This window comes from Lycium ferocissimum, chromosome 5, assembly GCF_029784015.1.
Source record: "Lycium ferocissimum isolate CSIRO_LF1 chromosome 5, AGI_CSIRO_Lferr_CH_V1, whole genome shotgun sequence".
NCBI classification, from domain to species: Eukaryota; Viridiplantae; Streptophyta; class Magnoliopsida; order Solanales; family Solanaceae; genus Lycium; species Lycium ferocissimum.
Genome location: NC_081346.1, coordinates 10,077,606 through 10,141,886, shown reverse-complemented (window position 1 = coordinate 10,141,886; position 64,281 = coordinate 10,077,606). Strand labels below are relative to the sequence as shown.

Below are 64,281 nucleotides of genomic sequence, written 5' to 3'. Positions count from 1 at the left end.
TCACAAAGTAACAAGGAATTAACAGATCTAGGAGGTTTAACTCGAAGAACTGCAGTTGCAAACTCAGGGAATTTAATCCGGAAGGAAGCTAATTGAGAGAAATGTGTAAAGAGAGAGAGAAGATATTTTGTATTATCATGAATGAATCAATTGTACACTTTGCATGGTATATATGAATCAGTTGAATGAGCTAATCTCCAACTAATTGAATTACAATTGAATCTAACTGCATGTGACAGCTATAACTAACTAATGAAACTTGTGACTAACTTTTGGAACTGACTAACTACTTTTCGGAAAAGCTAACTAACTAACTGTTTGGGCCATGTCATCGATACACCAGCTGCATTCTTGCATCACATCTGTACTTCCTGATTTGACAAGATTCATGGGCATTATTCCAGTAATATTTTACCCATTGATGCTGCCTGTGCGGTTTATTGGACTTCTTACTTGATTTTCAATCTCGCACCCAGAATACTTTCTGCCGAGTCCACAAGAAACGTATCCATAACAGTGTCATTTAAATGAGAAAAAATGAGTGAGATATTTGAGACAATTTTGAGTCGTTCACACGTCTGCATGAAACAAATGTTGGGAAGCAAACTGTATTATATATCACAAATAATAATTACAGTATTCTCCAATGTAACAGAAAAAAAAAAATATCTACATGAAATAAATGTAGTAACACAAAAGTATGACAGAGTGATTCAACTAAAATCTTCACAAAATGAAAAACTTGAGCCCCAATAAAATGTAGAAAATGGTGCTGATATGGGTGTCAAGAGAGAACATTGAAAGCCTGAGCAGTGCGGGCGACCTTGATAAACACATCCTCCAAAGTAGTATCAGCCAGACCCCAAGCATAAACAGTGAATCTACTCTTTGCTTTCTCAACAGCTTGAAAAACATCTGCGATTCTAACCTCTTGCTTTGGCAACTCAAACTTCTGCGTCCCTGATATATGGTATATCCTGTTGGCATTTGGAGACAGGCGTCGCACCATGTGCTCCACTTCCTCCTCGTTGTCTGATGATGTTGTCATCGTAAACACATAAGACCCTCCGTATCTCGCCTTCAACTGTCATCCAACAGGGGAATACATGGTCAGAACAGTTGCAAATTTATGGGATCACATGGAGAGGTCGAAAAATATATAAACTGACTCAGCACTTGCAAGCATTATATTTCAAAGCTAAACTTCTTAGCCTACCAAGTCTCCATTTCCCTTCATTCTTACTTATGTACACATTACTATTCCTATCAGAAGAGTACCTGATCCATAATATCATAACAGCAAGGGAAGCACAGTAAATATACAGGATTTCCAAAATTTCTTAAAGGCTTAAAGTTACCTCTTTGGGATTTCCTATGCACTGCAAGTTGCCATCGACGAATATTCCTAGTCTATCACAAAGATGCTCTGCTTCTTCCATTGAATGAGCTGAAATTGTTATCCTTATGAGTAGTCATATTAATGATCTCATTAACCAGTGGTAAGGAAGGAACAAGGAAAGATTTCAGGTGTGCAAAGTCCAAAATATGTTGGACTGGGGGACATATGAATTAATGTGGAATGACAAGAAACTGGTGTATAATATTCCATTATCAGTACTTATAAGATTATTTTATACTGTTGTTTAAAGAACATGCGAAATTGGAGAAACCCTAATTACAACTGATTAATACTTCCCTAACTAAACAAAGTTTATTCAGGTCAAAAGGGGCAACAAAGAAGCAAGAGAAGCAATGGTAAATTACTTGTGAGAATAATTGCTCTATCTTGCTTTGCACGTTTGACAACATTCCACAAGTTATTTCGTGACGCTGGATCCAGTCCAGTACTAGGCTCATCCATGTAGACAACCTGGAAAATTTCATAAACCATAAGAATCTCAGTACACATCTCTGATTGTCTTTCCAAAAGGATGGATGCTAGGACTAACATACCTTGGGATCTCCAATCAGTGAGATTGCAACACTTAGCCTCCTCTTCATTCCGCCACTGTATTTCCCAGATTGCTTGTCAGCAACACCTCCATGAAACAAGTTGACACTCTTAAGAGATTCTTCAACTGCCTGTAGGAAGAGAAGTATAAGTAACCCCTAAAAAAAATCATCTGTTTTGGATAAGAAGTCAAGTATATCAACATTTTGTCTTTCAGGTTGCCTCGACAATTCATTGCCCTTATTCCAGCCCCAAAACTTGAAGATCACATGTACTTTCAGGACCAATCAAATTAATCAGTTATGCTAATTGCCTGTAACTTAGCTGCATCAACATTTCTTCTCTAACAGATTGGATGATATGTTTCAATTTTAGAAGCGCCCCTCATAAGCCCGAGTAAAAGTTAAGACATGAGCCATTAACTTACTTGCGTCAAGACAGCTCCTTTAAGATTTTTAAGCCTTCCATAGAAAAGTAGGTGCTCCCTTCCTGTTAATTTTTCCCAAAGTAAGCTGAAATAAATTTCCACATGAAAAAAAAAAAAAAAAAAAGCCAATCAGTATTACGACACTGATATTTGCAGGAAGGAGAAGGGATCGCATGTCAACTTGACTCAAGAGAAAATAGATTCTTACTCATGCTGCGGACACACACCCATGTTGGTGTATATCATATCCATATCTGTTCGTATATCCATACCCTGGGCATATGCAGTACCGGAGCTTGGTTTTATGAGCCCAATCATCTGTTAGCAGAAACTTGTCACTAAGTGGTGTAGAGTTTTCAATTTTAGCAATCTAAGTAAATGAAAAAAAGAATCAGTATACATAACATCCGACTACAAAATGAAGGGCACCAAGAATGTATTTTTGAAGTATGTGAACATAAAGGTCATATCCACACAACAGACAACAGGACTGACCATGTTAATAAAAGTAGTTTTGCCAGCACCATTGGGACCTAGCATACCAAAACATTCCCCTTGAGGCAAAGCAAGTGACAATCCTCTCACTGCAAATTTCTCAGGGTTTCCATCTTTCCCTGGATAAACCTTTTTCAAGTTGTCACAAATGATGGCATGACTTGTACTTGATTCGAGCAACTGTTCAACTCTCTCCCTCTGTTGAAAGGAGTTTCTGTATGGTTAGTTCTGTAGATAGGAACAAATGTACTGGGAAAATGTTTTTCACGAGAAACGTTAAATGTTTACCTCCTGAGCAACATCAGGTTTCTCCATTTGTACGAAAACTTTAGACCCCTGCCTTCCTGAACTAAGTTTCCTGATGGAGGATGTGAAGGCTTCTTTCGGGAGTTCCACAAGAAAAAAAGGGGATCTTTCCCTGATGATGCCACCTGATCAATGTAATAAGCAAGAACGAGAAACACCAACCACTGCACTATCATAATTATTAGGATCTCCTTCATCCCATTTTTCCCATCACTCAAGTCTTTCCATCTCATACCATCTGTTCCCATATAATTACCATTGAAAGCATATTGGGAAAACTCATATAATCCACGGAAAAGAGAAAATCCAGGATAAAGCTCCATAACTATAATCCAGCCTCCTACAATGTCATGAAAGAATTTACCAGAAGATTAGCATACAAAAGTGAAAAACAAAACTAAACAAAAAATATTAAACAACTCAAACAAAATATCAGGAGAAATAAAGGTAAAAGAATCAGATCACTATCTCAATTTTAACATTATTTTTGGCACGGAGGAGAAGAAGTTGGTTTTCTTCACCTAATGAAAGTCTATAGCTCTCCCTTGCTCCTTGGAAAAGGAAGGGTATATTAGAAGGAACACAGTAATTTGTTCCCTGTTTTCATTCAAAGCCTGGAGACGATAAAAAGCATTAACATGGAACGGTCGCTAACCCCTGAATTGTTCTATTCTGCATCATTTCCTTCTACATATCTATAATCCAGCCCCCTAGGGTATGGTAAAACAACAATTTGAAGACAGCAAATTAGTAAATCAACATTGCAGCAGTAAATCCAACAGGAAAATGTAAAAAGACCAGCGTTGTATATGTTTTATCTTGGAGTACTATAGTAGAGTGCTACCAAACTTGAAATAGTACCTTCTCATCCCATTACTTAATTTTAATAACGTGAAGCCACTTATATTGAATCGGTCAGGAGAAAGAACTATCTTTTAGTCATGATACAGTGGTAGAGAAAGATGATGAGCTGAAGCTCTCTAACCATTTAACTTTCCTTCTTTTGACTTTTGCATATATCATGCATATGAATCCTTCTTCTCGCCTGATCCTTTGCCGCCTTTCACCCTACCTTCTCAAACATCCCCTGAAAAAATATATGGCCCCTCCCGTCTACCCTTTCTTAGACAGTATTCTCCTTCCATTAAACGATATTTAGTAGCATTTGACTATTTTCTGAGTGCTCTAGGTAAGCAGATAAAAGAGAAAACCGTAACATTAATTTTCATTGTAGAAATTGAATGATGCACTCCCCTCAAAAGGTCGCTAATGAACTGCAGCACAGTACAAATGTATTGCTCCAATAAATTATAATCAATCTGGAGCGTGACTTGGTGGTGCAACTATGAGAATCATGACTTATAGTTCCAGCTAGATGATCAAACAGTTAGTAAGAAATCCTTAAATTTCCTGAACTTACTGGGAAATGATTCATCCTGGAGAAAGAACTGGAAAAGGAATGATGCCAAGAGTCCGTTTGCAAACACCATCATATAGCCGATGACTGTTACAATGTCAAGTAAGAAGAATTAATCATATCATGTTTGTTGTTGAAAGTTAATATGAAGAATTGGTTCATCCTTCTAATAAATCTTCTATTTCATATGCAATCCTTGCGACATTAACAGCAAGTTCTGTTGCAGATTCAAACCTGTGGCTGTCTTAACATTTGAGAAAAATGCAGCAACTAGAAAAGCAAGGGACACTTGCAAGTTTACGTAGATGAAGTAAAACACGAACTGGATGCTGTAATCATTAAGCAAAAAGAACTTCAAGCCTGCAAAAAGGGAAAAGAGAAAGAATGAAATATGTATCAGGCAACTCCAGTTAACAACAAGGCTCCACTGAGTAGCTGTAAAATTACCTACTAATGAGCCGAAAATCACAAAACATAACATGTATAGAGTAGATATGACCAAAAAATAAGCATAAGAAATCATCCAATAGGGAACATCCCCAAGTCCATGCATTTTCATCATGATTCGTAGTTTCTGCTGCTTCTCATAAACTAGAGCTATCAAAACAACCTGCACACAATTAATCATGCAATAAATATGACGAGCATAAGGAATTAATATAATCATATAATAAATAAAAAGATAACATCTGTATAAAGGCTGGTAGTATATGCAATTTCTGTGTCACAAATTAATAAGAAAAACTTAACCAGGCATGATGGTAAAGAAAATAAACATTGGAGGAGTTTCAGAAATACCGATCATCAAAAGGTGCAGTAACACTCACAAAAACCTCATGATTGACAAAGTGCCGAGTTAAAGAAGCATGACACTATGAAAAGAAGTTTAATCACATGTTTACTATGATGAATTCTTGTAAGTATTTCTTGCAATAACTGAATTAACAGTTTAGAAGTCTTAAAGAACTAATATTTCTTAGCTCTCCCATCAAATAAATCAGTCTTTATTCTAATTATAGAAAAAGGCATTCTTTTGAGATAAACCAAATAATAAACCATGTTCAGCTAAAAAGAAATAAAAGAGAGAACTAAAACTCATACTGTGTGACTAAATAAGGTGAACTTTCACTCCTCATGCCTCCAACACATAAAATGAGGTAAGTACAAAACAAGGCAGTTGATGAATGCAAGAAAGTTGTCTAGGAAATGGATAGCTGACAAGTTGGCATCAATGATAGCATTTAAAGAAACCAGATTTGTCTGACATGATTGAGATGGTCAATTGAACAAGTTCCATTACAAAAGAAACAGAACATATTTACTTACAGGAAAAAGTTGTGAAACCACCCATGTAAAGAATAGTGGTCCCAGGAGAGAAGCAAAGTCCAGCCTGAGTTTTGTTTCTGGTTTGGGCATTTCTTTGACAAACTCAAACAGCATTCTTGCTGAAGGTCCAAGCAAAAACTGAAGGTAGGCATTTGATGCCTGTACAAAACATTTAGCAAAATTTAACACATCAATTACATGAATAGGTTCAAATAACTACAATTAATCTTTCATACATAATCAACACATACTCATTCCTTTCATTCAAGAAGAATGCATAGTGAAGCAAATCAGGCTGATGACTTTTGAATTGCTAGTGCGATAATGAATAGACAACTTGATATTTCTTAGTAATGGGTCAATGTTGATACAATATGGTTCTTGGTAATTAACTGGAAAATCAACAACATGACGAACTCACAATTACATTTTTTAGTGCAAAAGAACTTATTATATCCAGTTCCACTCCGAAGCACAAATGTGATCAGAATTACCACTTCCAGTTCTTCCAACAACAGCTGCTTCTTGTCATAAAAAAGTACTACTCTTCTCTAAACTTACTAAGAGAGTAAGGATATTAGACAATCTATAGTATAGTCTAATAAACAATCAAAATTATAAGTGTGGTCCGTCCAGCTAGTACTAGTATCTAGAAAAGGCAATCATAAAGTATTAAATTAAACAAGTCACTTTCCGACTTTAAAAGCATACCAGCAAATCTTATTTATATATATATCTGTGTGTGCATATAAATATGTGAGTTCATAAAATGATTTACACGGACTGATGTCTCAAGACATACATAAATTTACTTGAAAGACTATGGGCATCATAAAGCAGGGAAAAGCGGAACAACAAAGTTAAAGCTAAATGCACCAAGTACTCCAGGTACTCATCACATGCCTTTCCAAACCTACTCAAGTAAATGGAACTAATTTTCAGGAATCTCTTAATATCTATTACGGATTTCCTTCACAGTGATAAAATCAACGATACAAATTTTACAGGGGTCAAGGACAATTTGCATACAGAAGAACATGGCAGAAGGAAGTGGAAGGTTTACCAAATTCACTGAACGAGGAACCCTTGTCAATGCCATAGGTTGATTGCCTGTGTCATTCTTATAGGTAGAGTTATACCAAATACTCACATCGAAACTATTTCTATTTGAATTTTAAGGAAATCATATGCTGCAAAAATGAGGTAATACATAGTTAAGATGATACTGAATATCATTGTTATGCACAAAGACATTTATGCAAAGGGCACCAAAAACCTGCTATTATCTCGTTTATCTTTCCCTCTGGATTCCCCTTCCTGTAACCTTTATAAAGCTCATTGTTGATCTCATCAGAACTATTACGCCACAAGTGTAAACCTTTGACACAGCTTATCTCTGCAGCAGACAATTAACAAAGCTATAAACCATATAACCCAATATGGAAAAGACATGAGCTTTCTTGTGCGGGAGGATCTAATTTTTTTTGACATTACTTGACTACTTGTGTATATAGCAGCTTTAGTCTTAGACTGAATGTCAGCGCATGTGCTTATCTTCCCATCAAAGCTAAAATGTCTTCCGTAATAGAAACTTTTCCTACTGGATCACACGATAGCCACGACATACAGACTCAACTTCTCTAACTAAAGCTTAAATTAACCCTACATCAGTTATGCACCAAAACTGGTCAACTTTTTCAACCTAAGCATTATGCCTTCTTCCTCAATTTAGACATGCAATATCCAACAGAAAAAAAGTTAAGGCCAGTCAAAAAGCAGTAATGAGCATAAGTTGACTACCTTGCTGAACAGCTACAGAACCAAATTTCAATGGAAGAGAAAATGTGGAGTTTGGAGAACACTGGGATTGAACGTTATAGACTGGCAGGCTGGAGAAGAAAGCTGCCTCAAGATAATTCATATACTCAGGTGGTGATTCGGAACCCTGAAAATACGAAGGTTGATTCATCATCACACAGAGTAAATTTTGAACCTATGCACAGTGAATCTCAAGGGAATGAGAAAAATAAAATAAGCTAAATGGAGAGAGGCTCACCAAGACATTATAAGCTAAGCTATATAAAATATCAGAGGAATTTAGAGTTGATCCACTGCTGAACAAATTTCTACCGATACCTATTAAGTTCACATTATTGTACATACATTAGAAATCATATCAGAGAAAATACTCAGTTCACTTATGATATAATACTAGGATCACAGAAAAACAATACATACTTCGTCCAAAAGTCTGATTAGTTCCAGTCAGAAGTATAGTAGCTGGACAAGAACCCGATATTTTGCACGAATCATCGGGCAAGTCCCCAAATGAAGTAAAATCAGTTTGTACAGCACGATACTTTGGTGCAGGTATCTGTAACAAGGGAGGCCATTCCAGTGGTCTAGGAATAGGACAGCTGATGCTTGGTCCAAATCTGAGTATTCAATACCACATACTTCTTCACATTTTCCATCACCATTTTGGTCAACACATTGGCAGCCACATCTGTTTGATGGTTTATCTAACTCTTTGTTGACCAAATTTTGAATGAGAACTAGCAATACAAAGTGTGTAGGTTTTATATATTTCAGCCATATTGGTAAATAAGTTTGGCCGAACTGTACATATTGGTAAGTTTCCCGATAAACATACTATTTCAGACTAGAATCATGAAATGATACAGAAACAATATGTAAATATCACATACATTTTTACAATATCATGGACAGAAGTGAAACCAACAAAATAACATCAATGTACCAACAAAATAAAATTAAAAAAAAAAAAAAAACCATCAAACAACAGGCCAAAGAGGTAACTAAAGCTTCAACTTGCATTGCAAAGTAACTCAAATTAACCATATTTTGAGAGAGCGTTAAAAATAGAGAAACAAACCTGAAAAGTAAAATTCTTTCTGAGCAATGCATTGGCTTGAGTCCAGAAGCTCGCTGGACCACGCACTAAATTCGCCATGGTCGTATTCAAATCTTTTTTGAATGCAAGTGTTTTGTTTTCTTGTTTTTAAACTTGTTTGAAGTTAATGAAAGGAAGTTCGTTGAGATATTTCCATTTTGACAACTCAGAAACGAACACAAGTTCACTCACTGAACTCAATCTCCCTTTTATGTGCAGTTGAGTGTCGTCTTCATTTTCTATTCAATGTCTTTTTCATTTCTGGGTTAAGAGCCTGTTTGGATTGACTTCTTTTAGGTGCTTTCAACCACGTGTTTGGGTAAGATAAAAAAGTATTTTTAGGCACTTATTTTTAAGCTAAAATAACAAAAAAGAGCCAAAAGTGTTAAGTTAGAATTGCTAACTAATGGCTTTTGATTTATAAGTTAAAAGTCATAAGCCATCCAAACAGGGAAAGGAGGCTGCCCTTCATGACTAAACTGCCCTTTACGTCACGGCTCTAATCTCTCGTTCTTGTTCAAAATGATCTCATTATCTTGTTATTTTCATCACCTAACTAGTAACGACTAATGAAAATGAGGAGGCTTATAAAGCGATGATTAATGAATATTGAGCGTAACTCAATTTCAAAAGTTAGCTCGAGGGGCGAGAATTATATAACAATATAAAAGGAGCCAATTTTTCTTCCCACAACCAATGTGGGACTTCAACATTCACTTGCATGTCAGGATTGTGGACAATATGACGTGAGGGGTCAACATCGGTTAAATTAAGAATTGGGATGAATATGCTTCTGATATTATGATAAGAAATAGACATTTAACATAATAACTGCAAAAACTAACTCAAGAAGTGAGAACTGGACAAGACCATAGAGAAACCAATTTTCCCCACAAAATTGAGATTATCACGTTTGATCTTAGACAAATTAAATGTCGGAGGCGACTTAAATAGAATTATGATTTACGTTAAATTTTAAGATGCAACAAGCTAGATATGTCATTCACATTTTCCTACTCGTGATATGTTTGGGAAGTTAGCAAATTATGCGTAAGACTCGAATTAAGAGCACGTGAAGTATGAATTGCGTATGGGTAAAATAGTTAAATAACAGTAAAATAAGCAAAACTAGAAAAATCTATTATATTGTGAATGTTATGATCTTCCATAATTATCTCTTGCTCACGCAATTTTCATCCATAACACCTATTCACATGTTCATCTAATTTTCCACATTATACTACAAACTTGTGTATATGATATCCACACTATAGAAAGGTTACTTCAGATTATTTGGAAAAAGAAACAAAACTTTAGATTTTATTGAAGTAGTGCATTTTGTTTCCAGTGTTCAAAATCGAAGTTTATGATATTTATAGAATGTAGTCGTTTGCTAAACTAAGTTAGTTGCATATTATTTCTTGTTTTAGAGAAACAAAAAACATTTATTTGCGTGAGAAAAATGCATGAAGGCGCGTCTTTTCCAGGTGAATCTTTTTTTTTTTTTTTTTTTGCCCCTGGTTTTCTGTTACTCCAATTGACTCTCATGCTACTGAATCCTGATTGGTAAAATTTACCCGCAACGTATTTGTATAAAATTTATACTAATTTATCATAACTTAGTCATAATTCTTTATGTTAAATCAGGAACTTTACTAAATGTGTTCAAGATTAAATATAAACTTTTTTTTTTTGAAAAAAATTCATACTATTCTAATCAGTGGAGTGTTATTAAAAAATGTTTAAGAAAGAAATAAATAGCAGTTTAGACAAATACTAGCTTTATGATTAAAGTTAAGGACGCTGCCTCATTTGTTTTTATTAAGGGAAAATACATAAAAAGACCCCAATGTATAGCCAGATTAATTATGACACACCCAACTTTTGCGGGCAACCTATTACCCCCAGTCTTAATTTTTCTGTATTTTTGTACCATTTTCGACTGACATGGCAAAAAAAAAAATTATGGCGAGTGAATTGAAAAAAATGAAATGTTGCAACTCAGAAGCTTAAAATTGAGAAAGAAGACATTGAAGACACCTTCCCTCCCTCTCTTCCACATTTCAATTGTTAAATGCAATTTGTTTTTCTTTTTCTTCTTCTTTCTCCTTTTTCTCTTTCTTCTTCTTTCTCCTCAACCACCGCCGCCGCGAAAAGAAAGAACACGCATAAAGCGGCCTAGTGGGGAGGTACAAAAAATATTAAAAATGGGTTGAAGAAAATGGTTAAAAATATTTTGGTGTTTGATTTGCCTTCAAATGAATGTGTATGTTAATGGAGGAAGAAAATGGGTTGAATTTGTGTGTGTTAATGGAGGAAGAAAATGGGTTGAAGAAAATGGGTTGAATGTTTCTTGAAAATAAGCTCTTTATGATTGATGATTAAATTGAATATGTGTGTTAATGGAGGAAGAAAATAGGTTGAATGTGTGTGTTAATGGAGAAAGAAAATGGGTTGAAGAAAATGGGTTGAATGTGTGTTGTTAATGGAGGAAGAAAATGGGTTGAATGTGTGTGTGTGTGTTAATGGAGGAAGAAAATGGGTTGAATGTGTGTGTGCTAATGGAGGAAGAAAATGAATTGATGGATTTCTTGAAATGAAGAAGAAGAAGAAGGGTTTAGTGATGAAGAAGAAGAGTTTAGTGATGAAGAAGACAAAATTAGTGGTTTAATGGTTAATTAGAGGTTAATTAGTGTAAATATAATTAATAAAAGAAAAATCAAATGAAAAAAAAAAAGTGGCGGTGACGTGGCGCCGTGGCACCAATGTGGCGGAGAGTGTGCAACACTCTTCATTGTCAAGCGCTTCAATTTTTTTTTTTTTTTTTTTTTTTGCCACGCGCTCAAAAAAAAATTGTACAAAAATACGAAAAATTAAGGCGGGGGGGGGTAATAGATCGCCGCAAAGGTTGGGTGCGTCATAATTAATCTGGCTATACGTTGGGGGGGGGGGGGGGGTAAATGTATTTTCCCTTTTGATTAACATTAAGATGTTTGAGTATGATTACATATTTAAATATTAAGATTAATTAGATGTTTGAATCTAAATACACAACTGGATATTGTGATATTATATTAACATCTAAATACGATACTTAAAACTATGACCCTCTGAATGCATGAAATTTGTTATATTCAAAATTTTTAATAAATATAAGATTCAATTAAGATACTAAATTAATCTATTACAACATTAAGAAAACAATTCTAAAAAATTACATGGTGGTTGATGGTGGTGATGACTAGCGGTGGTGGTTGGGTGCTGATTGGGCATGATGTTGGTTGATGATGGTGGTTGTGGGTAGTAGCTAGTGGTGATAGTGGTTGGCAGTAGTAGTTAACATTTGAGTTTTTATTGTGGTAGGTGATAGTGGTGATAATTGTAGCGGATGATAGTGATAACTAATAGTGGCGGTGAATGATGACGGCAGTTCGCCATGTATATATATGGCTATGGTGGTAATTGTCGGTAGCGATTGGTGGTCGCTAGTGATGACTGAAAATGGTGACAGTGTGGTGATTGATGGCAATGTTGGTTAATTGGGCGGTGGTGATAGTTGATGGTGGACGACGCCAACAATAGTTGATGATGGTGAGCGACGGTAGTGAAAGTGGATGTAGTAGTAAACCGAATTTTGTAGAATCCTAGACACCCATCTTAATGATATTAAGACTTCATTATAAATCAGATCTATTAAAACTCATTATTGGTTGCAGTGTCAAAAAACAAGTGCACTTATTAATGGTTAAATTTGAATAATTAAGATTGAGACCTAAAACATAAACAGATTTAATGAGATTTGAATAATTAAAATTAAGATGTTCATTAAGTGTAATTAATTAAGACCTTAAGTTATTAAAATGTTTAAATTAAGGGGTGCGGTTGGACTAGAACAAGTAAAATTAAATAACGCGTACCTAAAATATACTATAGAATAGATCTGTCCAATGATTGGGATATTCAAGGGAATCAGAGGAATAAGTAAGTACAAATAGCCATCAAATGCGGATCTCAACAGTATTTGAAAGTGTTTAATTACTTCTTCCCTTGATGCTAAACTTGTCCGGAGAAATAATTAATTTTGTTTACTATAATTAGTCCTTCGCTTCTATGACCAGACAACTTATTCGTTTTAACTTTTAAGGGGCAAAAGCCTTTGAATCAGCAAAAAGAATTATTTGTTCTCAAAAGGAAGGAAGTCATTACTTCACTCGAAATCACAGTGCATCAGCATGTATTAAATTTATGAAATTCATTGATTCAAAGTCTAACGATTAAAATAATAGCCTGTTTGGCCAAGCTTATTTTTCCCCTAAAAGTACTTATTTTTTTAATAAGTGCTTATTTTAAAAAAGTGAAATTTGTTTGGCCAAGTTTTGGGAGAAAAAATAAGTTTGGGGAGTACCAAAGCCAGCTTTTTCAGAAAGTAAAAAAAATAGCTTTTTCCCAAAAGCACTTTTTTGAAAAATACTTTTGAGAAAAATACACATAGAAGTACTTTTTAAAAGTTTGGTCAAATATTAATTGCTGCTCAAAAGTACTCTTTAAATTAATTGGCCAAATATAAACTGCTTTTAGCTAAAAGTAATTTTTTTGAAAAGTACTTTTCCAAATAAGCTGTTTTTAGAAGCTTGGCCAAATAGGCTATAAGTCAGAATTAACTCATACATATGCAAATTCAGTGGAAGTGACAAAACACATTTGCCCCTATCTTTTGTTGTTTAATCTAAGGTCGAGTAATTCATCCTCGCCGTAAGTAGTTTATTTTCTTAACTGAGAAGAAAACATGAAAGTTCATGGAACCTTAATGTATGTGTAAATCATAACAAGAATCTATGTGGAAGAAATATGTTTGGGTTATATGCATTTGACTTTTACCGGCAGAGGCAAACATATAATATGCGGAGTTGATTTCTCGTAAGGTTACTCAACTATAGTAATTGTAACACAAAAGTGGCTTAACTTTGTTTTGTAACTATAAAGTCACTCAACTTTCATCTTTGTAACACAAAAGTCATTCAACTCATTTTAGTCAACTTTTGCTAACGTGACTTTTTTTTTTAAAAAGTTAAATCCTTATTTAATATAAACCCACCCATTTTACCATTTAATGATCCGCCCACCAAACCGACCCGCTATCCAAATTTTTATAACAAAACACTAAGGACTAAAATTTTACTAAAAATAGTAATTTTTACTGGTAACGTGGCTGGATTCTCCTCCCTACTGATGCCTTAAAAATTTGCCTTAAGTTCATCTAGTTAGTATGACACTACTGCCAAGTTATTTGCAAGTAATAACAGTTCTTAAAGGAAATTTATACATTCTATTCACAAAATATTGTGCAAATCAACTGAGCCTAATTGTACCTTTGTTCTTCTTTTCATCTATGATGTATTCAGAATACGATTCCCTTGAGCAAGCAGCTTGAATTTTACAAAAAATACCATAAAAAGTTGATATTAATTGCGGGGAAAGTAAATGCAACATCAATAATCAATGTTTTAATTCACTTAGTTAATGCAGGAGCCAGGAAGTGGTAATTTTGTTCAAAATTACTATATTAATCATCTGCTCTACAAAATTAAAACTACTGATTATAGATCTTAATAATTTGAACCCTCTTGGTGAAAATCCTATCCCTGCCACTGAATATAGATCTTAATAATTTATTTAAAAATGATTGCAACGTAAAGTCAAACGCTCTTACTTAATAATTAAAATCAAATCTAAAAAACAATATACTGATATCTGAATAATTAAGAATTTCAATTAAATGTAAATAAATAAGACCCTACAGTTATAAAAATGTTAAATTTAAAGGGTACGGTTGGACCGGAGAGATCTAGTACAATAGTAGTAAAAACTAAATAAAGCATACCTAAAAGATATATATATATATATATATATATATGTCTATATATATATATATAAAATTTAAAGAGCGTAAACAGATGATGCGCACTCTCTTGTGCCTCCATTAATATTTATCTTTTTTGTCAATTTTTTGACCTTTTTCTCCTATATTTTCCTTAAAATCTTTGCTGAAAATTAAGAAATTCTCTATCAATAAGTACATAAATGTCCACATTCTGTTCAATTAAAAAGAAAAGGCATTATTAACCATCAAGAATTAATTCAAAACCATTTTGTGAGCTTGTAATGTTTCTACCACTTCTTCCACGATTTAATTCATCATAATAACATCACTGATTACTCTTAGCTTTTCCCGTTCCTTTACCCTGTAGTTGCTCGAGTATTTATTTGGAATTGATTCAACGAACAGATCAGAGAACGTGACAAATCTTTTTGAAAGAATTAGAAGAACTGGAGAGGAGCAACAACTCAAAACATGCTTATATGTGAATTTCTATCTGCTCATCAATGGTATCTGGCTAGCAGTACATCTTAACCTGTAGGAAGGTTTAGTTTTGGATTTTCAAATTGTAGTGTTTCAGTAAGCTCTAACTTTTCATTTTTTGTGGCGTGATTAGTGATCCAATTATATCCAACAATAATCTAAGCATGAAGGCAACCAAGCCATATACAGTCAGACCTCTCTATAACGACATCCGCGTATAACAGCACCTCTCTATAACAGCTAAGATTTTTCGGAACCGATCTTTTATGTTATATTTTACTTCTCTATAACAACATTTTACTTATAACGGCAACGGCCAACTTTATGACAGTACGCTCTTTGTAAAATTACCCCCCATATAACAGCTATCTGCTTTTTCGGGTAATATAGTAGTTAATTATCTTTATAAAAAATAGAATATATATGGTTACCAATAATAAGTGTATAGATTTTGATCAAATAGTTAATTTGATACTTTAATATACTATATTTATGACAGAATATTGCATATGAATACATATTTGTAATCTAAGAATATCATTGTCGTCTACAACTTTATTTGATATACATATGAATATCATTTTTTTATTACAATAAATAAAAGAGCTTCATGGAAAAATATTTAATTTGATATTTTAATATACTATATTTCTATAGATTTAAAATATACGCCTTAGAGCTTAAAACTTTATACATTTAGTTATGATTTTATTGAAATTGTATTAACTTTCTTAAATGTTTAGTTAGTGAAGTATTCATATCTTTGAGATTTAAATTTTAAATAATTTGTTATTTTTTACAACATTAAAAATAAAAAGCATAGGTTTTATGCATCTTTTTTGCCTATAAAACACATATTATTTTAATGGTAAATCGTTATAGGTGTATAACAGCAACTCTCCATAACAGCCAAAAAAATTTGGACCCGACGATCTTTGTTATAGAGGGGTTTGACTGTACATCTTGGTGTGGCGAAGCTGGGAGCCACATTTGTATATGCTCCTCTATTTATTTATTTAGCGATTTCTATCTTAACTTTGTATATCCATGTTTAAACTTTGTATTAATCAGATTTATAATTGAAAAATAATTTTGTAACTGAATTTACAATTATATTGTCGAAGAGCGACTTTTATATTACTTGAAATTTGAGAAATATTATGAGGTCCCTAAGAGATAGAAAATACTATGGAGTACTTTCGTCTTTCTATTTCATTGTACTTTAGGTGTAACTTAGAGCCAAACAAGGTTTCAAGAACCAGACTCTGTTGATTTTATTTTATGCCATAACTTTTGTTTGTTGTCTTTGGGTTACTAAATTGAGGATACACTTGTACGTGATTAGTTATGTATTAGTATATTTATGTATAGAATAATATGATTCCGGTCTTAATAAATTGATGCATGCGATATCTTTTTTAGGTTGTATATCGTGTAATTTTTTTTATTTCCTTTTTTATTGCTACTTTTTGCATTTTATTAATTTCAAGAGCCCCAAAAGTTTTTAAATCTAACTGCTTGACTTTCCATCTCCTACTATAATTGTAGTATTTATTAAATGTTAAAATATTTATTTTCAGGGCATTAAACTTTTTCATATCCTAATATCTAATGTGAATTTATGGTACCTAACAAAAGGAGTTAATTAGATCTTTTTCTAGGATCTCAGGTGTCATGAAGATGAATAAAAGTGGTTTTGTCATATAATATATATGAATTTGTTCAATCCCAATTAAATAATTTGCAAGCAACATGTGCATGCAAAAAAGAAAAATAGAAACATGAAGAGATGCATGTGTTCTTCGTAAAGTGAGGGCTACTCTAAGTGGAGAAAAACAATGACCTACATGTAAAGATCTTTTTATGAATTTATAATTTCAAATTTTCAATTTGATATCGTCAATTGATTTTGTTTCTTCTTTTATTTATCGATACAAAATCTTAGGTTTTCAGTAACTCTTGGTTTCAGAATGAGAATGCTTGAATTTTGTATGTTGAGAAAAATAAAAAATAAAAACTTGTATGTTTTGATTTTTAATGAAATTTTAAAGATATATTTCGATTTTACAAAATTCAAATTTTGGTTATTTTTAATATTCAAGAATCAAAATTAGTTTTTTTCTCATATTTAGTGAGATATTTGGTGACCGCGCAAAGCGCGTATAAGTCTACTAGTGATTGGGATATTCAAGGGAATCAAAGGAATAAGTAAGTGCAAATAGCCATCAAATGCGGATCTCAACAGTATTAGAAGGTGTATAATAATTGCTTCTTTCCTTGCTGCTAAACTTGTTCCGTGATATGTATACTACTCCTCAGTCACAAATTATTTATCGTGGTTATCAAAAATAGTTATCATAAATTATTTATCATTTTAGAAGTTCGTGACACAATTAATTTTTTTTCCCTTTTACTCTTGGTAAACTTTTGTCATTTGTAGATGACACATAAAAAGAATAAACATTTAACGGAGAGAGAATATAACTTAGATATAAATAAGGGTAGAGTAATCAAATACCCTTTCTAATTTATATTTCTTAAGGGGCGTGTAAAACAAAAAAACCATAAATAATTTGACAAAAAACCGATAAATAATTTGAGACGGAAGAATATAATTAATGCGAATCTCAATACTCGTATTAGAAAGTGTATAATAATTGCTTCTTTCCTTACTGCTAAACTTGTTCGGTGATAGTGTGTATACTATAATTGGTGTATAATAATTGCTTCTTTCCTTACTGCTAAACTTGTTCGGTGATAGTATGTATACTATAATTAGTCCATCGCTTCTATGACCAGACAACTTATTCGTTTTAAGGGGCAAAAACCTTTGAATCAGAAAAAAGAATTATTTGTTCTCAAAAAGAGAGAAGTCATTATTTCACTAGAAATCAAAGTGCATGAGCATGTATTAAATTTATGAAAATCTTCGATTCAAAGTCTAACGATTAAAATAAGTCAGAATTAACTCATATAAACGCAAATTCAGTAGAAGTGACAAAGCACATTTGCCCCTATCTTTTGTTTTTAATCTAAAGTTGAGAAATTCAACGTCGCCGTAGTTTTATTTTCTTAACTGAGAAGAAAACATGAAAGTTCATGGAACCTTAATATATGTATAAAATTAAATTAACAAGAATCTCTGTGGAAGAAATATGTCTGGGTTATATACATTTGACTTTTACCGGCACAGACATATAATACGAGCAAACATAAGACTTTGGGTATAAGGGATTTTAATGTAATCAAAAGTTATATCCGATCATATTGTATTATCATCATTAAGTTAAAAAGAAAAAGGATTTAATCTTTTTCTGGGTGGTCATTATCACACCCCTATCAGGAGTATGACGGGCTCCGACCCGTAGGCCGGGAACCACCTGGCTTATCCATTACTTTGAACATTATAAACCATAACTCAAAGAACACTGCCAACAGCGAAAAGGCCCAACATAGAAATATCCGATCATTCAAGACATATGTTCATATGCGGACCAACAAGATCGCCACAACATAACGTATATCATAGAGCGGCAAGGCTAACGGAAAGTATCAAGAGCTCAAAATAAGGCCGACAAGGCCACCAAAATATTATACAACAATATGAACCGGTGGAGCTATAAAACATCTGCTTGTACACACGTCGTACGAGCCTCTACATAGAATACAATGATCATAAGGACAATACCAAATAGGCTAACGACTCGAAGTAAGTGGAGTGCTCGTGAGAATCCGCCGATAGAACACCCAAGGGTCGATCCATCTCCTCGCCTACTGCGGGCATGAGCACGTCGTCCACGAAGAGACGCGGCAAGAATAATGTCTTGAGTATGTAAGGCATGAATAACAACATAATATAGATATGAAAGGTAACATGGAATAAGAGAGATAACCTGTACATCTGGATGCCTCATAAGGCGGATGTCATGCATGCTTAGCCTTTTAAAAAAACATTTCTATACATATACATAGTACCATGCCCGGCCATTAAGGCTCGGTGTCATATATATATTATCATGCCCGGCCATTAAGGCTCGGTGTCATATATATAGTATCATGCCGGACCATTAAGGCTCGGTGTCATATATATAGTATCATGCCTGGCCATTAAGGCTCGGTGTCATATATATAGTATCATGCCCGGCCATTAAGGTTCGGTGTTATCATCATTAGCCCGCGTCGGGCCTCCCGCGTCGGGGCAATTTTATAACATGCTTGTTTGCAGTGGTGGTGTGCACATCTACGTGCCATGCCCGACCGACTATACGCGCGGTGTGAGAAAATACATACATATATATAAAGCATGCATGAAAGAGACCTAATAAAAAACCACAACTATATCGGAGTGACGTAAGGTCGGTAGCCTCCGATGGAATAATCATCATCACTCTATCTCACCTTGAAGGAATAATTTTTATAAGGTGAGATCAACAACAATGAATAAAATCGAGAAAATCATGAAATAAGCTCAATAATCTCATAATAGCATTAAAATCATAGGCTTTGGAATTTCTAGAATTAAGATCATAATCATCATGTTCATCATAGAAAACATCTCATCTTAAGTATCATAAAAAGTTTTTAAGAATTATGAACTTCTAACTTTTGGAGGTAAGAGAATTATGGAAACATATATGGAATCATAAAATAGGAATCATGCCTTTTGAGCAAAATCATAAGATGAGATCAACATCAATAAACATAATCAAAATCTTGAAACCAGCTCAGTAATCTCATAATGACACTAAAATCATAACTTTGGAATCTCGAGAAATGTAGAAAACATTCGTCTTTAGCATCATAAGGATTTTGAGAATCATGGACTGCTAGTATTTTCGGAAATAAGGTATTATGGAAGGCGCGTATGCGTTCATAGGAAAAGGATCATGCCTTTAAAAGAAAGAGGAATAGCCTTAACATACCTGTTCAACCTCTAGTTATCCACACTTATTCGTCCGAATTCGTGAGTCCACATTTAAGAGGATTCACACTATCGTTAGACTCATCATAGTATACTTATACTAAACTTTCAAGTCAAACTACTTTATATTCTGTCGAAAATCGGGCAGCATCTCCCCTGTTTATATGCTTAGCCCGAAATTTCAATTCAGCAACCAACAACATCAACAACAATACCAATAGTAATAACATCATTTCCAACACCAACATATGCCATAAAACAGCCCACACGCTGTTTTCCAACTTCTATAACTAACCAAATTACTATACAATTATTTAACGACTTTATCTCCGTAAATAAGCCTTAAATAATACTAAAAGAGAAAGAATCATATCTTTTTTTCTTGTTAAGACAGCAATATCCTCAATATCCACTCTAAAATCAGCCGCAAAACAATACTAGTATCACAACCATGCGTCACCCGGACCTAAATCACTACTCCGCTACTTGAAAATTTCTCACTTTTTTTTTAATACCCTAACTCTCCCTTCTAATTTCTGGAAATTTATCTGATGAAAAAAAGTGGTTATTACCCTTTTACTGTAGTAGTACTGTAGCAAGTCGGTTACTGTAGTAGTACTGTAGCACGCGTTTCTACTTTGTCAGCCGAACTTGTAACGTCCATAATTCTCTACTCCGATGTCCTATCAATGAGCGGTTTGTTGCGTTGAAAACTAGACTCGACGAACTTCATTTTAGGCTTTTGAAACACCTTAAAACTCCTAATATACCTGGAGATATATCCCTCCAAAATTGACCCAAAATTCTATCCTTAATTCTGCCAACTTTTTCCAAATTTTCGACAAACTTATTTTCTTTGATTTGCTTGGTCCTGGAATCTTCCAAAACTCCCCCTACATGATATTTATCATTTATTATACTTGATAATGGTCATGTTCTTGTGTTTTCAAGATTTGTGTTTTCAAGATTGTCCTTCCCGGTTATGACTTATGAGATCGTAATTCGTCCTTTACTTCATTGTTGCGTACTTCCATTGCTTGTACCTTCCAAAACTTCATGGGACGTCTCCGATACTCCGTTATTACGGTGAAGTACGTGACATGCTCATGCTCTGAAAGTGCAGGGTGTAACAGTCATAGAAGGATCACAGAGGTTACATACATTAGACCTTTAAGAGCACAGCTGCACAGGCGAACTATAACACTAGGAAAACATATGGTTTTAAGTATAGTTGGTATTTTTAACCTTTTGTTGGTAATGAAAAGTTAATATTTTTGTGATTCTCTTCTGTCATCTACCTCTTTATGATCTTATGTGAAAGATAAAAGCTCATATAGAAAAACTAAAGTTATTTGAGCACTTTATGTATAAACATCTTCCTTATGAGATTAACTGAGTTATTTCATACTTATTTGAGTTAGAAATTTGGCAACCGCATGTGTGTCACCACTATTGGCTTGAACAGTTGAACATGGTCTCGTACGTTAACCACCCCTCCCAATTTCCAACAGCTTGGCCTATAAAAATAACTATCTTTGCGAGTTATCTAATATTGAAAGAAAACCTCTCAATGTTTTTCCCTATTCTATTTTTTATGCGCAATTGTTTTTCCTGCAATCTCCAAACTTTCAGCCCCGAGTACACGTGTTTGAGAGTGTTTGAAACCTTAGGGAGTGACCGGTCTCAACTTTACACCCTATTCGGCCCAAAATCCCTTTCGAAACAATGACTCGCCGCCATAAAATTAGTATTTTATTCGATAACTAATAACTTTTCTTCTCTTTTTGTTCATTGTTATTTGTTAATATGCAATACTTTTCCTACAACTATAAAGGATTTTAATGTAATCATAAGGTATTTCCAATTATATTTTCATTATTAAATTGTTCTAATTACTTCTTCTGTTGCTGCTAAACAATTTTCAGCATTTTCGAGATATAATATAGTACTTAGTTCAATTAGTTCTTTGACCATAAAATTCATTCATTTTCTATTTTTAACGTTAAAAGCCTTTGAATCAGAGTAAAAAGGTCATTTGTCTCCAAAAAAATAATAATATCAATAACTCATAATATATTCTGCTTGAAGTCACATCGAATTGAAGTCACCATGAATCATTCACCTAAGTATTATTCAAAGTCTAACGATTAAAGTAGGCCATAATGGAACTCATCTGAACACAGATTCATGAAAGTGACAAAAACGTGTTCCAAAATCTGTTGTCTAATCCGAACTTGAATAATGTTACTTATTCCTTTTCATGATCTTCGGCGTGGTTTCATTTTCTTAACTGAGAAGAAAGCATGAACGTTCATGAAACATTTACACATATAAATTCAAATAAACAAGACAGTCTGTGAAAGAAATTGGTTTGTGGTATATATTAGACTTTGACTAGCACAAACTATAACCAATTATATTTTCTCAATTCAGAAGACTAATATGAGTATATTGATGGATGATATTACTAATGCCTGAATATGTGACCATGGGGTGGGGATTGTGGAATATTTGTAAAACCCCAAAGTGCCCCCCACGACAAAAAAGCAAAATGACCATGTTGCCCGTCCGTGCGAACCAAAATGGAGCAAGTTATTATTATCACAAAATCCGAGGATCAATGTGTAGATCACGATGTATTTCATAACAACGCGATTTGTCGGTTGACGTATGTCCAATTAGTAGAAAATAAGAAATTGCTAGCTCTTCCAAATATACACAATAATTATCTCGTCTAATTTCAAATAAGTTGGGATCGCTAATATAAATTATGATCATGTTTCTCCAATTAGGTTGTCCAACAATACAAAAGAATGCTGTAATCAAGTCGATCTCTTATGAGCGACACATAGTAATAGTATTAGATTATTATGTTTGTTAATTCCTGAAGTCCATTGAATCATGACAAAATTTTCTTACATAATTAACAAGGCTAAAATCTTCATTCGTTTGTTTCATTTGACAATATTCGAATGATTAACGAATATTAAATTGTTACTATAATTTATATATGTTACTAGTATATAAAAATATTAAAATAACAGTTGAAAAGTTAATTTAATACAAAGCTCATTACGTTAGAGTTTAAAATGTGAACTACAAATAAATGAAGTTAAATTCTTAAAAATTGTAGTAATAGTATAACATTAAGTAATAGTATTATTAATAGAATAAAGTTAAGACATTTCGAAAACAAGAGTGTAGTATATAATAAGGTGAAAGCGGGCTTACAGATGAGAGATTCTATAGAACTGAAAAAGACAAATTTTAAGATCTTTATACCGTGACAGCTATAGGCTATAAATCTCGGAATCATCTTTGTAGAAATTTTCTAGTATAAACAGCCAAAACTTATTATTGAAATTTTATCCGGAAACAAGGAAAGTTCTCATCCAATTTTGACTTTGCAACCTTATGTTCTACTATAGAATTAAATCTTACTCGCATTAGATTTTTATATCAACCCAATGAATTCATTAGCAGAGGCGTATCTAGCATTATAGGTGAGGGTTCAATTGAACCCCTAACTTTCGACGCGAAACATAAATTTATGTGTAAAAAATTATTAAAATTATAATAAATAATAGATATAAACCAATAACTTTAAAATATGATGGGTTCAATGTTAAGAATCTTAATATTGAACTCATAAAATTTAAATCTTAAATCTGCCTCTGAATAGACGATACATGCATAAATGAATTACAATTTACAGTGTGTTTAATTTACCTGTAATTCTCCTTTATCATGTAAAAGTTATTTCAAAAATTTAGTTGGTTTCTTTGATGTTAATAGCAAGGAGAGGGAAAGTACATAGCCTCAAGAGTCGAGAGTAACCAGTGAAGTATCATTCCCGGAAAATTATATTGTGTACATAGATTGAATATTATTTTTGTACGTATATATTAACACATGTAGCAAAATTCTTGATTTCACCGATGGACACATGTATGACTCACTAATTCGTACTGCCTCCGTCTTAAAATAGTTGTCATATTTTGCACTGCAGAGTCAAATTGCATGAATTTTAATTGATATGTTAAGATGTATTTTTTTTACCAAATAAATATGAAAAATTTTGGAACTTATAATATTCTTTGTATTGTTTTTGAATATCTAATTTTAATTTTAATATACAGAACCAATATTAATCTAATTTAGGTTGAAAAATTAGTCAAGTTTCTCGAGAAGCGGAAGGTGCCAATTATTTTGGAACAAAGATAGTACTCCCTCTGTCCCAAAAAGATTGTCTTCCTTTCCTTTTTAGTCTATCCCAAAAAGATTATCCTTTTTCTATATTTAGAAATAATTTAATTTTATGAGATGATTTACAGCCACACAAATATTTAAGGCTTGTTTTGGATCACGTATTTCAAAAGTCTTTTTTTATTTTTTAAACTTTATGTCCAGTCAAAAGAGGACAATCTTTTTGGGACGAAAGGAGTAGTAAATTAGTTGGTACTATTAATCATGATAAGTGAGTATAGTTTGATGTAAATAAGCAGGGGAGTAAGTTTTCAGCATCAAGCTTCAGTAGCATGTAGAGTCAATTGGAGTAACAAAAAGCAAAGGGCCAAAAATTAAAAAACAGAATTTCCTGGAAAAGACGCGCCTTCATTTATCTCTTTGCATATAAAGTGCATGAACTAACTTCCAAAAAACTGAAACTTTGGTTAAAGAATATTTAGAGAGAGAGAGAGAAGCCATTTAGCCATGGAATTGCGGAGGGGATTCCCTTTACTAAAACAACAATACAAAGCATTACTAAAGAAGAACTATTTAGTAGCATGGCGAAACAAGACAGCCACATTCCTTCAACTTTTCGCATCCCTCTTCTTTATCTTCCTTTTATTTATAATCCAGAGAGCTATTGAAGCCCGTTTCTCTTCTTCCTCATCGTACAAGAATGTGCGGGACCCAGAACCTTTGGTGTCACCGCCAATCCCGCCTTGTGAGGATAAGAACTTCATTAATTTTCCATGTTATGATTTTGTTTGGAGTGGTTCTCAGAGTCCTAAAATTGGACAGATTGTTAGAGGAATTATGGCTAATAATCCTGGCAGGTCAATTCCTTCCTCCAAGGTACTATATATTCCTAGTTGACTTTGTTTCTCAACTGATTTTCTGATGATCTCATGGGTTTTTTCAAATCTTTGTCTTTATACACTGAGATGTGTTCTAATGAATGGTTATAATTTGGGGATGATTGAGTTTGAGTGAGTTCGAGGTTTCTCTTTTTTTTGTTATTATTGTATGAATCTATAGGAGTAGTTATTTAATAAGGGTGTAGCTAGAGAATTTTCTACTTAAATTGAGAGTATGCAAAGGGGACTTCCCTTGAATAAAGTGGACATACCCACTTTTTTACATATTCTTAACAAAAGGATTGCCTTATTTTAAATAAAGGAATACGAGAGGATTCCTTTTCTTTACAAGCTGATAAGATTACAAAAAATAGAAGTGAAACTTCCATATCAAAATTTAAAGTTGGTTGCTTTATCTGGCCTAAGTCGAAGTTAATCATCTGTATCTTGTCCAACTTGAATGGCCTTTAACTTCTCTCAGTAGATCTTCTTTCTAGAAAACATGGTTGATTCTAGTAACGCAGTCACTATTTTCCAAATCATCCTCTTCACAATTTGCCTCCCTAAAACAAAGAACAATCTTTATGTTTTCTAGCCCAAGAATCTATCCAGTGTTCACTATTAGCTTTCTCTATCATCATGGAGGTGATGTGACTCTTCAACATATTAACAGCATAAAATCTAGTTTAAGAATTGCATTGGTAAATCCTGAATTGATGCACCATTTTTAACTCCATTAAAAGATAGACTGCAGTCCTTCGAGTGTGCTCATCTCCTGTTTACCACTTTATTTCATGCAATGGTTCCTTTAATTTGGTGTATTCTTCAGTTTAATATTTCAAATTGAAGTCCTTGTTGGAACATTGACCTATCGTACCATGCCTTCTTTTCTGCAGGTTTTGTCATTTAGAACACGGGATGAAGTGGATGAATGGCTTTTCAAGAACCCTATGCGTTGTCCTGGAGCTCTGCACTTTGTTGAAAGGAATGCTAGCATAATCAGTTATGGTATACAGACAAATTCCACTCCAGTTGTCAAACGAGGAATCTTTGAAGATCCAACTTTTAAGTTCCAAATCCCACTTCAACTGGCAGCTGAACGTGAAATTGCAAGATCTCTTATTGGAGGTATATAAGTGTGACGTTTACCACTGGCTTTGATCCGGTAAATGGATTATGATGGTTTAAATCAAGTTCTCCTTTTCCTAAGCTCACCTTTGTCCTACGGTATGTAAATTTTCAGATCCAAATTTCAGTTGGGTTGTCAGTCTCAAAGAATTTGCACATCCTGCTTTTGAAATTTTCTCTGCCTTGGGTGCCGTTGGACCTACCTTTTTCTTGGCTGTTGCTATGTTTGGCTTTGTGTTCCAAATTAATGTTTTGGTCATTGAAAAGGAACTTAAACTTCGACAGGTGCCACCTCTCTAGCATTTTTCTAAGATATAGTAACTTTCTTCTACTTCATGGAAGATGTTTCAATTTCTAATGTCACATTCTTCTTACAGGCAATGACTATGATGGGTCTCTATGATACTGCTTATTGGTTGTCATGGTTCACATGGGAGGGATTCATCACACTTCTCTCTTCTCTTCTCATAGTTCTCTTCGGGATGATGTTTCAATTTAATTTTTTCTTGAACAACAGCTTTGCCGTCGTGTTTCTTCTTTTCTTCCTCTTCCAACTTAATATGGTTTGCCTCCACCATTCAATTTAATACCTTTCACCAAATTCAATCTGCACTCAGTCTCGACTTCTAATGAGGCATACTACTTTAATATTTTTGTCCACTGAGATAGAATTTCTGCTGCTGTTGCCAGATTAGTTTTGCATTTATGCTGTCTGCTTTTATTAACAAATCATCTTCAACAACAACTGTGGGCTTCTTCACCTTTATAGTCGGTTTCATGACTCAGGCAAGTGCTTATCTTCAAATTGGTTACTATGTGTTACTGACTCACACGGATGACATATTTCTCATCTTTCATTTTTTTCAGCTTGTAACAGCATTTGGATTTCCCTATAGCAAGAAATATTCCAACAGCTATAGGATCATTTGGTCATTGTTCCCACCAGATCTTCTTGCTCAAGGTCTTCAGTTACTTTCTGGTGCAACTGCCACTCGTGAAGATCCTGGAGTCAGCTGGAGTGGGAGGACAAAATGTGCTTTTAATGATACAGAGTGTGTACTAACTATGGTAAGACTCCTACAGCAACACTAGGTTTTTCTCTTTTAGTTTCCAGTTTTCTTCATTTTGGGGAGAAGCTTCAGCATTTTAAGAGTAAGGACTTTCTTTGTTCCTACATGATTTCAGTAGCTACTTCTTGTTCACTTCTCATCACTGTTACAGCTCTGTGAGTTTGAATGAGAGTGGAGCGAATGAGTTATGGAGGGAGGGAGGAGAGACTCTGGGTCTTTGTTAATATTAGTTTTTGGAATTGCAGAGAGGAATAATATTCTGCAGAACCTCTGCTTCCATTCATTCTTATGTCTTAAAAGCACAGACACACATATCTTCATAAGCTTTAAAAGTTCTGGTCAAAGACCTTACCTATCCAACCACTATTGTACTTCTTTTTATTCCATGAAACAAGGATCACTTTACAATGCAATATTGCTTTCAGTCTCATACAGTCAACTTGCATCTCACATAGACCCATTATCTGTTGTTTCTCTGAACAGAATGACATTTACATATGGCTCGTGTCAACATTCTTTTTGTGGTTTGTTCTTGCTATTTACTTGGATAACACAGTTCCGAATATTTCTGGTGTGAGAAAATCAATGTTCTACTTCTTGAATCCTGGCTACTGGACAGGCAAAGGGGGAAATAAGGTGAAAGGTAATCAAAATTTCATTAGTACCTTAATATCAATCATACTGCGACAAAACTTTAAGGCTGTTCATTTTGTGTTCAGAGGGTAGTATTTGTAGCTGCACAGGTTCAGTGCCGCCCTTAGATAGTATTATACCAGATGATGAAGATGTTCTTGAAGAAGAAAACATTGTTAAACGGCTAGCTATGCAAGGTGAAGTTGACCCTAATGTTGCAGTTCAACTACAGGGCCTTGTAAAGATATTTCCTGGAACAACAAAGGTGGGCTGTTGTAAATGCCAAAGGAAATCTCCTTATCATGCCCTGAAGGTATTTTATCTTGGTCTATGAGGAGCTAACATTAGCTGTTTTCTCTGTGCAAACCTAATTCAGCAGTAGAGAAAAGAAAATACAGTTTTATGCGTTCGGATAGGAGTCAAGCATGGAATCTAGTTTGACACTAGTCTCAAAATTTGTGTCTGTTATTTCTTTTCCAACTTCTTCTGATTTCCCTGGCAATTTAATCAAATCAACATTTGTGTTTGTACACGTTTTACATGTGTAAGAATAGCATAATGGGAAATGAGAAGTCCACATTTCAAAAGCCAAAAAAGTTAGGAGAAACTAGCATCGGTATTTAATAATCCTCCAGATCCTACACCTTTACCCTGACAGGATCTGCATCTCACTCTTTGGAGTCAATATTGCAGGGATTATGGGTGAATCTTCCGAAGGATCAGCTATTTTGTCTTCTTGGGCCAAATGGAGCTGGAAAAACTACTGCTATTAATTGTTTGACTGGAATTACACCTGTTACTGCAGGAGATGGTAATATGGTTTTCACAAACTTACATTGTATGCTCATTGCAAATTACTTATGTGTAACACAAACTTTTTCTTTTAACAGCACTAGTATATGGTCAGTCCATAAGAAGCTCTGCGGGCATGTCAAACATTCGAACGATGATAGGGGTTTGTCCCCAGGTGACTACTTTTTTATCTTTATATGTTTCTATTTTCAAACCTTTCATGGAACTGACTAAGACTCTGCACTAGCAATATTGTGTTTGCGTAAAGGAAATTCATTCACTTTTGTCATTTTATAGTTTGACATTCTTTGGGATGCATTGTCCGGTCAAGAACACCTGCATCTTTTTGCCAGCATTAAAGGTCTACCCCCTGCTTTAATAAAAGAGGTGAGAGCATATAAACCTAATCTATGTCTAAATTATTATGCCTATCTAACGATTCGATGGTAGGGTGATTATAAATCCTGCTTAACCAATTCTTTAATCAAATGGCAGGTTGTAGAGAAGTCACTAGCCGAGGTAAAACTCGCAGACGCAGCCAGAATAAGAGCTGGTAGTTACAGTGGAGGAATGAAACGGCGCCTTAGTGTCGCTATAGCTCTTATTGGTGAACCAAAATTGGTCATTTTGGATGAACCGGTAGGTTTTGGCAAATAAAGTTTTCTCCTGAGTTAATCAGAATTATGCTAAAAAGAAATTTATCATGACATTCTCTTCTCTAAAACATGAAAACCCTTCATAGACTACTGGTATGGATCCAATAACTAGAAGACATGTCTGGGACATAATTGAGAATGCGAAAAAAGGGCGTGCCATTATCCTGACCACTCATTCAATGGAAGAAGCTGACATCTTAAGTGACCGCATCGGTATCATGGCAAAGGGCAGACTTCGTTGCATTGGAACTTCAATAAGATTGAAATCAAGGTTTGGAACTGGTTTTATTGCTAATGTAAGCTTTTCTGGTGGGACAAATGGGACTCCTGAAAGAGAAGATACTTTGAGTACTTCTCAACATGAAGCTATGAAACAGTTCTTTAAAAGTGTATGTCAAAGATGCCTTTTGCTTTTCCCCTTCCTTTTCTGAAACTATTAAAGGAACTGGTTCTAATTTTCAAACTATGTCCACAGCGTCTGGATGTGGTGCCTAAAGAGGAAAACAAGTCCTTCCTAACCTTTATTATTCCCCATGACAAGGAGAAGCTGTTGACGGTAATATCTTTAAAGAAACTATGAGATTAGATTAGTTTAACATCACTTCTAGTCTTGCTACTTTATTGTGGAATGATAAGCACACGAGTTTTGGACTTTTAGCTCATTTGGTGATCATTGGCTTTTACCCTCGATCAGGACTTCTTTGCTGAGCTTCAAGATAGAGAGAAGGAATTTGGCATAACAGATATCCAGCTCGGGCTTACCACTCTTGAAGAAGTTTTTCTGAACATTGCTAGACAGGCAGAATTAGAAGATGTGGCTGTAGGAAGCTCTGCGACTCTTACTTTGAATACAGGGGTCTCACTTCAAGTAAGTTGATTATCATATTCTTGGTTTCAAAGTTCTATGAAGAAATTGCACAGGAAAACTCTAATCCCTGTGAAATAAGTAACAATATTTTATTTGTCGGGATGACTGTTCAGATACCTATAGGAGCAAGATTTGTGAAAGTCCCAGGAACGGAATCTGCTGAGAATCCAATTGGTACTATGGTAGAAGTGTATTGGGAACAAGATGATTCTGGTACACTCTGCATTTCGGGTCACTCGCAAGGCATGCCAATACCAGCTCATGTTCAACTAAGAGATCCTCCAACAGCCACTTCTGGAAGAGGTTTTTTACGAAGACGGAAAAAAATTCATGGAATTGTGATTGACCCTGCGCAGATCATGGGTGCAAGTTCATAATAAAGATAGAACTTAATATTCACAGTAAAAAAAAGTTTTACAGAACTAGTTTTGTGTATAGGTGAATTGCTGTATATGTGATTGATACCTTCGATATCTGTTTGTCACCAGACCATTTTTTTCCAGGCATGTTCTTTGTATGTTATACCTTCGTTTTCGGTTAACATTAATTTATCTGTATATTACAAACTCATACCAGCATTATGGCTGTAACATTTACCGTCTTTTTTATAATGAAACATTTCTATTTTCAAAATTTTGATAAATAATCAATGCCTATATCTTTTTTATCTTCTTAATGAAATGTGAAAATAGTTGGCATTCAATTAGAAGTAAGGACAATTCTAGTAAAGCAAACCCAATGAAGAAAAAAGGGTGACCAAAAGCAAAGTAGCAAAAAATAGACCAAATTGGAAGGGTTGCTTTTAGTTGTTCTGGTTTCGTTATTCTTCTGATTAATTTTTCTCCTCTTTGAGTGGTTACTTTTATATTGGCGCAATTGATAAAAGACAACAACAACAACAACAAGCCCGAGTATAATCCCACCATGTGGAATACGAGGGAGAAGTGTACGCGAGCCTAACCCCCTTGACGGCGGGGGTATACACTGCTTTCGAAAGCACTCGAGCTCAAGAGAGGAGAAGAGGAAGATAGAGGAAAACAAGACAAAAGGTCGAGATAGGGCCAAGCATATCGAAAACAATATGATAACACAAATACCAAAAGCGAGAAAGTCATGGTAGACCAGTCCGGGCATAAAGGAGCATTAACTACCATTTTTTTGCGCGGAGTGCCCTTCTTTTGGGGTGGTCTTTAAATTTTGCCCCTCATATTTGTGGTCTTTAAATTATGCCTCTCATATTCTTTGGTCTTTAATTTTGCCCTTCGCATTTACAACTTTGAGCTTTTCACAAATAATGAGGTTCGAGTTGAACCCCGCTCAAGCATAAATTAAAAAAAAAAAATCGCAAGACAAGGTTTGGGTCGCGTGTATCTGCGGACCCGCATACTTTTGTTAAGGAATTACATTTTATGCGGACCGGCATACTCACCTTATGGGCAGACTTGGCATAAGTATCGGGTCGAGATAACTTTGATAATTCCTTCACAAAGATTATGCGTGGGGCATACTTTTAATGGGCAAACTTTTACGGGACCGGCATAACTTTGTGAAAGAATTATCAAAGTTATCCGGACCCGCACATCTTCTGAAGTACGCCATTAAGGCATAAGTATCTTGGTCCGCATAACTTTGAGTGAATTCCTTCTTTAAAGTTATCCGGTGGGGGGCATACTTTTAATGGGCAAACTTTTATGCGGGATCCAAGATAAACTTTTGAATGAATTATCAAAGTTATGGGACCGGCATACTTATGCCAAGTCACCCATAAGGCATAAGTATGCGTCGTCCGCATAACTTTGGTAATTCCTTCATTGAAGTGTATGTCGTTGGGCATAAATAAATTTAAACTTGCCTTGCGAATTTTTTTTTTAAAATTTTGACCGCGCGTGGGTTCGAACCTGGAACCTATGGGTTTATGCGAAGGGCAAAATTTAAAGATTTGAATATGAGACGCAAAATTTAAAGACCACCCCAAACGAAGGGCAATTCTGCGAATTGCCCATTAACTACTATATATAAATAAAATAATCAAAGTACCAACGGCCCAACAACTATAAGCAGCAATCAGATGCATAAACCAAAGGTGATAAACAAATGAGCGAAACTGCAACTACTTAAAATGACCAGTGAATATTTGTTGAGGCAATTAACTACCACCGGCACATGTGTTTCAGGAAGAAAAAAAAAATGGCAGCTTCATAGTATATGGCAGAGACACAGATCAAAAAATTAAATTTGATGAATTTATTATTCAAGGTTGAAAATATTAAACTCATTGTACATTTAAAATTATGTCCAGATTTGTCTTGGTCCTATGATTAAAAGTTAAAGGTTAAAAATACAAAAAGAGAGAAAATGTGACTTGACACCCTGAGTAAAGAAGAAACATTTGGATCTAATTTAATGAAGATTTGAAATGCTGTTGTTACTTTACATTATTCATAATGAAACGTAAATATTTACTTAAGTATTAATCCTAACTTGTAATTCTAATAACAAGCCGCTAAGTCAGCATTAACGGTTAGCGTATTCAAAATTTGAAACCAATATGATAAGAGCGTGTTTATTGGGCCCATTAGACGGGCCCAGCCCGAAGAGCCGTTTCTACAGAAGTTTTCAGATTTTGATTTTAAAGCAGTTGTAACACATTTCCCGCCCATACGTCACTGCCAATCTCTTCATGAGTATATATAGGCAACCCTAACTCATCATTTCCTTCATTGTTCTCTGGAAAACCTAAAATTCACAATGGAAGTTTCTGGAAAAGATCAATCCTCTGTTTCTGGTTTTAATCTCCACTTTTTAGTTTCTCTGTGTTTGCTTTTATACGTTCGTGTCTCTGTGTGTATTTATTTAATTGACCCCTAGTGTTTTTTTTGCAGCAAGTGCTAAGAGATTATCGTCAGGGACGAAGCTTTTGCGATATCCACTGCGATCGGCTGGTAAACCTAAGGAGGAGAAGCCGCCTTTGACTGATTCTTCTAACACTTCGGTTCCTAGAAGGTATGTCTTTATTGCTGCTGTTACTTTGACTATTTTTTGGTCTGTTTAATAAATTTAGTGTTAAAATTGCATGAGCATATGTTGTTTGAATGAAGAATTTCCTAATTCCTCTGGTTCTTTGCAAACCTAGAAATTGTAGTCCATTCGCCATAAAAGTCGTTTTATTTCAATTTTGGAAGAAGAAGAAATTGTTGAATTTGTATACATGATTTTCTGCTATGTCTACGAAGGTCAATCATATCCACGCTGGCATGTTGAGCAGTTATTGATTAATTGGCCGATAAACCTTATCCAGCAAAGAGATTTGCTCTTTATCATATTCTAGTGAAAATGCCTTTTCATGCCCACTGCAACACACAATATTATAAAATCATTAGGAGACATTCAATAGCATCTAAAATTGTTTATTTGAACTGCATGATAATATTTGGTCTGGAATCAAGTAAACACTCTTATCAAATTTATTTAACAAAAATAGAGATGTTAACCTGTCCGCGACGTTAAGTTTTATAGCTTTCTGTTGTTCATTGTCATAATAAATGGTGTCTTGCAGTAAGAACAATCTAACTTAAGTAAAGTAGAAGAAGATGGTTATTTTTTCCCCCTTTGTAATAGAAATCAAAAAATTTACACTAATGACATGTATACAAGTACAGAGACTTTGAGGATGTGCACATTCATGTTATTTTTACTTTTTAAGTGTAGTGCATGTGTATGCTTTCTTAATGTTTTTTCATCTCATATTTTAGGGGAAAACCTGCCTCAAGTGTTAGTAAGAGTGTGAATGTCCTTGATCTCTCTGGCAAGGAAAAATCTGCTGCGAAACCTCCAAGAAGGCTGTCTATTCAGTCTAAGCCAAGTGCAAGCCCTGCCTCAAGAGCAGTAGGCACTATCACTCCTATTTCTGAGGCTAGAGCAAGGAGATCCTCGATCAACCAGGGGAAAACTACTAATACACCGGTTTCAGCCGTTGCAAAGTCATCAAATGGAAAGGAAAGCAATCGTCTGTTCTCTTCAATCTATTGGCTTTCCCAGATTAAGCTCTCTGAATCTGCTGCTAAGCATTCAATTTCTCTTGGTTTTTTCAAACTCGCTTTGGAAGCTGGCTGTGAGGTACGACATATCATAAGCTAATGAAAATAACATCCCTACTTTTTATTTTTTTAATTAAGAAGTTCACTACTGTTATGAATTTTCCATTGTGATGTTGTAGAAAAGTTCAAAGACTGTCTGTAGTTAGTGAATTAAGTTATAGGAATCGACTACGTAACCTCTTACCCTTTTCTATGTCTTTTTAATTTCAGCCTCTTCAACGTTTGAGGGATGAGCTGAAATCCTATGTGCAACGTCATAACCTTGTCGATCTTGGGGAGCCAGTGAAACAATTGTTTGAAAGCTACAATATTTCTCAAGAGTTTGAGCAGTTGCAAGTATCTGAGACTTGTTCCCATGTGCCTGAAGATGGGACACCTTCATCTGATGATGAAGTGCATACCTCTTCATCTGTTGCTGGCACTGAGAAATCGGAACCTGAAGTCTTGAACAAAGAAGCTGTTGAAACTTGCCAAGTGGCAGAACCAACTAAGGAGACTTCATCAAAGAAGGAAAATGCATCTAAGAACCGTAGATCTGTAAATAAGAATGCTGCAACTCCGAAATCTACAACAGATGTTTCTGGTACCATTAAAAAGAAACTTGAAAATCCTAAGCAAGAACCAAATAAGAACAAGGGGAAAAGACAGGGAAAGAAATCTGCTCAAGTAGAAGGTAAATATATGCTTGTACCTTTCTTGGCCAAAAGTCTGGCGTTTATGTTAATGAGGTTTGTTAACTTTCTTTTTCATAGGTCCTGCTAATGCTGACACTGCTGAGAAAGTCCCTCCAGAAGACAAAGAGAATATGGTAAGAAGAGAAAATATGGTTGAACTTCCCTTTTGACATCTTTCAATTGTTGAGTTTCAGAAACATCATAAGCCTTATCTCATTGATTAGTTCTCACTATCTGCTACTCGTGTAACTATGGTATTTCTTTGTCTTGTCTGATCAAATAACGACCTGAAGGCACCTTCCCCTCTTAGAACTTCCTCTTTATGGCAAATATGGCCTTTTGAGTTAGGACTAACTAATTATTTTCTTTATTGTAATAATAATCATATGCCTTATAATACCATAGTTAACTTTGCTATCACTTTTTGCAGGATGCTCCACAGTCAGAAGAGATCAATGTTACAGAAGTTTAAACAAATGTATGGAATCAAAGAATGTTGAACATACTTCTATTATGGTTTTTCATTTTGGTGTTCATAATCAGGAAGCTTTTCCTTGTATAGATAATAGAAGGGTCGAGTTGAAGTGTCACTCTGGGGTGTGCATTTGGTTTGTTTGGTTCTAGTTTGACCCAAGACTTTAGGGAATTATACATATGTTTATGTTTTTTAATTGCATTTGGTTTTAAAAATATTATATTGGAAATGTGTTATTATGCTGATGTTCTTTGCAGTGAAATACTAGTGTTTGTCACGAGTTCGTGTGCTTTGTACTAGCCGTTTTTCATCCTCTAATGAGCGCAGTGATAATTGCAAGTATATTGCAGTAGCCATTTTTTTGATATATACTAGGTCAGCATAGAGATTGGCCAGTTTGTGTTGTGCATATATGAAATTGTTCTACCTATTAAAAGAACTCTGATTAAGGTAAGACAATATTGAGTGATTTCCTCTATCCCTGGTCGTCAGTTAGTGCTTTTGTTATGCAGCATTCTTTGTCCATTTGAACTATGTCCTCTATCCTCTAGGAAGTGATGGTTTGGCTATAAGTACAATATGATTGTTCTGTGCTGCTTCAACTGTAAAGAGAACACTCCCTATCTTTAGTATAATCAGCGTCGTGGAAAAAATTTAGCAACAAGCTTTAAGATTAGAAACCCTCAATATATGTGACAACAATAATTTCACTTCATTTCCATAATGCGTCAGTTATCATCTCAAATACGGTTTCTTGCCATTTTAACTCTTTTGCTCTTTCCTTTTGTTCCTAAAAATGACAATCTTTTATTCTCGTACAAATGATATGACATGCTAAATATTAGTACAAGATTCTAAAAATACTTTTGGCAAGATTCTCAGTCACCTTTACAATGTCCAAAAGTCTATTATCACTCTTCTCACCAAATTTTGTTGCATGACTCAAGTTTAACATTGACTTGGAACCATGTAAACCATGCGTTGATAATTCCATTGCTAGACCTATTTAGAACTACGTAAACCCAGCTTTAACTGTTTCATTGATAGATTATGGTAATAAGCTAGATGGGCTTATTAGAGCCTGCTTGGATGGGCTTAAAAAAAGCAATTGATAGAGCCAACTTATTAAAAAAAGCGCTTAATAGTAAAACGACATAAGTCGCTTTTTTAAAGTGTCGGGAGATAACTTATTTTTAACTTATTTTAAGCACAAAATGGCTTATAAGCTTAAGCCAAACGGGCTCTTAGTGACATCAATATCTGATCAGTAACAAAATAGATCTGCTAATTAAATACTAACTAAAATGAAGTGGATAGCAATTGACCTAACAGCTCATGAAAGTCATTGTTTCATTTCGTTTGAATATATGATCATGCATTGCTGGTCTACAAGGTTTACAAGTTAAATCCAATCTTCAGAGGAAATGGAAGTATCTGAAAACCATCTCCGTTGGAAAAACAACTAGCACATTTTAAGCAAATCCAATACCAGAATTCATTATCTACAGGAGCTTGGCAACCCAATGCAGAGAACAACAATTGAGGGGAGTAGCATCAAGCAATTATACTAGGACCAGAGCACGAAGGAGTTCCACTAAAATTAGAATTTCGGACAAAGGTATCTGGAAACATTACATGGATGAGCCTTAAAGCTCGTGATTGAGATTGTAATAATCTCTATTTCGAGGTACCAGTCTGCCGTCCAGCTCTGCTCCACAATTTCTCTAACTCTCCTGTTGTACTCCCGCTTATTCTCACTGAACAACCGAGCAGCTTCTGAGTTTGCAGGAGAATTAGGGTTTGGGTCACACAGCAATGACTGCAAGAATAAGATAAAGTTATTAAGCATTTATGCAAACAAGAAATCTGAAGTTCTCTTCTGAAGGTGTACGGTGCTCGTCTGCATGAAAGTCTCCAGTGGTAAAACCAACGACAACGAACAAATTATTACTTATACAAGCAAGAGGGACAAAAGAGGGTTGGAGTAAACCCAGTACATGTAAGACCAGTAACCTTCTATTATAACATCACCTTCTCGCACACAGACACTCCGTGCCGTAACTGTACAGCCAATCAACCACCATAAACAATCCCAACCTCCATCCCCCACCCCAAAAAATAATTACAGAATAAGTGTCTCATTATTTTCACAGAGAAGGATAAACTAGGAAACAGCAGTATTCAAGTAGATAAAGTTATGATACTGATAATAAATGAGATGAGTTTCTAATCTGATGCCCCCCCTCCTCATGCTTTACACTAAATAATCAACACAAGTGCTTGGACAGCGCATTCATCAGGAGGTGTATGTTGGTTCCTCTATGATGTAGAGATTACAGGAAATCCAAACATAATGAATTTCAACTAAAAGTAACACTATCAAGAAATTATACACACACACACAAAAAGTACAAATATAAACCAGTCCTTTTTCCACAGGGTTGTCCTATTTTCGCTACTCAGGTCACCCAAAATGGCACATAATTTTCTGGGAGAAAATTTGAATGGTATATAATTCACAAGCTCATGACTCACTATTCCAACCAACTTTTTCTATATTCCATGCGAAAAGAACGAAAAACTTATCATCCTAAATGTTCTACAACAGAAACCAGATAAAATATTTCAAGTCTTCATTAAGCTTTGCTTGGAAAGCGGGAAAAAAAAAAGAACAGAGAGGCAGATTTATTCAAATTCTTCTCTCACTCGGTTTGTGTAGAAAATGAGGAAAGCAAATATCAGAGGGAAATTAAAGTTGATGAGATAGATAGCTCAAACAGATCTTCTTTTTTGCCTTCCTTGTATTTCCACCCAAACCAAGCAGAGGATAGAAAATGGCATGATCAGAATTTAATGTCAATGCTTCTAAGATGAGTCATCCAAACTCCACATGTCCATATCCCTTGAGCCATGCCACAATATAAGCTTCTTAGACTCGTGTGAATATTGCTTAATAGGCGTAACTTACACTTCCTAAAATACCTATATAAAAGGTCTAGCACCTTACTTTGAATGTGCTTGTCATGAAACATTCCTATCGCAGTTCTAAAACTTTTCCTTCTAAAAACCGTAGTAGTACCTCCTATCCATTTAGTTCTCTTATTGCAAATTATTAGCAAATTTCTGCTTGCAGGTCAACAATCAACCTAAGTGCCAACATGGCAACATAGACAAACAACAAATTCCATACAAAAGTTGCATCTCTGTTACATAGATAGATTCACCCTTGAACTTACATCTTCTGCTGTACTTCTACTTTCTCTATCTTGCTATATTCACCATCTCTATCATTATTTTTCTACTTTTCCCTTTTCTCTTCCTATGTTAATCTTCTTTATCTCAATTTTCAGTATTCTTGTTTTAGTAGGCGTTTGACCATAGAAATTAAAAAAAAAAAAAAATCACTTTTCTTTGGAATTTTGAAGTTGGAGTTGTCTTTGTGTCACAGCTTTTGCAGATAATATAAATGTACTTTTTAACAAGTTTTTGGTTGTGAAAAAAGTGAAAAATAAGATTTTGTTTGTTTTTTAAATTCCAAATATATTGAATTTTTGGAACGTGTTAATTGAGCTTAACACAATTCTGTAGACCTAAGAGATCAATGGAGAAGAATAATTTTTTGATACCAATAGAAAAGACACAAAGAGAGAAGTGAATGAAATTCTGTGTCTTTTCTATTAAAATCCATTTTTGATCTATCATAAAGCATCATCGATACTAAATCTCCTATTCATCGATTGACTTTAATATTTTTTTTATCTTCCCTTCAAAAGAAAATCCTTTCTGATTTGTGACGATAGATTAGCGCATCCGTCTTTGTTTTTATGCAAACACTAGAGCTTCCAAAATTGCTATTTGTTAATTTTATTCCTTTTTACCCCTTTTCTATCCTTAGGGGAGGTTTCGACCATATAACACTTCGAACTTTTTATTCATTTTTAGTATTTTTTATATATTTTTATTTGAGTTAAGTTTAGTTTTTCGAGATCTTAAATTATTTTATTATTCTAAAAAACTAGTTACATTGTCGTTCGTAACTATGGTATTATTATTATTATTATTATTATTATTTTCCATACTGGAGACATTTTCTTTATTCCGACAAACCGTGCACTTCTTGACATTAAACATCTTGTTTCCAATAATTTTGGCCCTCCGGATTAAAAAAGTGTCAAGAAATTAATGTCGTCGAGTTGGGGATCTTTTTTTTTTTTTTTTGGGGTTGGAAAAAAATTGTAAGAGCGATTCTTGCGGTCTCAAGTCCTAAATCGAAATGTAATTAACAGTTGGATTTGGACAAATCTTTTCGCTACTAAGTTGTCCTTCCTCTTGTAGAAAATGTTATGTGATCAAATCCCAATGCCTATTTATCGTCTTAATAAAGAAATGCCTCCAATTAAGTAATGCCTATTTTAGTCAATTTACTTATTTTTTCTTGGAGTTGTGATGTAGTTTCTCATGTATGCTAAGGAGTCATTTTGCATTAAAATAGCCATACCGCGTTCGGACTTTTAGGGAAAAATTTTTTTTATCCGAGGGAGTAATTTATCTTGGATATCCCTTCGGACCATTCTGACTGTGTCCTTTTGTTTCAATTACACCATACCCCCTCACAAAAGAAAACCTTCGGTAAGACCTAAAAACCCTCGAGTTCCTTGTAAATTCCTTCATTATGACCTTATGAGGATCATTGCTACCCTCCCGAGTGATAATGTGACCAAGATAATCTACTTCCATCTTGCCAAAAGAAATTTGCTAAGTTTGACAACAGAGTGTGATGTTCAAAGACTTTTGGCTTTTTAACTCTAAGTGCGATAAATGGGAAGACAAGAGGAACGTAGACTAATATATCATCAAAAAATACAAGAATGAACTTCCGTAGGTAAGGTTGAAAAATGGTGTTCATCAAACTCTGAAAAGTAGATGGTGCATTTGTTAAACCAAATGGCATGACAACAAATTCATAGTGCCCATTGTGTGATCTAAATGCTGTCTTTTCAATGTCTGAATCTGCCATCCTAATTTGGTGGTATCACTAAGGTCCCGATTTAGAGAAGAATTTGGACCCTCCCAATTCATCTAAAAGTTCCTAGGATATGGAATTTGTCTTTAATTGTTTTCTATAGTCAATACATAATCTGACCATCTTCCTTTTTAACCATGACTATAGGAAAAGAATCTTTAACAAATGAATGATCTTTTCAATTTCATCTTTTTTTCATCTATGGGATAAATAAGAAGATTGGCTGTGAGAGAATTCAAGTAACAAATCTTAGACTATTGCATATTTACTATTTGTCATCGTGTTCGGTGGCCGGCTTACTCAACAATCGTGCATTTTGACATTGTGAATATCACCGAGTGAAACCTTCCTTCCATTGAATCATGAAATGTCTCTAAAATTCATTTAATTTTAAAAATACCAAGAACAACATCGCCCCTCCTAGTGGAATCACCAACATATCAGCCATGAAATCTATATCTTCCAGTCACCTTGTACTTGGTCTTTAGTTATCAAAATTATCATATCTCCGAGCAATATCGATATTATTGTGTGGCACCCGAATCCACCGAAGTACATGAACCGTCTTACTCTTTACCCGCTATTTGAAAGTACTCTCTTCCATTAAAGCTAACTCATCTATTTTAATTTTATTCATGAAGGAGTTAAGTTTTAATTATATTATCGATAATTCTTGTAAGAGTTCCAATAAGGGTGGTTAACAATTGTTCGATATAGTGAAAATTTATAACGCTTTCAGGTTCTTGGTGATAACATCCTAATATAATCAATCTTTTAAGAAATTGTGATTTATGGTTTCATCAAATTTGTCCAAAAATTCTTGGACACTCCCATTTTGCCTCAATCCGATCAACTGCCATAGGATCATCGCTCATAGATGGCTAAATTGAGATTCAAAGCACGCACATAATCTAGCTAATTTGGAATCTTCATTGTATTAATTTCATACTTCCGGTGTTTCGTCGACCTCGAAAATTATCGACAAATCCGGCCTCTATATATAATCCGGGAAATTCGAGTAACGAGTGTTTATGAAATTAGGGTTTCCACCGCGATTTCCTCTTCCATTCGATTTCCTCCACCATCGACGCGCATATCGCCATACGGATCTCCTCTCTCCGAGGAGCTCGATTTTGACCCTACAATCAATGATTTCTTCCATCGTTGTACCCATTGTTTGTATTTGTCCTTTCATCGGTTCTTGAGTTACCGTCACATTCCAAACTTTTGAGGCTTAACACAAAACCTAAGAGATCAATGGAGAAGAATAAAATTTTACCGAAGGAGAGATACCAATAGAAAAGACAAAGAGAGATAGAGTTTATTGTCACTAATCAATGAATGGATTACAATGAGTTGTGTCTTTGTATATGTACCGAATTACTTAACCGACTATTACTGTTAACAACCTCTAACAAGTCGGTTACTTCTACTAACTACCTCCAGCTGTCACTTAGCTGTGAATTGACTATTATACCCTCCTATACCACTGTCAGTTGACTACTATGCCCTTTTATACAAATATGGCATATAACAATTTTCATGGCCGAACACTGATTTTTTGGAAAAAGTGAATAATTCTTTCTTCTACTAAAATCCATTTTTGATCTATCATAAAGCATCATCGATACTAAATCAATTCAAGCTTTAATATTTTTTTTTCATTTTAGAAAATCCTTTCTGATTTGTGACGATAGATTAGCTCATCCGTCTTTGGTTTTTATGCTAACACTAGAGCTTCCAAAATTGCTATTTGTTAATTTTATTCCTTTTTACCCTTTCCTATCCTTCCAACTTTTTATTCATTTTTAGTATTTTTTATATATTTTTATTTGAGATAAGTTTAGTTTTTCGAGATCTTAAACTATTTTATTATTCTAAAAAACTAGTTACATTGTCGTTCGTAACTATGGTATTATTATTGTTTTCCATAAGATTTTATTTTTGCTTCCTATTACTCCTGATTAAAAAAGTGTAACATCCACTTATTAAATCAAAAAATAATTAACTTTATCTTGCCACTATTAAATGTTATGTGATCCTCTATTTAACTATAAATATTAATTTACATATTTTTGAAGTAGTTTCTTAAAGAGTGTGCAAATGGCCAAGACTCTTTTTTTTTTTTTTATAAAAAATTTATTGTGGATAAAGGCAAAGCCTTCAACAAAATCCCTTGAAAGCACATATGTGTAAATTGTATGTGTTTGAAATACTCGCCTCAGGGGAAGCATTGGCAAAATGCCCCGGGGCTCACGTTAAGGGCTTAATTCCTGTGAGGCTTACACCTTAAGCGCCTGACTGTACGCCCTAAATACGCCTAACGCTCGGGGCTCGCCTAAATTTCTTAATTAAAATCCTCATAATTCTTTAACAAATGAATGATACTTAATAGTTTTTCATATATATAAATAAGAAGATTGGGTGTAATTCAAGTAACAAATCTTAGTATTGCATATTTACTATTTGAGAACATCGTGAGGGTGAATATCACTTAATATTTCTTTTAAAAATACATAGCCAATTTGTACATTTCACTTGTCATTGGTCTTTAGTTATCAAAATTATCATATTTTATTATTTCGCTATTTGAAAGTAATTTTAATTTTATTCATGAAGGAGTTAAGTTTTAATTATAACATCGATAAAGTTTATTGATATAAAATAAAGAGTGTGATAGTAATATTGTTTTAAGAAATTGTGATTTTTTCATTATTGAAAAGTTAAGATGCTAGAGTTGATTTGTATTCCGTAATAGCTTTTATTTCATTGTATTGTTTATACTTGTAAAATTATGTTATATATAATTACAAGTTGTAAGCAGGGGTGACTAACAGGTGAGACTAGTAATGCTTTTGCTTTAGGCTCCAAAACTTTTGAGGCCCCAAAAAATTTTACCGATGAAATTTTTAGTATTGAAGATTATAAAAAGAAGTACAAAATATATATAACAAAATATATATAACAAAAGAAAGAAAAAAACACTATCTACATTTTAAGAGCAATATTTTAAAACTTTGAACTAAACTACTCAAATCTTCATATTATTAAATAAAGTTTTACAATAACATCCTAAGTAATGTCTTTAAAACACATAGCTAACATCTTATTTACTTGAATTGATCCTCACTAATATAAATATTAATGTTACTATATGAAGTAAAAGACAACAAGTATGAAAAATAAAAAGGCAACACTAAATTTTTTGTGTATGTGTTTATACTTAAGGCCTCACATTTAAATTTAGCTTTAGGCCACTAATTTTTATGAAATACTAAAAATTAAATATCCATGGGGCTTACGCCCCTCTCGAGCCTTACGTCTCGCCAAAGCAAATGTAAAACGTCCCGCCTTACTCCCTCGCCTTTTTAAAACACTAATCCACATCTATTTCAACCCACCCATTTGGCCCATTGATTTAGCCCATCCTTGAAAGCCTTCAACTTGAAAGCACATATGTGTAAATTGTATCCACATCGATTTCAACGGCCCATTTGGCCCATCCTGTTTCAATCGGCCCATGTATTTAGCCCCTCCAAGTTTCTACAACGTCATTTCTACCCAACTTCATTTCCTTCTCTCTTTCCCATTAGGGTTTCTAGCCATGGCAACGGCCTGTATTCCATGTAATAAGTTGTTCAAAAAGAGTAAATGTAAAGGATGTGTACTGAATGATAGATTTAATTGTCCAAATATTAAAGATTTAGAACTTATTTTGGAAGTTATGGGGGCCCATTCTTTCAAACTTGCGATTTTGAGTATTGCAACTCGTGAAGATCAAAATCTCTTCATTGATGCTTGGCTTCGGGCATCAAAGAATAACAATCGTATGGAAGGTTATTTCTCAGATTTTAGAACGTATTTTAAGTCTGACTTACCTTATATTTTCAATATTATTTAAGGAAAAGGGCCAAATATACCCCTGAACTATTGGAAAAGGGCTTAATATACCCCTTGTTATACTTTGGGACCAGATATACCCCTACTGTTATACTTTGGGCACAAATGTACCCTTCATTTTAACGGAGGACACGTGTCATCATATTATTGGCCTATTTTAACTATTTTCAAATTAATTAAAAATTGAGGCAAGCTCCATCAATGATGCCGCCATCGCCACCTTCCGCCGCCGTCGCTGGCGCTAGTCAAAAATTTCACCACCACCCCGCCACCCTCCTCCGCCGCCACCTTCCATCGCGTCCTGCTCTTCTTGCTACCGCCAAATCAATAACTCAACCCAAAACAATTCAATCTTGAACAAAACCCAGATTTTATCATGCTTATATTCTTTGCAGTGTAATATTAGTAGTATTTTGTCACGAGTTAGTGTGCTTTGTACTTGCCGTTTTTCATCCTCTAATAAGCGCAGCATTATACGAGTTTGTTCTACCTGTTAAAAGAACTCTGCATAAGAGTACCGACTCGGTTCATAAGACAATATTGAGTGATTTCCTCTCCCCTGGTCGTTCTGCTAGTTTGATATGTTTGTCATCTCGTGTTAGTGTAGTCATTGTTGTTAGTGCTTTTGTTATGCAGCATTCTTTGTCCATTTCAACTATGTCCTCTACCCCCTAGGAAGTGATGGTTTGGCTATAAGTGCAATATTATTGTTCTGTGCTGCTTCAACTGTAAAGCGAATACTTCCCACCTTTAGTATGATCGACGTCGTGGACTATACCAAAAATTTAGCAACAAGTTTTAAGATTAGAAAACCCTCAATATACCGCGACGACTAGGTTGAGCTGAAACTTGAAACTAAGTTGAGCTGAAACTTAAAACTATGTAACAACAATAATTTCACTTCATTTTCCATAATGCGTCAGATATCATCGACAATACTGTTTCCTGCAATTTTTAACTCTTAGTCTTTCCTTTGGTCCTTCAAATATGACATCTTTTATTCTTGTACAAATGATCTGATATTAGGACAAGATTCTAAAATACTTGGCATGTCTATTTTAACTTTTTATGACAAAAATACGATATTTATTTAGATACACCAAACATAAAATCGACTTGGAACCATGTAAACCATGCTTTGATAATTCCGTTGCTAGACCTATTTAGTACTCTGTAGCTAACTGTTCCATTGATAGATTTAGTGACACCAATAGCTGATCAGTAACAAAAGAGATCTGCTAATTAAATACTAAATAAAATGAAGTGGATAGCAATTGATCCAACAGCTCATGAAAGTCATTGCTTCATTTCGTTTGAATATATGATCATACATTGCTGGTCTACAAGGTTTACAAGTTAAATCCAATCTTGAGAGGAAATGGAAGTATCTGAAAACCATCTTTTTTGGAAAAGCAACTAGCACATTCTAAGCAAATCCATTACCAGAATTCATAATCTACAGGAGCTTGACAACCCAATGTAGAGAACAACAATTGAGGGGAGTAGCAACAAGCGATTATGCTAGGACCAGAGCACGAATGAGTTCCACTAAAATTAAAATTTCAGACAAAGGTATCTCCAAATATTACATAGATGAGCCTTAAAACTCGTGATTGAGATTGCAATATCTCTCTTTCGAGGTATTAGTCCGCCGTCCAGCTCTGCTCCACAATTTCTCTAACTCTCCGGTTGTACTCCCGCTTATTTTCACTGAACAACCGAGCAGCTTCCGAGTTTGCAGGAGAATTAGGGTTTGGATCACACAGCAATGACTGCAAGAATAAGAGAAAGTTATAACTCCTCTACATGCAAGTCTCCAGTGGTAAAGAGCAATTACCACTGTATATCTCCCAACTCACCTTTTGAGTAACCTCATTCCCACCTCCCTCCCCTACTTAACAAATTATTACTTATACAGGAAGAGGAAGAAAAGATGGTTGGAAACAAGCCCAGTAAATATAAAAAACCAGTTCCTTTCTACGATAACATCACCTTTTCACACACTGCAGTAACCATACATATCCAGCCAACCAGCTCCAACCCCCAAACCCCACCCACACCCCCACCCCCAAAAAGAAGTTTACAGAACATCTTTATCTTTCTTTTCACAGAAAAGGATAATCTAGGAAATAACACAAGGAGATAGAGTTATGACAGAGATAATAAATAAGACGAGCTATAAGCCAATCCAAACGGGCTCTATGTGTCGAAAAAATAAATAAGATGAGTATCTAATCATGCCTTTCCTCACACTTGACACTAATGTGGCCTTGTTATATGGTTATTGCTCAAATATACCTCCTTCATAATAACAAGTCCATGTCTGTTTGTTCATCTATAATCTAGAGATGATAGGAAATCCAAATATATGAATTCAAATTACAAGTAATACTATCAAGAAATTACACACACACACCCAAAAAAAAAAAAAAAAAAAAAAAAAAAAAAAACATAAGTACAAATATAACACATACTCCTATTTCCACAAGCCAATCCTATTTTTGCTATTCAGGTCACCTAAAATGGCGCTTAATTTTCTTGGACGAAATTAGTTGGTTTATATGATTACAAGCTTAGGACTCGATTCTACCATTCCAACCAACTTTTTCTATATATACCATGCTAAAAGACATATAAACTTATGATCCTAAATGTTCTAACAACAAAAACCAGATAATACATTTAAAAGTCTTCCTTAAGTTTTGCTTGAAAACTGAGGGGGGGGAAAAAGAGGAAGGGAGATTTACTTAAATTCTTCTTACTCAGTTTGTGTAGAAAATAAGGAATGAAAATATCAGAGGGAAATTAAGGTTGATGAGATAGATAACTCAAACAGATCCGTTTTTCTCCTTTCTTGTTTTTTCCACCCAAACTAAGCAGCAGCAACAACATACCCAGTGAAATCCCACAAAATGGGGTCTGGGGAGGGTGGAGTGTACGCAGACCTTACCCCTACCTTGGGAGGTAGAGAGGCTCCACCCAAACTAAGCAAAGGAAAGAAAATGATTTCCTGTCACCTCTTCTTTCTTTTGTTTAATATAAATTTTATCATCCCCTATAATCCTTTCTTTTACTACCTTTCCCTAGATGCCATGCAAAGAATTAATAAGCTAGACCGTAAAATTCGGATAGGAGGCGCTCATTTCACACCGGCAAAGTATAACTGTTTGATCTCCTTCCCCACCCGACAACCACCAGTTCGAAGTCTAATGTCAATGCTTTTAAGATGAGTCATTCAAGCTCCAAGCTAATGTCAATATCCTTTGAGTCATGCCGGAATAGAAGGTCTGTCAGACTTGTGTGAATATTATCTAATGGGTGTAACTTGCACTGTTGCACATCCTTAAACACCTAAAAAAAGGCCTAGCACCTTACTTTGGATGCGCTTGTCATGAAACATTCCTATCGTAGTCCTGAAACTTTTCCTTCTAAAGACTGTAGTAGTACCTCCTATCCATTCAGCTCTCCAAAAATGATCTTGTTGCAAATTATTAGCAACTTCTGCTTGTAGGTCAACAAATCAACCTACGATATCAGCATAGACGACCAACAAATTACGTACAAAAGTTGCATCCCTGTATGTAAATTTAAGGCCAGAAGCTGGATTTCTCCGTGAACAAAAGGTGGCAGTAAGGTAGGATAAATATAGAATGATCCAAAGAGCTGCTCAACTTAGCAATGAATATTTGCTAGTATCACTACCAGATATGAGTACAGTATTTGTCTTTGTGATACATGTAACAAGCACTCCATCACCAAAGCAAGGTGTTATAGTCACCTGAATGGATTTATTAGCGGATTGCAAATAAACTAAGTGTTGATCAAAGACTGAGCATGAAATAGAAGTTCTTGAATTTGATGCTAAGTTGCATTAATGTGTTATACATGCCCTTCCATATTTCCTCCACCCTTCACATTACTATCTGTAGTAACAAATCTTTTGTTCAACATAATGACATCATCTCTACATGTTCTCTTTCAGTTTCTCTGGGAAGGATTAAACTTCACCATTTCAACATCTATCCACTCACTTTAGTTATAATTCAATTTTCACCAGAACCTAACCTTTTCTTCATCAAAGGAAGCATCTGGCAATCCCTAACCTGGACTCATTAGGATATGGGTTTATCCTTCCTAAAAATCACTTTGCAAAAGTTGTGATCCTATTATATTGGGGTTAATTGATTCCATAAAAGCGTAAATCTTGATTTATTTCTAGTTATTACTGCTGCTATTTGTTTCTACTTGTGGTACTCTCAAGATGCCTTGAATGAGATAAATTGATAAAAGATGATAATTTTTTGTTGAATGAACACTGGTATACCTTTTTTTTTATTTTATTTTTTTTAAGAATGAAATGAACACTAAAGAGGGTTCAATATGTATAACTATCATTGAAGAAATCAAGGACTTGAATCTAACAAACAAATTCCATGACAAGAACTCCTATCTCACTCCTCAATCGAAACACCCAAGCGTAAATGCTGTCTAGGAATTAAGCAAATAGACTTGCCCACAGAACACACAACAATCGTTCTCCGGAGAAGAACATAGAAGAGCTAAGCAGGCATTTGGATAATATTTTGTTGACGTTGAAAGAAAACAGGAAATTACACCCAATGACCTTGGAAGTGAGTGATCTCGAACTTTTGACCCCCGGTTTCCCCATGGACAAACCTTCAAGGTCAAAAGAAAAACTTGGAAGTTTTGCCCACGGGCAAGCGAGGTCAAAAGTTCAAGACCACTCATCTCCAAGGTCATTCTTGTAATCACCCCAACAAAAGAGTAATTCTAGTTGAAGTTGAAAAAAATAAATTAAAAGTAGTTATGTTTTGACATAAACGTCACTAGGGAAAAAAAATTTAAGTTTTGTGAATGAAAACCATTATTCCACCTGGAAAGCTCCTCAAACAAGCTTTTTAACTTCAAATTCCCTATTTCACGTTGAAGTTGAAATTATGGTCCAAATTATAAAACAAACATCGATTTGCAAATAATATTTCAAGTTGAAAATGAAATAATATATGTCTGAAAATGCAAACGTAGCTCTTTAGCCCCATTTTTTATAGTAACTATAATCAGCAGCTTTTCTCAAGAAATTTATCCAAATAATAAACACAAATGTTTATACTTGTGGGTGATTCGGAATTTTTATCTACTTTTGGAAAAGTAGACTTCCCCTCATATAAAATGAGTACCAAACATATAGAGATAATAGCTACGAAAGGATCAGTTAGGTCAAGTTAGTTGTGTTGTGACCAAAGAAAGTATTTTAAGAAGTTCCCTCTCCGCGAGAGCATTGTTCTGAGAGAACTGTTAAATTTAAACAGAAATATTTATGACCATCCTCTAGATAAAATGCCTGATATTTGGCCTAGGCTAAGGGTCCTTTGTTTGGACAGCTTTACGATAATCCTACTTCCATTGTCCAGAATGTCAAAGAGAACCTTTCTAGACATTCTAGGAATCATAACTAATTTTATGGAGAAATGCTTGACACACCAAGTCCCCGCAAACAATTGGAATCACTTTTCCGTGATTCCTCTATACTCACTTTCTCATGTAGAATTTACATGGAAAACATCCAAGCATGAAATGCAAATGCAGAAGCAGCATACAATTGAGTAATCCAGATATCACAAGGAAAAGAGAACCTTACTTATGATCACTGTAGAATTCACAACGGTAGCTACTGCTTACGCCTTATCACAATTTAACTATTGTTACAAGGATCTTTTCGCTGTATCTATAAAAATAAAGCTCAAAGAAACAAACAATAAACTGCTCTTTTTTCTGAGCTATTCTTTATTATGGACTCCGAAATTTAGGCTGAGCTCCATACCTGGATGGATGTAAGTATAGCTGCAACATCATATATTGGACTCCACTGGTTTTGCAGGATATCCAAACATATACTTCCATCTGCATAAACTGGAAAAAAGAAAAAAAGAAAAAAAAGGAAAAGAAAATTCCAGATTAGAATTCATTTTCCAATTCTCTAATGACTGGAAAACCAAAATTACACCTCCAACTTACTATTTGGATGAAACATGCGAGAAACAAATCGCACTGTTGGTGGCTTGTTGGGATAATCCTCACCGAATTGAAGCGACAATTTAAACGTACCTGAAGTACTCAAATGGTATTGTAACAGACCAAAGTAGCAAATTCATGTCAGGAAAGAAGATATCAACACATAATTCACTCCGGAAAAAGTGCATAATGTATGTTTTTTTCCTGTTGAAAAACTAAAAACACGCCAGAAGCAATAGCACAAAATCCAATTGCTTCAAATGTATAACACATTTCTTGGTCAGTCCAGACAAAATGTAACCGCTAGATAAGTCCACTTGAGGATATATTTGGTTCAACAATAGCAAAGTAAGGTGCCTTCATTACAAGATTAGGCAAGACAACATACACGTTTCTTAAAGCTAAGCAGATAGAGTAGCCCAACTGTGCTGCACACATAGCTACTTCACCAAAAATACATAGAGTTTGACCAAATGCAAAGAACCTATTGCAGAATCGCATAGAAGATAAGATTGCAGCACTTCTTCACTGACCAACTTGCTTTTGGCATTACGCACGAATGATGACAGATAATCAGGTGGAAAATCATAGAAATGACATGACCAGGAAAGTTCGGATTGGGAGATCAAAGACAAAATTCTTTCCATCAGAGCACTTGACAGTATGATCATAAATAGTTTGTGCAAGAGGTACACCCCCGCTGAATGATTTTAATATAACTTACAACTGCACTTGTTACTTCTTTTCTTTTAGATTCTTATTTTTATTAATGGGTGTGGGGTGGACAGGGAGCATAAGAATCCATAAATGACAAATCAGATGACAGAAAAAAAAAAAAAAAAAACAGAGAGACTTATAAAATTGAAACATCAACTCTGCATATACAACCACACATAAAATTAGACCAAACCATTAGCAAGTTAACATATGCCAAACTCCGGTGCTCTGATATACATTTAGAGCAGTATTTAAATACAAGGGAAACTCACCTCCATCCCAAGGAGTATCATCAGGACTGCATTTCACAAAAATAGAACAGAAATTAGTTTAGTTATGTCTGGAAAAACATGCCAAATAGATGCACCAACAGACAAGCAGTATTAACCAAGTCCAAAGCACATATATCATGAACTTTTAATTACAAGACTGACCCAAATATAACGGCGTTCCAAAGCATAATGTTATTGTCTTGAGGAGCACCACTAATACCAGCAGGAGGGTCCTGTTGTAACCTCTTGAAATCCCTCATCAGTCTCTTCCTTGCAGGTGTTGACATTTTAACTACCTACACATTACCATGACAGAATTAACAAAACAATCAAGCAATTAATAGGAAGCATCACTTTTTTCCTTTGTTGATAATTGAAGCAAAGCAAAAGATTAATATTAATGAGTATTCCCTGCCTCCTTAACTTATCGATCCTATATTAATCAGCTCAAAATCCAGCATAGGACAGCTGAAATTACTGTGCTGAGGAGTTGGGCTTTTAGCTAAAATGGACTAATTATGACAGCATATTTTTTATTGTTCTAATCATGACAATATTCACTGAGAAACTAAAAGGTTTTGTCTCTAATTGTCACAAAAAGAAAACAGCCAAAAAGCTACTAATTCTTCAGCTAAATTCATCCTTATCATGCGATGCAACTTTGTCATAATGAGAAGGAAAGTGAAATTCAAATGGTTTTTACTCGAAAAACCATAGGCCTTTGCCTCCAACTATTAAGATCCACAGATAATTTAGCCAAAAAAATAATAAACATATGATCCAAGAAATAATATAAGAAGAAATTGAATATATAGAGTTAGTTACCTAACAGGGAAAAGACAATCGCCTTAGCTAGGGTTTGCTTCAGCGATGGAGTCCTATTTTGCTCTCGAGGAATCGAAGAATGAAGTCGGCAGTAGTATTATTGAGGAAACAAAAGGGGAAACAGAGCGTGGGAATTGGTCCTACAGGGGAATATCACTTGTTTGCATTTGCATCTCTCCACTTGACCACCTGCGCCCCACCCCACCCAATGCAACTTGCTGTTAGTCTTTGTCCAAGAGGGTCCTTAATGGATTCCACTTTAAGTAACTATTTTATTTATATATACTAGTTTTCGTACCGACCGCGCGATAGCAAAAGATTTCTATTATAATATATCAATCTTGTAATTGATAAGGATAAAGATGAGATGTTGTAACCACCTTTAGAAAAATTAGGCTGACTTTGAATTCAAAAGTTCAATGAAAATTTATTTTCTAGTTTTAAAAATTAATATATCACTTATTATGGAATATTTTTTGGTTATTAAAAAACTTTGTCTTAACTTATTATTGTTGTCTTAAATTTGCCAAGTGGCTTGTTATTAGCTTGCCACTTGGCTTAACCACATTGCTTATACCTCTCCTATTTTATATATATAGATTTGCATCATATGCCTTATATGGTCCTCACACTTTTTAAATCACTCTTTTAAAATTGCTTATATCCAAAACTAGTTACCGGAGGCCCGTGCCAAGTCCGGGCCCAAACTCAATATATAAAAATATTAATTTTATTCAATAAGTACAATATGAGTTGTAGTTTTTTATCGCATTACTAATTCTATGTAATTATAAGTTAACCATATCTTATTGATAAGTTTTTATAATTATTAAAGCCTTTTCGTCATATAATTAGGAAATTTTAAAGAAAAATATTACTTATGAAGAAGAAAGTAAAGTAGGAAAATTAGCAAATCCCAAGGGACACAAGTGATTCAATATTCTGTAAACTAACATGATAAAGTACGATAGTGATTCGATATTCGATAAACTAACATGATAAAGTATGATAACTAACAACTTGGCGAAGATCATAGATTGAGAAATATTTTCGTATTTTTATGAATTTCGGAAAGATAAGATTTAATATAAACTGTATGAAAAGATTTTTTGTGTCTTATAAAAAATAACTCGTGTATGCAAAGGAATTAAAGTTCAAACCGAAACCAGAATTGAAATATATAATTTTTTAAAATAGCACTTATCCATGAAAAATATCCTGAAGGATTTCAAATACTATGTACTAATTTATTTTTAGTACACCCATACAAGAGTAGATTTTTATGTTCTTTAAAGAAAAACCTAAAATAAGGTACGTCAAGAAGTTAGTGGCAGATAAGATAAACACTTCAAAAACACATGAAGTAACAATCTCACATAATAATTAAAATTTCAGATAAGTATATATGTTTCCGGTATATAAATGAAAAATTTTATTCTACTCCTTTAACATTTCAACTCTCACCGTTGATGAAATTGTTTACTTCAAACTTATTTATGCTTACCTTGAATTCATTTCAGGTTATATTAATGTATTTTTTATTTTCACATGTTTTAGTAAAAAATTCATATTTTCATCTTCAAGAATCATCTAAATAACACAGTAAACTTTTCAATAACGTCAAGTTTATGTTAATATTTGTAATCTTAGTTTAGAGTCTTTACACAAATTAACCTAGGAAACTTATAAGGATATTCGTAAATACTAATTCAAGTGCATTAATAAAGAAAAAAATTGAAATTACTGAAAATAATTCTATAAAGAAGCTAAGCACATATGAGCTCATTAAGGAAGTAAGATTTTGGAGGTTTAAAACAAATAGAGAGGGAAAAAATATGGAGCGGAACATACGACGTGTGACACATTTAAATGTAAAATGAGACCTAATAAATGCAAGTTCGAAAAAATATGGCTAGTTGTCTAAATTTATCAAAATGTATGAGAAAAAAATAAACTAAAAGGTACTCCCAACGATCTATATTTATGGTATTTTTATTTGGGTATATGTTAAGAAATCCACTCATCACTAGAATGTAAGAGGTATTTTACTAAATTACTTTTAATTAAATAGTACATATTTAATACGATTTCTTGATTATGTAAAAACTCACTTATTAAAATAAGAGTAAATTTGAAAACAAAAAAGAGTTAACATCTTTTTTTATCATGTGAAAAAATATTTATTTTGAATTAAATATAAAAATTTAAAACATCATAAATCAGAGAAAAATATATACTCCATATTCAAAATGTTTGTCTGGTTTTGACTTGGCACGGAACTGAAGAAAGTAAAAAACTTAAAAACTTTTAAATCTTCTTGTTGTTAACTAAAGATATGTTGAATGTGCCAAAATATTCTTTAATCATGTGATCTTAAACATGCTATGTAAAAAGTTGAAATTAAAAATAATAAAAAAAGGAGATTTCTTTTTAAACGAAGTAAAAAAAGAAAATTAAGACAAACATTTTGACGGAGAGAGAACGGGAGAAAGAGATATATAACGGGCGAGAAGAAATCCTTAACTGAACAAAAAGAAAGAAAAGAAATCCCTAAACAAATCCAATGCACACCAATCATAGTGGGCCCACGGAGGAGTAGTACCCTATTCACTATTCAGGAAAGGACCAAAAAGCAAATCCAATTGGTGCAGCAGCAGCCACGTGTAGCATCAAAGATTGAAAATATTTATAATATTTTAATTTCATCCCTGTGAGGACGACAAAAGGAGCACATTCCCTCTTATATTAAGTAGTAATATTGAAACAAAAAAAAAAATCTCACTCTTCTGTGTTTGTTTGATTCTTTCTGCTAGCAAGTAAATTAGTACAAATCTAGTATTATACGTTGCAGCCTTGCAGGTGCAAATTTTGTAATTTCATTATGTTAAATTGGGTAATCGAAAACGGTTTGATATTGCAAATTACATAAGTTAAGTTCAATCTTGGACATTTAGTATGGTGATGATATATTAAGGCCTAGCTAACACTACTATTTTTCAAACAGACGCCATATGTATAACTATTTTTTTTCAATATTTTAATAGAAAAAATCACCTTGCTGTATGAGAAGCAAAGAATTATTATTTATTTTCATTTTATAAATGAAGATTAAGCTAGCTGGAAATTACAAATTGCCACAAAATTAGTTGATCAGAGCTAAATCTTATTGGAATCTGATTGAGATATCTTCGTCTAATATATTTGTAATTTGTTTGTTTAACTGAAGAATATAGTGACTCCTTAATGTGTTGTAGTTCCAATCAATTTGCCACCTATATTATAATCCCTTCGATCCATATTATATGGTGTTTTTAATTTTTATATTTAGTCAAAAATAAATGAGTTTACATAATCAAGAAAATAATTGTTGTTTTTCAAATTTATCTTATTTAGATAAGTGAATTTTTACATAATCAAGAAATAATATAACAAGAATTAGAGATATTGAATTTTTTAAAAGGTTTACCCAAATTAAAAAACCCATATAGTATGACCGGAAGAAGTACTAGTATCGATTAAGTTGCCAAAAACACTTTTTTGTTTTTTTGGAACTCATTCAAAAGCCAGCCTCCTATTTTCACCAAACAGTCCATCTTGCTTTATGGTGTCAATGATTTTACTTTTATCTTTAAAATAAAATGTTTTTATCGTACACGCTTCCCTAAGTATTTTTTTTACTCTAATCATATCGAAAGCGACTAGTTTGAGAAAAAGAGAGAGAGATGTGCAGTTCTCATCTCTTCTTGTGGATAAATCCAATCATCACAATCATATGGTAAATATGTATGTCATAGTCAATCAATCTACCAATCAGGCATCTAAATTTCACAATGTAAATGCTAAAATATTAGTGACCTGAGCAAAACAAAGTGTCAATTAATTTAATGAAACTAAGATATCTACACTTTGGACTTCGTACCTCCAAATCATTAAAAAAAAAAAAAAAAAAAAACACCTGATTAATAATGTCGTACCAGTTTCTAACTTCAGCAAGCAAAAATCTAAATAGAAAGTAAAATGAATTATCAAAGTGTGTAGTCTTTGTGATCACCAGTGGAGGTGGATTTACTATTGGAGGCTGCAAATTGCAATGAAGTCAATTCCCTCATAAACATTAAGTTTTCAGGCTGTGCATTTGTCGAAGAAGAGCACTTAATTGGATTATTTGAGGTAGTTGGGAAGCTGCAAAGCACTGGAAATGGCTCAGCAACCTTCAAATTTTGGCTAGATTTTTCTTCAATATGATGATTTCCGCCACGTGAGCCAATAATAGATGTAAGAGCAACAGCCAATGCAGATTGAAACTTCGGGTCGGATGTTATTGCTTTTGTTGCAGCTGCAATTGTGTCTTGTTGTAATAAAGTTTGTGTTGGTTTCGCGCTAATATTATTGTTTTGTGGATAAGATATGGGAAAGAATTTCTTGTGACCGTCTTGCAAAGCTGAGAGAACTAACGTCTTGGTTCTGGTTATTTCCGTTACTCCAAGACATGGGTAGAAGAGGATTAGATTCAAAGGAACTGAAGTTGAGAATATTCGTGGAAGAATTAATATTACATCTCGGGGAATAATTACTACTCGTTCTGTGATAAAGGCCGGGCAATAAGGAGGTGGACGAGCTAGATGTTAAATCAAGAGTGGTTGTAGGGTACTGAGAGTGAGATGAAGAAGAAGAAATGGACGAATTTGGAAGGTAAAATGGCTTTGGTTTTGAGGTATCGGACATATAGTAGTTGATGTTGTCCACTCTGTGCTCAAATCAATAAACATTGTTAGTAAAACAATGTTGAAAATAGAAAATAATATCTCAATAAACTGAGAAAAGAAAGTGATGAAAATAGTGAACCAGAAATTGAAAACGATGAAAATATTCAGAAATAAATATCCAAGTCCACAGAATTCACTTGCCGCTGTCTTATGGCGAATTTAATCCTCAAATCGAGGTTAAGGATTACTTTCCCAAGATAAAACTTAGATAAACCTGTCAAAAATGTAGCGGTATTTCAAACGCCTTTGACTTCACGCGAACTCAAAGATGGTAACTAGTCACACAAGACACTGACTCGCTTTTTTGTTTTGTAAGAGATATGCAAAATGGCAGAATTTCAAAAATTCCAGTAGTTGAAAAATGAGGCATTGCCTCTGTATTTATAGCCTGTGAAATACCTGTTCTGAACAGGTATGATGTTTGTTCGGAAAGGCCATGCCTTTTTCCGAAAATAAGAAATATTTTTGTTAGGGAAAATATTCCGCGGAAAAAAAAAAACTACTTTTTAGCGCGGAAAAAAAATTCCAGAAATGGAAAATGAATAAAATAAATTTGGTCTAAAAAGATTATCAATCAATAAGATCATTTGACCAAATTCAAATCCAAATCCGAGCCGAGCGATGACGTCGACGCGAGGGGAGTCCCTCTTCTCAACTCTTTAAGAGCTAAAAGAGGTGCTTCTATATATAAGCACACAAATGTTACTATCTACCACCAACGTGGGAGAAAGATCATTAGAAAAGTTACTGCTCCAAATTTCAATTTTCCCTCCATTTCTCATTCACACCCACTTAGCTAGCTTATTCATTAACTAGGTTAAACACTCCCCCACATGAATGGGGAATGGCTATATGACGAAAAACATGCGTGCATGAAAAACTGTGTGATCCGTAAGTAAGGATTAATTGCATCTGGATAAGTAGGTTTCCCTTTGAATTTTTCGTAGTGAACATATGTCGGATATACTCGGTCAATCGGTAGATTTGATATCTTTGAACCGTCTAACTTTGGTGTATACCTAGACAACCACATGTCACACAATTAACCTTTTAACCGTCTTTGGTTCTTTTGTTGTGTTCGTTTAGCCCATGAACAAACTTTTTTTGAGTGCATAAAAATGGGCCTTTACCTAACATACTTCTTGAAGCGTCTTACACTTTACACCCACATAGGCGATTCCTAAACGTGTTATTCCGTAGATACACTATCTGGTCATACCTGCCAAACTTAGAAACCATTAAAAAGCGTAAGCTTTATTAACTTGTTAAAAAGCCTTAATGCTTTATCCTTGTTTTTGAACATTGTCTTCATCATGAGAATAGGTTGAGTTATTTGACAATGTTGAACCGTCATTCATAACTTTGTTTGATCTCTTTGAACCTAGCTCTTGGGATCTCCAGTCTACTAGGTAGAGTTACCGCCATGATGACTTGCTAGGCCTTAAACTCATTCCCCTAGATGATCTTTCAACTGCCTCTCTAGTTAGGCCTTTTGTAAGTGGATCCGACACGTTATCTCTTGACTTTACATAGTCAATTGTGATAACTCCACTAGAGAGTAGCTCTCGAATGATATTATGTCTCCGTCGTATGTGATGAGATTTACCGTTATACATAACGCTCCCTGCCCTTCCTATTGTTGCTTGGCTATCGCAATGTATGCATATAGGTGCCACAGGTTTGGGCCAGAAAGGAATATCTTCTAAGAAATTTCGGAGCCATTCAGCTTCTTCACTGGCTTTGTCTTAAGCTATGAACTCAGACTCCATTGTAGAGCGAGCAATACATGTCTGTTTCGAGGACTTCTAAGACACCGCTCCTCCACCAATCGTGAATACATATCCACTCATGGATTTGGATTCTGTTGATCCGGTGATCCAATTTGCATCACTGTGTCCTTCAATAACTGCGGGATATTTATTGTAATGCAAGGAAAAGTTTTAGGTATGTTTTAAATATCCAAGAACTCGTTTCATTGCCATCCAATGCGTTTGATTGGGATTACTCGTGTACCGACTTAGCTCACTTATAGCACAAGCTATATCGGTCTATAGGCTTGATTCATGATGTACATTAAACTACCCAATACCCTAGGATAGTCCAATTGACACTCACTTTCAACTTTGTTATTTGCAAGAGCAAGGTTTGCATCAATTAGAGTTTTTGCAGTTTTGAAATCTAAATACTTGAACTTCTCAAGTAATCTTTCAAAGTAATGAGACTGAGACAAAGCTAGACCTTGAGGAGTCTTGTGGATCTTAATTCCTAAAATTAAATCAGCAACTCCTAAGTCTTTCATATAAAATTTGCTAGCTAGCATGCGCTTAGTGGCATTTATGTCGGCAATGTCTTTACTCATTATCAACATGTCATCAACATACATACAAACAAACAATGACTATATGATTCAGAGTGTTCTTAATGTAAACATATTTATTACACTCATTAATCTTGAATCCATTGGCCAACATTGTTTGATCAAATTTTGCATGCCATTTTTTGGGTGCTTGTTTTTAGTCCGTACAGAGACTCAACAAGTTGACACACTTTCTTTTCTTTCCCGGGAACTTCAAACCCTTCGGGTGGTTCCATGTAGATTTCTTCATCTAAATCTCTATTTAAGAAAGCTGTCTTAACATCCCTTTGATGGATTTCAAGTCCATACACCGCGGCTAATGATATTAACACCTGAATAGATGTTATTCTTGTTACCGGCGAGTATGTGTCAAAATAATCAAGACCTTCTCGTTGTCTGAATTCTTTGACAACAAGTCTTGTCATATATTTGTCAATAGTACCATCATCTTTCATCTTCCTTTTGAATATCCATTTGGACCCTAAAGGTTTATTCCCGGGTGAAAGATCAACCAACTTCCATGTATGGTTGTTTAATATGGATTCAATTTCGCTATTGACTGCCTCTTTCCAATATTGAGCTTTCGAAGAAGTCATAGCTTCTTTAAAATTTTGAGGCTAATTTTCTAACAAAAATATCAGAAAATCTGATCCAAAGGATGTAGACATCCTTTGACGTTTACTACGCCTTGGATTTACGTTACGCGGTGTATTTTCCTTTGGTTCTTCCCGAGGTCATTTAGATCCTTCGCCAGATGAATCACATTTACCTTTATACGGATAAATAGTTTCAAAAAATTCAGCATTATCTGATTCTATTATCGTATTGGTATGAATGTCGGGATTTTCTGATTTGTACATAAAAATCAATATGTTTTACTATTTGTGGCATATCCAATGAAAACACTCCCCAACAGTTTTGGGTCATATTTTTAACTTGGGTTTAGGAACCTGCATCTTTGCCAAACACCCACCACACTTTAAAGTATTTCAAGTTGGGTTTTCTTCCTTTACGTACTGAACGTATGGAGTGGTGTGTTTTCTTGATTTGATATCTTTGACACCTCGAAAAAAATTTCGTTGATGCACAGTGAGTAGGCTAATCAGGAATACGAAGTATACGATGTTTCGATAAGTAGGAAATAGCATTTGATGATTCTAAATAAGATTTGAGAGACATTCGACGTTAGACGAGAAAGTTGCCAAGAGCATGGCCTTGCGATAAGTATCGGAAAGGATTTATGAGTGAAGTTAATGATAACTTAATGATGTGTTGGGAAGGAGTTATAATGCACTTAGGTTGTTAATGAAGTGATAAACAAGTGCTAAGAAGGTTCCGTAAGGATTGGAGATCAAACGAGACGACGGGATCGAACTTGGTGTGGCCTGAGTTCCACGGCCGGGTTTTTGCCGCATTGTGTTCCACGGACTGTGGATAGGTCCGTGGAATTGCCACCAGAGAAGGCAGGCGGCTGGTCATGAACCACGACTATCTTCACGGACTAGCTCTTGGGTTCGGCCCGTGGAACAGTCCGTGGAACACCCGACGGGCTGAAATGTTTCAAGTCTTTAAAAGTGTTTCCAACTTCATTATTTCATTCCCAACATCTCTCCACTTCTCTCTAAAAGCTCTAGGGCCTCATGTGTGTTTCATGAACAAGAATCCAAAGGAAATCAAAGGTGATTATCATCAAACTAAGTGAATCAAAGTAAGAGAAACCATTAAAGTTCATCAAAAGCAAGAAATTCAAGTGAAGGAAAATCTAGGGTTTTGCTCAAGTGAGGCATATGCCACCAAGGTTCAATCCTACACCGTCTAAGGTAAGTTTTATGATGTTTCGGAAGATGAAACACTTGGATTGCAAAAGAATATAAGAAATGGGTCATGAATGGGTGAATAGTATCACTTTTGAGTAAATGTGTGGAACGAGTTATGATTCTTGATACTTTATGAATATAATCATGTTATAAATGCTATTGAGAGTGTGGAAAACGACATTGTATGTGAATGAACGTATTGTCGAGGTATGACTATGAATATGGAAAATTGAAGAGAATTGTGAAGTAAGAGTAATATAGTTGGCTAAAGGCTATTGTGATGATATTATGAACGTTATTATTGATGTTTGGGAGTTGATATGTAATACGAGGAAAGTCGTATAAATAAAGGAGATGCTGTCCGATTTTCTCTAGAATTAGTCATGAATGCTAAATGCTATCCATTATCTAATATGAGTATGCACTTCAATGAAGGTAGAAACGTGAGCCTTGAAGAAGAACGCTCAAGTGATAGAATAGTTGCACGAAAAGGTATGTAAGGCTAACCCTTCTTTCATAAGGCATGGTTCTTTGGCCAAGCGTTCATCTTCCTATGAGTTCATGATACTCTCTAATGATCCTAGTTCGAGAAGCTATTAAGCTAATGGTGGTCAAATGATATGATTGTACTAAGTTCGACTACGACGAGTAATACTCTAAGGATAGAAGGTAATGAATGACGATAGTAAAAAGGGCTAAAGATAGATATGAGCTTGTATGTATGTGTGCCCATGAGAGGCTATTGTGAACCCCGAGCTTATATGGCCGGGTAGAATATGATAAATATGTATATGTATATATGTATGTGCGCCCATGAGAGGCTATTGTGAACACCGAGCTTATATGGCCGGGTAGAATATAATGAATATGTATATCTATATATGACGATGCGCGCACACCACTTGTTTGTACGAATAACATGAGCCTCGGTAGGGCCTTGTACGAACAAACCGAGCCTTGGTAGGGCCGAGTTGAGCCTTGGTAGGGCCGAGTACGTGAAACACCGAACCTTTGTGATCGGGTATGCTATATAAATGCTATGTATATGACATCTATATGAGTACGACTATGCTATGTATATGACATTTATATGAGTACGACTAAGCTATATGTATGACATCTACACGAGTACGACTATGCTATGTATATGACATCGATTAAAGTACGAATATGTTGAGACCATGTAAGTGCCAAGTAAGGGCTATGTATATGATATGAGCAAGAATATGAATGTATGTACGCGAATACGCAATAGAAATGGAACGTCCCTATGGAAAAGGAGGTAAGTTCTATGATGATGATGTTATTATCTCCCATCTCGTGATATTTCATATGTTATCCATTATCTTTATATTGATATTGATCATGCTTTACATACTCGACATTCTTCGTGCGACGTCCTTTTGTTTGTGAATTTTGCGTCATACCCACAGGTGGCCGGGGAGACGGACTTGAAGGATGTGTATTTTCTCGGGGACTACATAGCCGAGCTCCATTTCATCCGGAGGTGCAACTTTTGGTATAGATTCTTGTATATATATTCGGGCACGGCGGGGTCTGTCCTTTATACGTTGTGATATGATGTACCCTTCTTAGAGGCTTGTAGACATTGTGTATATGGTTAGATATGTTCGGCCTTGTCGGCCTATATTTTAGGATGTTGTTTTGATCTATTGTGTGGCATGTACATTTATATGGGCATAGATGTTATTGATGATATAGATATGTTGTTAGTTGAGATTAGAATGAAGATGAATGAAAAGTATGATATAATTATGTGGCTCACCTAGAATGTGATGTAAAGTGTGTTAAGGGGTGCCGGGTGAGCTATGCAGGGTGCTCGTCATGACCCTCGAGGTTGGGTCGTGACGGAAGTATTCGGTTAGCTGTAAGTAAAGCGTCCCTCCACAAGTTCTGCGGTAATCCAGAACTTATCAATAAAACATTCATCTTCTCCTTTAAAGTTCGATTCTTTCTTTCCACAATCTCATTGGATTGTGGCGTGTAGGGAGCAGTTGTTTGATGAATGATGCCATATTCCAAACACACTTCTTCGAAAGGAGATTCATATTCACCGCCCCTATCACTTCGTATCATTTAGATCTTCTTGTCGAATTGTGTTTGAACGTCGTTTTTATATTGCTTGAATGCATCTATTGCTTCATCTTTACTATTAAGTAAGTAAACATAGCAATATCGCGTACAATCATCAATAAAAGTTATGAAATACTTCTTTCCACCGCGAGATGGTATTGACTTCATATCACAAGTATCCGTATGAATTAAGTCTAACGGATTATTAATCCTTTCAACGGAGTTGTAAGGATGCTTAGAATACTTAGACTCAACACAAATTTGATATTTTGATTTGTTGCATTTAAACTTAGGCAATACTTCCAGGTTGATCATTTTCCACAAAGTTTTATAATTAACATGTCCCAAACGTTCATGCCATAAAGAATCTGACTCAAGCAAGTAAGATAAAACATCAACTTTATTACTATATTATTGATATCAATTACATTAAATTTGAAAAGGCCCTCGGTGAGGTAGCTTTTTCCCACATACATATCGTTCTTACTTATAACAACTTTGTCGGATACATAAACACACTTAAAATCGTTCTTCACTAGAAGTCTAGTAGAAACTAAGTTCTTTCTGATTTCTGGAACATGAAGAACATTCTTCAAAGTCAATGTCTTGCCCGAAGTCATTTTGAGAGTAATATTCCCAACGCCTTCAACCTTAGCTGTTGCGGAATTTCCCATAAAGATCGTTTCTTCGGGCCCTGTTGGAGCATATGAGATAAACATCTCTTTGTTGGAGCAGACATGGTATGTGGCGCCAGAATCAATCCATCAATCTGTTGGATTTCCAACCAAACTGCATTCGGAGAACATTGCACACAATTCCTCCTCTTCTTCATTCTTCTCAATTATATTTGCTTGACTTTTCTTCTTCTGGTTCTTGGGGGTGC

At 34.6% G+C, this 64,281-nt stretch overlaps 4 protein-coding genes across 4 annotated transcripts; 2 read left to right on the top strand and 2 right to left on the bottom strand.

Moving 5' to 3' along the window:
• Positions 1-612: 612 nt before the first annotated feature.
• LOC132055917 (ABC transporter A family member 7-like) lies at positions 613-8,214 on the bottom strand. The gene is given in 19 exon segments (XM_059447940.1): positions 613-1,084; positions 1,359-1,447; positions 1,765-1,870; positions 1,954-2,082; positions 2,379-2,463; positions 2,587-2,696; positions 2,874-3,071; positions 3,162-3,233; positions 3,236-3,519; positions 4,600-4,683; positions 4,831-4,956; positions 5,044-5,206; positions 5,923-6,081; positions 6,986-7,096; positions 7,099-7,112; positions 7,199-7,318; positions 7,723-7,867; positions 7,979-8,058; positions 8,161-8,214. Coding segments are annotated over 17 exon segments (2,271 nt in total). The 5' UTR covers positions 7,844-7,867; positions 7,979-8,058; positions 8,161-8,214; the 3' UTR covers positions 613-784.
• A 16,563-nt stretch (positions 8,215-24,777) lies between these two features.
• Positions 24,778-30,925, top strand: LOC132055916 (ABC transporter A family member 2). The gene is made up of 16 exons (XM_059447939.1): positions 24,778-25,200; positions 26,099-26,330; positions 26,446-26,615; positions 26,708-26,893; positions 27,021-27,116; positions 27,198-27,398; positions 27,884-28,043; positions 28,120-28,346; positions 28,727-28,844; positions 28,924-29,000; positions 29,123-29,212; positions 29,321-29,464; positions 29,568-29,870; positions 29,957-30,037; positions 30,176-30,349; positions 30,463-30,925. Exons 1-16 carry the CDS (start codon positions 24,832-24,834, stop codon positions 30,724-30,726), a joined length of 2,892 nt encoding a protein of 963 aa, XP_059303922.1. The 5' UTR covers positions 24,778-24,831; the 3' UTR covers positions 30,727-30,925.
• Positions 30,926-32,985: 2,060 nt separating this feature from the next.
• Positions 32,986-35,872, top strand: LOC132055915 (uncharacterized). Its single transcript, XM_059447938.1, has 6 exons — positions 32,986-33,134; positions 33,232-33,352; positions 34,102-34,465; positions 34,657-35,119; positions 35,199-35,254; positions 35,551-35,872. Exons 1-6 carry the CDS (start codon positions 33,098-33,100, stop codon positions 35,590-35,592), a joined length of 1,083 nt encoding a protein of 360 aa, XP_059303921.1. The 5' UTR covers positions 32,986-33,097; the 3' UTR covers positions 35,593-35,872.
• A 9,933-nt stretch (positions 35,873-45,805) lies between these two features.
• LOC132055914 (ubiquitin-conjugating enzyme E2 2-like) lies at positions 45,806-52,548 on the bottom strand. The gene is made up of 7 exons (XM_059447937.1): positions 52,503-52,548; positions 52,366-52,468; positions 51,703-51,836; positions 51,541-51,566; positions 50,555-50,644; positions 50,361-50,449; positions 45,806-46,290 (listed from the first exon to the last, which is right to left on the bottom strand). Exons 3-7 carry the CDS (start codon positions 51,825-51,827, stop codon positions 46,162-46,164), a joined length of 459 nt encoding a protein of 152 aa, XP_059303920.1. The 5' UTR covers positions 51,828-51,836; positions 52,366-52,468; positions 52,503-52,548; the 3' UTR covers positions 45,806-46,161.
• Positions 52,549-64,281: the final 11,733 nt, after the last annotated feature.

Excerpts from the sequence above, each read along its gene's own strand:
- LOC132055915 (XM_059447938.1), top strand. The coding sequence starts at position 33,098 with ATGGAAGTTTCTGGAAAAGATCAATCCTCTGTTTCTG. Across the intron at positions 33,135-33,231 it reads AGATCAATCCTCTGTTTCTG|CAAGTGCTAAGAGATTATCG; the intron begins GTTTTAATCTCC and ends TTTTTTTTGCAG. Across the intron at positions 35,120-35,198 it reads GAAATCTGCTCAAGTAGAAG|GTCCTGCTAATGCTGACACT; the intron begins GTAAATATATGC and ends TCTTTTTCATAG.
- LOC132055914 (XM_059447937.1), bottom strand. The coding sequence starts at position 51,827 with ATGTCAACACCTGCAAGGAAGAGACTGATGAGGGATTTCAAGAGGTTA. Across the intron at positions 50,645-51,540 it reads TGATACTCCTTGGGATGGAG|GTACGTTTAAATTGTCGCTT; the intron begins GTGAGTTTCCCT and ends TGAGTACTTCAG. Across the intron at positions 50,450-50,554 it reads TCGCATGTTTCATCCAAATA|TTTATGCAGATGGAAGTATA; the intron begins GTAAGTTGGAGG and ends TCTTTTTTCCAG.
- LOC132055916 (XM_059447939.1), top strand. The coding sequence starts at position 24,832 with ATGGAATTGCGGAGGGGATTCCCTTTACTAAAACAACAATACAAAGCA. Across the intron at positions 27,117-27,197 it reads TAGTCGGTTTCATGACTCAG|CTTGTAACAGCATTTGGATT; the intron begins GCAAGTGCTTAT and ends CATTTTTTTCAG. Across the intron at positions 30,038-30,175 it reads ACAAGGAGAAGCTGTTGACG|GACTTCTTTGCTGAGCTTCA; the intron begins GTAATATCTTTA and ends ACCCTCGATCAG.